Source organism: Sceloporus undulatus, chromosome 1, assembly GCF_019175285.1.
Source record: "Sceloporus undulatus isolate JIND9_A2432 ecotype Alabama chromosome 1, SceUnd_v1.1, whole genome shotgun sequence".
NCBI lineage: Eukaryota > Metazoa > Chordata > Lepidosauria > Squamata > Phrynosomatidae > Sceloporus > Sceloporus undulatus.
The window spans coordinates 353,083,098-353,155,186 of NC_056522.1; the positions used below are offsets into that span (position 1 = coordinate 353,083,098).

The 72,089-nt window shown below is 41.7% G+C and overlaps 2 protein-coding genes across 2 annotated transcripts in view; one reads left to right on the forward strand and one right to left on the reverse strand.

Annotated features, from left to right (window-relative positions):
• Nucleotides 1-24,745: 24,745 nt before the first annotated feature.
• CHGA (chromogranin A) lies at nucleotides 24,746-55,397 on the forward strand. Its single transcript, XM_042441711.1, has 8 exons — nucleotides 24,746-24,967; nucleotides 27,130-27,176; nucleotides 41,728-41,821; nucleotides 42,152-42,220; nucleotides 43,609-43,707; nucleotides 45,534-46,100; nucleotides 46,636-47,087; nucleotides 54,749-55,397. Exons 1-8 carry the CDS (start codon nucleotides 24,919-24,921, stop codon nucleotides 54,830-54,832), a joined length of 1,461 nt encoding a protein of 486 aa, XP_042297645.1. The 5' UTR covers nucleotides 24,746-24,918; the 3' UTR covers nucleotides 54,833-55,397.
• A 12,090-nt stretch (nucleotides 55,398-67,487) lies between these two features.
• ITPK1 (inositol-tetrakisphosphate 1-kinase) overlaps nucleotides 67,488-72,089 on the reverse strand; it is a 168,848-nt gene continuing 164,246 nt past the window's right edge. The window contains exon 10 of the mRNA XM_042446023.1: nucleotides 67,488-70,802. Coding sequence (XP_042301957.1) covers nucleotides 70,483-70,802 — 320 coding nt within the window. The 3' untranslated portion in view covers nucleotides 67,488-70,482. The remainder of the gene's footprint in view (nucleotides 70,803-72,089) is intronic.

Genomic DNA, 72,089 nt, shown 5'->3' on the forward strand with positions numbered 1-72,089 from the left:
CTTTAAATGTTCAGACATTATGCTCTCCAGTAATTTTTGAGTTGTTATTGTTGTTGTGTGTGCCTTCAAATCATTTCAGACTTGGAAGTTGACCCTATCATTATTTTTATTATTATTATTAACATTTATTTATGGAGTGCTGTAAAGTTTGCACAGCGCTTTACACAGTAAGGGTTAAAAAGAAAAGAAAAGAATAAAAACCTGGCAAGCAGTATACAATCTAAAACAACAACATAACATGATTAAAATATCTCTAAAATTATACTAATTAAAATCAATGAGGACTGGTCAGTGTCTGCAGAAGAAGTCTATTGCTTCTGAACTTAACAATTCAGATTGCACATGTCCTCACTTTCAGGAGGTGGGTGAGAATAAGAAGCATTGACTTTTTGGTTGTGGTGCTTCCTCACCATTGGAACTCTCTCCTATTTGTTTGCCATGCTCTCTCCTTGATGATGTTTACAAAACAACTGGCAAACACTGTTTTGTCCTTTCATTGGGATTTGATGCTTGCTATGGCTACTGCATTGATCTGTTTATTGTTTGATTATCAGTTTAACCAAGGTTTTAGATCAATGTTTTTTTAATCAACATTAAGCTTTTCTCGGGAATCCTTCTGATGGAAAGATAGAATGCAACTATTTTAAATATCAAATACATTTTTAAACAAAAAAAAATATAGCACGGGTTGTGAGCAAATTAGCAACAACTCTCAAGCCCTTTTATGTTTTCATCTAATTATACTCTTTACAGATCTTTAGGCGTGCAGTGTTTTTATTTTCATTGGGCCATTGATGCTACTGGAAACAGGACTGAGGGAAATTGTGCTATCAGAGTTGGTTTGGGATTGCTTTGCCATATGTAGCTCCAATACCATTGCTAGAGGCTGTTGTAGACCTAATTGTGAAGAAGACTGGAATTAAACATACTGAATACAACTGTAGCTGCAAGGGGTCCAGAGTCCTCATCACCAAATTGTCAACCCATCTAAAATATTTGTGAAAGTGAAGCATGCAAACTGAGTCTCTCTCCCTCTCCCTCTTTCTTTCTCAATCTCTGTGAATATACATGATAGGAACCATTTAATTTTGGCTTAAATCAATGTGCGTAAAAGCAATGTGGCACTCAGAATGTGCCACAGACAACTGAGACCCAGTGAAGCAACAGCTGCTGTGAAAAAGGCTGTGATAGCAGTTTTAATCTTAATAGTCAAAACAATTATACAAACAACAGAAATCAGTGAAAATGTGATAGACGCACAGTGTTAGAAATTCAGCAGTGAGCAGTTCCTTCCAAGAATTGCAACACATGTGAGGTTGCCAACTTTTCAACTGCTTCATCTCCTATGCCTTGTGCCACAGCGTGCCACGTGGATACTAAGCAGGGGGACCCCCTGACCCAGGGCTTTCTATTCATGTCAGGGAAAACTTCACATTTTCAATTTCTGCTCATTGTGTTACTTTTAAAACATGACAAGGCTCTTTCTTTTAAAAAAGCCAGTCCAAAATAAACATATTTTAGGAAAGTAGACCCAATATTTTGAAATCCCTGAGTTCTGTTTCCATATAACCAATTCATATGGATGTTCTTGTGTGCCTTCAAGTTGTTTCCAACTTATGATGATCCTAAGGTGAAACTATCACAGAGTTTTCTTGACAAGTTTCTTCAGAGGGGATTTGTCATTACCATTCTCTGAGGCTGAGGGATATGCCCAAGGCCACCCAGGGTTTCCATGGCTGAACCAGGATTTGAAGCCTGATCTGCAAATCACTACATCACACCAATTCATATAACTAATGAATTATGTTTGGCATCTCTAAAAGAAGTGGCTTTTCCACTGACAACAAGTCCACTATGAAATGGCAGTTCCTTGTTCAAATCTCAGCTCTGCCTCAGATAGTTGCTGTTTTGTGGCTTCAAGCTGTTTCCAACTTACAGAGACCAGTTTTCTTGGCAAGATTTGTTCAGAGAAGTTTGCCATTGCCTTCCTCTAAGTCCAACAATCAAATCATTCCACATTTCTGGCCATCTTGTCTCAGGTAGACTGCCATCTTAAAGGGTCAGTTCCCCATTTATAACAAGAAGCCAATCCTCATGACCTATATTATCAGATTGTTAATGCTAATGTTGCTGCTAATGTTGCGACTTTTTCTTCGGATCAGGTTCGTATGCCTTTAATATCATCTAGTTCATGATTTGCCAGCTTCGGGATGCATCATGGATAAAAGCATTTCCTAAACAAGTCAAGTAGCTGTTAGAGCTTGTTTTTCCCCTCACCACATAGAGCTCCTGAGCTTTTAAAAGGTGACATAACATGCAGAAATTTGACAGCAAATCTTTCAGAGAAAATAAATAACTCAGCTGGGTTGTTGCAAGAGAGGAGGAAACGACATAGAAATCATCATAGATTCATGAAAGGAACAGCATCATAGGATTGTATAGCTGAATGGATCATCTGGTTCAACGTCCTGCTCAGTGCAAGATCTCCAGCTAAAGCATCCACAGCAGATAGCTGTCCAGCCTCTTTTTGAAGACAACCAGAAAAGAAGACTCCAGCACCTCTCTTGGGACTTTATCAGACTGGCAAAAAAAGACAGGAGCATAGCTGTATGCTCCAGTCAATATTGCAATGAGGCAGCAGAGAACAAGCCTGCACCCTCTTCTTTGTTGGCAACCCTTGAGGTAGTTAAGGGATTTTAAAAAATCCTACATTTTTAAATTTAGTTGTTGATGAGTACTAGTGTTTTTCTGCAATAGTTACTAGCAGTGTGCAAAAGGGGAAAAATAGGTTCCAAAGACCACCATCACTCTTTGCTGCATTTATTTGACATAACACCTGTCCTGTAGTCCTACAGATGTTGCTGACTAACCAGGAGTGCACAGTGATACAGGAAAGAAACTAACCTAATCTTCACTGCAGAAATAATCCAGTTTGTCACTACTTTAACTGCTGTGGTTTAGTGCTATGGAATTCTTGGGTTGATAGTTTTGTGAGACATTTAGCCTTCTCTGTCAGAGAGCTCTGGTGCCACAACAAACTGCGAATCCCAGGGTTCCATAGGATGGAGCCATGGCAAGTAAAGTGGTGTCAAAGTGACTTATTTCTACAGTGCAGATGCAGCCCTGGCATGAAAAAGGTAAAAATATAACAGGACTAAAGAAAAAAAATGGGTAGAAGTAGCAATAGCTACTTGGTACAGTGGTGCCTCGGGATACGAAATGATCGGGTTACGAAATTTCCGGGATACGAAAAAGTTGGATTGGAAAAAACTTTCGGGTTACAAAATATTTTTCGGGTTACGAAATTCATTTCGGCGCGAAATTCAAATGCTGCAAAGTGCAGCTATAGGCTTTCCAGTGCTAACGGAAAGCCTTTTCGGGTTACGAAATTTTCGGGTTACGAAAGGAATGGCGGAACGAATTAATTTCGTAACCCGAGGCACCACTGTACTAGAGACTGAGAGATACAAGGTAGATCTCTGGATTATGCTCTGACAGTATTATTTCTTAGGCCCGTTACAGACCGCTGAGAAACGGCGGTCTGCCGCCACCGCCGGTTGCAGCATCCGGGAACCACAGCAGCCTAACGGCGTGGTTCCCGGACGCTGCAGAGAAGGAGCGTGAAAATTGTGCTCCTTCCTGGGCCCTGGAAGAGATGCTGCGAGGCGCTAGTTGCACACTCGCAGCGTCACTTCTGGGGCGCAATGTGCGAACCCAGAGTGTCCGCTACGTCAAAATGACAGCAGCCATGTGGAACGGCTGCCGCCATTTTGACGTAGTCATTACGCACGAGGGGCAAGGTGCGTCAGGAAGCGCCACCCCTCGCGCATAATGACGGCGCCTCATGGGCCCATCTGTAACGTGCCTTACTTTCCAACTGTCCCAATTTAGCAAGGACAGTCCCAATTAATCCTCAGTTGTTCCATTTTTTCAGCTGCTTTTAAAATGTCCCAGCTTCCCTCTCCTCCTCCTTTCCTCTTTTGACTTGGTTTTCTTCAGTTGCTACAAACTGAGTTGAAATGTAGTTTGCACTCAATTAATTCGGCAGGAGGGAGAGGAGAAGGAAGGGTGGAATACAGCCAGCCCTCTGTATCCAGGGATTCTGCATCCACGGAACCCACCATCCAGAGTTTGAAAATATTTTGTTAAAAATCCGAAAAGCAAACCTTAATTTGCCATTTTATATAAAGGACACTGTTTTACTACACCATTGTAAATAATGGGGCTTCAGCATCACAGATTTTGTTATCCATGGGGGTCCTGGAACCAAAACCCAGCAGATACCAAAGGTACACTATATTTCCCTTCCTAGTAGGGGCAGGCAAAAGTAAGCTGCTACAGCCTCTCCTAACTTGCGTCTTCTTCCTCATTAAGAGTTTTTGCCATCTTGACTGTCCTCTGATGTTCCTTGGCCACAAGTGTCCCCGTTTCATCCATGAAATGATGGTGGTTTTTCTCTCTTCTTCTAAAGCAGAGGTAGGGTTTGAACAGTTTCTGGGCTGTGATCTGGTAACATTTTCTGTGCTTCTGAAAGAGAGGCAGAAAAGCTGTAACCTTCCAGATGTTGCTGGTCTCCAAATCCAGTTAATCCCAGCCAATGTGGCTAGTGGCCAGGGATAATGGAAACTGTAGTCCAACATCTAGGAGGACACAGTCTCCTCATCCACACCCTATCACCAATCTCTGCTCCTTTCCTCCTATCCACAATCATGCACTTTAGGAGGAGAGGCACCAAAAACAAAAAATGGGGTTTCATTTTGGAGTTGTTAAAAGCATGTTTAGGAACAACTGCACATCTTAGTTCAAGTTGTGTAATTAATTTTTATAGGGGCAGGCCAGGACCTGTTGCAGGACACACAGAGCCATGTGGTATGGAAGAAACACACCTTCTTTCATCCAAACGCATCCCCCCCAGGCCACTTAGCTGAATTAAATTGTAATGTGTATGCCATTTTTAATGTCATCTTTATCTTGCATCATAGGGTTTAAAGCCTCTTGGAATATTTTTATTTGTTAGGGGTTTTTTATCTGTACAAAGTGATATATAAAGATCCATCCTCATCCTTGACTGAATCAAAGATAAGAGCCTCATTAGGCAGATTGCTGAATGTTGCTTCTTCTGAGCTTCCATATCATTTCTCTTTTCGTACTTTTACCTTAACCATCTCATGCAACATTTGTTGTAATTAAAGAGAGCTTAGGGGCTCCACACAAGGGCAACCAAGGTCGATGTGTATCCTATTATCACCAATCTCATATAGCAAGGTTATTGTATCCTGGCCAGAGTTTCATTTGGTAAAATTTATGGCAGAGACTGCTTTACTTAGCTGCTTGATTCAATTTGTGAAGCTGCCCTCAGATCTGCCAAAGGAGCCATTTCCCTGCAGAATCCAAGGTATAAATTGCATTGCTTTCCACTGCCAAATGGTAAAAAAAAAAATTGGCTCAGCTAAAGGTTTCAAAACAAAACAAACATTAAAAAAAATCTTTGTAAAGATGGATTTCAACAAAGGCCTATTGTAAGTCATATTATTGGCATTGTAGAATTGGACTCTTCCAAGCAATAGAGTTGTATTTCTGGATGGCTGTGGCCACTGTCCATAGCACAAACTTCAACATGCAAAGAAATCATTACACCTTATACATTATATTATCAGGTTACTCAACAAGTGACTATAAACTGACAGCATTAGTCTCTCTCCAAACCAGCAATCAGAGAACAGGTGAACCAGCAGACTCAATGGAACCTCTTTTCTCCCTCTCATTCTGCCTGAAGCAAAGAACAAGATGGCCTCCTTTCTCAATCCACGAAAAACACTGAATGAATTGGCAATTGAATCTCTTTTTCAGTACCACTTGATGAAACCATATCCTGTGCTACCCTTGAAAGCAATAGGCAGGCTCAGGTAGCACAAGGCAGAGTGTGTGCCTCACAATTCTCTCCTCTCTTACTTTGCTGCTGTTCTCCAGTGTCTGCCTCCTAAGGTGACTTTCTCCCCCAGCCTAATGATAGGACTGGCCCTGTACTGTATTATGGTTGTGGTTTCTGGCTGTATTGTATCATTAGGCTGTCAGTGTTTAGTTTGAAGGAAGAAAAACTGGTATCTGATATGCTGAGGGCAGGGCATCATCATCATCATCATGGTCCCCCCCCCAATCAAAGCAGCTTACAATTTAAAAGCACTGTACACTTAAAAACATACAAAAGTGATCATTAAAATAGAATTAAACTATTAAAATATTAAAAATGATCATTTGTTAAAAATAGAATACAATTTTAAAAAGATAAAAGTACTTAAAAACCAGAAACTTTGTTACAGTACAACACCCCCAGGACATTCTTTAAAAACTTTTATGTTTTAAAAGCCTGCCTGAATAAAAAGATGTTAGCCTGCTGAAAGGAAGTCAGCAAGGAAGGGGCCATTCTGGTCTCCCTGGGAAGGGAGTTTCAGAGTCTAGGAGCAGCCACCAAGAAGGCCTTCTCTCATGTCTCCATCAACTGTGCTTGTGATAATGATGGGAATGAGAGAAGGGCCTCTCCTGAATACCTCAGAGCCCAGGCCAGCTCATACAGAGAGATACAGTCTGCCAAATGGGCTGGACTATGATCAGGGTATGATCCCTATGAACTTTGGAATGCATCAATATGTAACAAGTGCTTTCCTAGACAAATAATCTAAACACAGTGATCTTTACTTGAGCCAGTGTAGTGTAGCGGTTTGAGCATTGTACTACAACTCTGAAGACCAGGGTTCAAATCTGTGCTCAGACGTGGAAACCCACTGGGTGACTTTGGGCATGCAATACACTGACCCTCAGAGAAAGGTGAAGTCACACTCCTTCTGAACAAATCTTGTCAAGAAAACCTGTGATAGGGTTGCCTTAAATTGGAAATGACATGAAGGCAAACAGCAACAACCATCTCCATCCTCATGCCTTCCAATAGTTCACAGACGTGAAATCAGAGACTTGTTGGTAACTGTGTTATAAAGGTATTTCTTTTTTAAAAAGTAAGCAATTAGTAGTCTCTTCACAAAAAGAAGTTGACCTTACAAAAGGATACTGCATAATATTTTATTGGACAGAGAGCAGGAGAAGGGAGCTGTTAACCAGCTTTCTACAATCTAGTCATGTCCAGATGTGTTTAACTGCAAATCTATTACCTCCAATCAGCAGTGATATGATGGTGGGAGTTGCTGTTCAATGCATCTGGAGGATGACACCAGTTTAAAATTGGTTGTTCTAAAATGTGTACATGAATACTTCCCACAAATCAGGAATAAGAACTGTGTGGATCTCCAAATGTTGTTGAATTGTAACTCCCAGCATTCTTCACCATGATAGTCAGGGCTGATGGTAGTTCATTTTCAACAACATCTGGAGGGCCATGTGATTTTCACCCCAAGATACATGAAATATTAGTGTCTTTGAGCAGCCCAACGACTGGTAAGATTGGGCAAAATATATTTGTATTGTATAACCCAACCTGGGACATAAAACAAGGGGGGGGGAATGCAAAATAAAGCTTTGGGAGACTAGAAACAGCCATTTCAAATTGTTATTTTGGAGGACTACACAACCACCAAGATGCACACAATGTAGAACCTGGTTTCTTAGCTAATAATTTGTCTTAAAACCCCACTTGATGTTTACTCTTATTATTCTTGCTTTGGAATAGCTGAAAGCTGGTGCTGTCAAACCACAATGAACAACAAAGCAACCTTAATTTGGCTTTATATAATCCCTCCGCCATGATACTGGTGTACCCCCTCCTGTGCATCTGTTAATGCTCCCAGTCTTTGTGATAACTACAAGGGAGTTGGCATCTGCAGCAGTTTTATGTCTTGATCAGGATTTCAAACAAGAGTTCTAGACCTTCTGAAACACAGGAGGCAACCAGCACCCTTGTCAGCCTGGTTTCAGCTGCCCAGAGTGACTGGCAGAGAACAAGAGCTGGGATACTCTCCAACTTTAATTAATACAGCAGCATGCACTAGGAAAGAAAGTGGGACTAAGAGCCAAACACAGCCTGAAAAACACACATAGCTGAAAGTCAACTGCAGCGTTCCAGCTTTCCAAAGGCTACAGGAACACCACAAGCTGCAGCTTCAAAACAGAGGTACAGACAACATGAGCTCTTCTTACAAGGGTGTGTGCTAATAACATGTACATGATTAGGCAGGAGACACAAGGTTATGCTTATGCACATTTAACACATTAATCATTGCACTTTTTCTACATTATGTTTCATCCTCAGTATGTATTTTGTGCATTTTGGTTGGCCAAATGAAGAGGTCACTGTTTTGTGGATTTTGACCGTTATTGTACTTGGCTATATGGCCAACACAGCTACCCCTGAATACAGTGCCCTGTAAGAGCTTTTTTCTTCTTCTCTCCACCCCCCCCCCCCCCAGCTGCTATGAGAAGAGGGAGGCTTCCAAGCAGCCCTAGAGAACAAAGAGAATCGGTGGCTGTACAGACTGCCCTTAAGGGGTGGCCTGCAGCTGCTCCTTTTAGCGCCAAATCAGGGCCGTGGCAGCCACACACCGTGGCCCTGATCTCCCCTTTTCAAGGCACGAACAGGAGTCACAAAAAGTGGCTCCTTTCTGCACCATGGAAAGGGCACCATGGCTGCCAGCCCCACAGCTTTTTAATGCTCCTTTGATACAACGTCATCACAGAGGTGAACCATGATGCTGCCTGCTGTGTGGTGCAGCGCATGGCATCACACCAGCCTGGGGCAGAGTCAGGACTTGTGTCATGTGGACACCATGCCCCAACTCCGCCCCCAGGCTGGCCTTAATAGCCAGTCTGTACACTCTCTCGCTTGACCCTTTTTGAGCCTGTTTGGAAGCAAAGCTCCACCTTGCTGCCTAGCCCTAGTTTCAAGTCACTGACACACTCATACACAATACAAGCCCATCTCTGCTTGCCTTCTTTCTTTTCCTGCCTTCTGGATCTGTTGGGGAAGGGGGGAAGGAATGGAAGAATAAGGTGGCAATGCTACCCTTGTGCAATAGCAACCGGAGCCTGCAGGAAGGATGAGACTCTCTCCAGAGCCAATCTTCTTCCACAATTTCCTGTTTCATCACCACTGCCACATTTTAACCCACCCATTGGTCTTCAATGAAGGAGAAATTTGGGATTTATGGTTTCAACTGCCCCAGCTAGCTGGGACATTTTTTAGTCACTTCAATTTTTGATTTTCCAGGTTTTCCAGGACAAATGGCAACCCTAAGGAGATAGGATGCATGAAATCTAATTTCTGTGTGGCACCTATGCTTGCAGTGTTCTTAATCAAGCAGCAGAAAGTCCCATGATGTGCATACAGTTAGCATAAGGACATAAGAAGAACCCTTCAGCATCAGACTAAAGGTCTGGCAGGTGGTCTGTTAGTTGCCCCTTGGAAGCTTGCTAACAAGACACAGGTTCACTTGCATCCACTGTCTCGTGTTCCCCAGCAACTGATACACAGAGGCATACAGTCTCTGATACTGGAGGTAATATACAGCCATTCTAGTAGCCTTTGTCCTCCATGAATTTTTCTAATCCCCCTTTAAAGCCATTTGAGTTGGCAGCAATTGCTGCATCGTGTGACAGTGAATGCCAAAGGTACGGACGTGATTGTCTATATTTGGGTGAGGTTCAGTGCACAAGGCTGTATTTTTTTAAAAGAAAACACACACACACAAGGGCAGAGTATATGGGGTACTCGTAGTGGCTTTGAGAAGATCTACAATGTAATTAAAATGATTGCTTAATAACCTGCTACATTTCCACTAGACGGAAGAGAATCTTGGGAGTCATTTTTACAAAAGCAAATGACAGTCCGTTTTAATAAGCTCATTCTTGGCAAAAACCATATTGGACACTCAAATACATGACCTAGCTTCTTGCCTGAAGGTACCTACACTCCTAATCATCACTAGCTAGGCTTTGTGCAGCTATAGCTTCAAACAAGGGAGAATTTCTAGAACCCATGCATTTTAAAGGTATGAGGCTATACAGTCATGGTGAACCAAAATATGCAGTGACCAGGGATGGCATCTCTCCTCTAGATGCTTGTCTGGACTCGGTAATGGGCTGGATGATGGAAAACAGACTCAGCCTAAATCCAGAGATAACGGAAGTACTTGTGATAGGTTCCCCGGGTCCAGGTTTGGAAATCTGTCCACCTGTCCTGAATGGGGTCTCGCTCCCCCTGAAGGGCTCTGTTCCCAGTCTGGGGGTGCTCCTGGACTCGTCGCTCCACCTTACATCTCAGGTGGATGCGACAGTCAGGGGCACCTGTTATCAGCTTCGGTTGATACGCCAGCTGCAACCCTACCTGGGCCAGGGGGACCTTGAAACAGTGGTATATGCTCTGGTAACCTCTCGATTGGATTTCTGTAATGCGCTTTACATGGGGCAACCCTTGTACCAAACCCGGAAGCTGCAATTGGTTCAGAATATGGCAGCAAGGCTGGTCACTGGTTCCTCCAGGGCCAGCCATATAACACCGGCACTTAAAGATCTACACTATTACCTATAAAGCCCTAAATGGCTTGGGCCCAGGGTACTTGGAGGACTGCCTCTCTCCATACAATCCGCCCCGCACACTCAGGTCGACCGGGAGGCAAATGTTAAGAGTTCCAGATGCTAGATACGCCACCACTGCACAGAGGGCCTTCTCTATCTCGGCCCCTAAACTCTGGAACTCGCTTCCCGGCGAGCTCCACTCAACCCCCTCCCTAGACCAATTTTAAAAAGGGCTAAAAACATATCTTTTCCAGCAGGCATACCCCTAATGCCCTGATATAACGCCTGCTCCCCCTCATTGTTGTTATACTGCTGCTATACTGTTGTTGTTATATCATGCTAGCATGGAATTCATAGAATCATAGAATCATAGAATCATAGAATCGTAGAGTTGGAAGAGACCACTAGGGCCATCCAGTCCAACCCCCCTGCCATGCAGGAAATCCAATTCAAAGCATCCCTGACAGATGGCCATCCAGCCTCTGTTTAAAGACCTGCAAGGAAGGAGACTCTATCACCCTCCGAGGGAGTGCATTCCACTGTCGAACAGCCCTTACTGTCAGGAAGTTCCTCGTAATGTTCAGGTGGAATCCCTTTTCCTGTAGCTTGCATCCATTGTTCCGGGTCCTGTTCTCTGGAGCAGCAGAAAACAAGCTTGCTCCCTCTTCAATATGACATCCTTTCAAATATTTAAACAGGGCTATCATATCACCTCTTAACCTTCTTTTCTCCAGGCTAAACATCCCCAGCTCCCTAAGTCGTTCCTCATAGGGCATGGTTTCCAGACCCTTCACCATTTTTGTCGCCCTCCTTTGGACACGCTCCAGTTTCTCAATGTCTTTTCTGAATTGTGGTGCCCAGAACTGGACACAATATTCTAGGTGGGGCCTGACCAGAGCAGAATACAGTGGCACTATTACTTCTCTTGATCTAGACACTATACTTCTATTGATGCAGCCTAAAATAGCATTGGCCTTTTTAGCTGCTGCATCACACTGTTGACTCATGTTCAACTTGTGGTCTACTTGGACTCCCAGATCCCTTTCACACGTAGTTTCATTCAGCCAGGTGTCCCCCATCCTATATCTGTGCATTTTATTTTTCCGCCCTAAGTGCAATACCTTACATTTCTCCGTGTTGAATTTCATTTTGTTAGCTTTGGCCCAGCTTTCTAGTCTATTCAGGTCATTTTGAATCTTGATCCTGTCCTCTGGGGTATTAGCTATTCCCCCTAATTTGGTGTCATCTGCAAATTTGATAAGTATGCTCCCAATTCTGTCATCCAGGTCATTGATAAAGATGTTGAATAGCACTGGGCCCAGGACAGAGCCCTGTGGGACCCCACTGGTCACTTCTCTCCAGGATGAAAAGGAGCCATTGTTGAGCACCCTTTGGGTTCGGCTGGTCAACCAATTACAGATCCATTTAACAGTTCCTTTGTCTAGCCCACATTTTACCAGCTTGTTTGCAAGTATGTCATGGGAAACCTTGTCAAAGGCCTTACTGTAATCAAGATATACTATATCCACAGCATTCCCTTCATCTACCAAGCTGGTAATTTTATCAAAGAAAGAGATTAGGTTTGTCTGGCATGACTTGTTTCTCTGAAACCCATGTTGACTTTTTGTGATTATGGCATTGCCTTCTAGATGTTCACAGACTCTCTGTTTAATGATCTGCTCCAGAATCTTTCCTAGTACTGATGTCAGACTAACTGGACGATAATTGTTGGGATCCTCTTTTTTCCCCTTTTTGAAGATGGGGACAACGTTTGCCCTCCGCCAGTCTGCTGGGATCTCTCCTGTTTTGCACGAGTTTTCAAAGATTATTGCCAATGGCAATATTACATTTGCCAGTTCTTTTAATACCCTTGGATGGAGTTCATCTGGTCCTGGAGACTTAAATTCATTTAGATTAATAAGGTGTTCCTCTACTATCTCTTTACTTATTCTGTGCTGAAATTCCCCTATTCTGTCCTCTGCTCCATTATCCTCAGGTTGAGCACCCTTTTCTTTTTCTGAGAAGACTGAGGCAAAGAAGGTGTTGAGTAATTCTGCCTTTTCTCTGTCTTCTGTTAGCATTTTGCCATCTTCTCCACGCAGTGGCCCTACCGTTTCCTTCTTCTTCCTTTTGCTGTGGACATATCCAAAAAAGCCCTTTTTATTGTTCTTAACCTCTCTAGCAAGCCGGAGTTCATTCTGCGCTTTAGCTTTTCTGACTTTACCCCTACACATGCCTGCTATTTCTTTGAATTCCTTTTTTGTGATTTCCCCCTTTTTCCATTTCTTATACATGTTCTGTTTCAAACTTAGCTCGGTTGAAAGTTCCTTAGTCATCCATCCTGGTTTCTTGAGACACCTCCCGTTTTTCTTTCTCACTGGAACTGTTTGAAATTGTGCCTTCAGTATCTCTCTTTTGAGAAACTCCCATCCATCCTGAACTCCTTTATCTTTTAGTACCTCTGACCATGGAATCGCCCTCAATACCTCTCTAAGTTTACTGAAATCCGCTCTCCTAAAGTCTAGGATGCGTGTCTGACTATGCCTGGCTTCTCCTTTCCACTGTATTACAAACTCCAGGAGAACATGGTCACTTCCACCTAATGATCCCACCACTTGCACCCCATTAACCAAGTCATCCTTGTTGGTTAGGATCAGATCTAAAATAGCTGACCCCCTTGTTGCCTCTTCCACCTTTTGGACCATGAAATTGTCTTCTAGGCAAGTGAGGAATTTGCTAGGCCTTGAGGATTTTGATGAGTTTGACTTCCAACAAATATCAGGATAGTTGAAGTCGCCCATCACTACTACATCTCTCTTTTCTGACTGTGTGGTCATCTGTTCTAGAAAGATATCATCCAATTCCTCAGTCTGACTTGGGGGTCTGTAGTAGACTCCCACCGTAACATCCTTGTTGTTTCCCTCCCCTTTGATTCTTATCCAGATGCTCTCCACCTGGCTTCCATGATTGATGTCCAGGATCTCTTCACTGGTGTAAATATCTCTGACATATAGTGCTATTCCTCCTCCTTTCCTGTTTGGCTCTTAATAAGGTTATACCCCTCTATTTCCACATTCCAATCATGAGACTCATCCCACCAGGTTTCAGTGATGCCTATTATATCATATTTGCTTTGTTGTACTAGGAGTTCAAGTTCATCTTGCTTATTTCCCATGCTCTGTGCATTAGTGTAGAGACATCGCAGACCATGGTTCCCATTTACTTGCTGCCTGTGCAAGTTTTTTTGCCTCCCACTGTTGGGTCCTTGCACTGTTTGCCTTGTCTCCTCTATGTCAGTTTGACTATTTTCGCCATCCCTTTCGCCTTCCTTAATATTGCCTCCCTTCCCCTCGGAACTCAGTTTAAAGCTCTTCTGATCAAGTTCTTGAGACTGTTGGCAAAAACATTTCTTCCAACTGGCGTGAGATGCAACCCGTCTGTTGCAAGAAGTCCCTCCTCATGGAACCGCAGCCCATGATCGAAGAATCCAAATCCTTCTCGGCGGCACCATCTGCGAAGCCAGTTGTTGACATCTGCTATGAATTGATATTGTTATTTTTATATTGTGAATTTGTGAATTTGGGATGTATTTTGACCGATGTTATTAATGGATTTTATGTGCTGTGAGATTGTATAATCCACCACTGTAACCCGCCTTGATCTCTGGAAAGGTGGGCTAGAAATAAAGCTTTTATTTTATTATTATTTATATTAACTGGTGTATGCTGAGGAGGGCTTGCCCCATTGGTAGGCATAGTGAAGTGACTGGCTCAGGCAGATGATATCTGGGGCATCAGTCCCTCCTAATCCCCCCCCCCCCGACAGTCTCCTCCATTGTGCCTTGTGGCCTTCCCTGGAGAGCCAAAATTCTTCTGATTCTTATTGTGCAGTGGAGAATAGTGGTCTTGGAATATCCTGGCCTGTGTGGATCCATCCCTAGTTACCTTCAAGGGTATTAACATGTAGACTGCATTGCAGTAAACTAACCAGGAAGTTACTAGCATATGGACTATTATGACTAAGTTATCCCAGTCCATGCTGACACTAAGCGCTCTGAGCCACAGAGTTCATCTATGACTCCAGTCTTCTTCTTCAAATGCATTTGGAGGAATAAATACATTCCTCAGATGTATTTACATCTGAGGAAGTAGACTTAAGTGTACGAAAGCTCATGAAGCCAATTTCTTTCTTTCTGTTACACTCAGAAGTGTTACAAGGTCTCTCTACATACTGATTCTACAGACTAACATGGCTATATCTTTGCATTCTATGTCTCCAGTGAAAAAGATGGATGTAAGGGTACTGCCTGCTCCCTCAGAGGGAATGCAACCCCATCCAGGGCAGGTCACTTACCCAACTCTAGCTCACTTCAAGCAGGCAATAGCCTTGGAGTAGCCCTGATGCCAAGAGCAAAGAGCCTCTGGGTTGTTCATTCTCTTAACTGTGCAATCTGTAATAACACTTCATGCAAACAACTAATTTTTCCATCTGACTTTGGTGGTTGATTACTTGTGATCCCATCTTTAGGTAAATTTTGCTAGGTTGGAGTCTGTTACAGATAACCTGAAAGGAGGTTCTTTGTCTGATCAATCATGGCTCAGAATATCATGTTCCCACATATATTTAACATGCTGGTCCTGGCACAATGCTGCTTCACCTTTCGAGACCTAAGCGTGTGAAGTTTTATTTTGTTCTAGCAGCTGGTAAAGTTTATTGCTTTGGGTTTGTGATAGCAAATAAAGCCTTCAGCTTTTAATTAAGTTTACTTTTCATTAAAATGACATAAAGGGCTTGTCAGTGTCTGTGTGTAAGCTATGTTGTGTTAATAATGAAAAAACTGAGTGTGAACATTTTAAAAATAACATTTAAAACAAAACCAATTAAGGATTAGTTTACTGAGCTTTCATAAATGTCGATGTATTTTACATACATTAGTTAACTTGTGGCGTAGTAAAATAATGTCCCTTTTATAAAATGGCAAGATCAAGGTTTGCTTTTGGGGTTAAAAATATATATATATTCAACCTGTGGATAGTTAAATCTCTGGATGCGGAATCTGTGAATACAAAGAACAGATTGTATTTTGGGTTTTACACTAAAGCCAAGACAGCATTGGCTATTAATTATGGGTTGTGATTAGAATCAATGAATACAAATCATAGCTTAAAACAAACTGGATATATTAATAAACTATATATCCTACATCTCAAAATTTTATTTCTGGACTACAGTTCCTAGAATCCCTCAGCTGCTTACATTTGTATACATTTGGATGCAGTGGATTGGATGTAGACCAACAAGTTCAGACTCAGTTTAGGCAAAATGGAGATTCTGTTGTCAGTGGAAGAACAAATCTAGGTTTAAAGGTAAAACCAATTCTGGATGGGGTTATACTGAGACTTCTAACTTGTGGATACTTCTGGATCCGGCATTGTTCCTGCAGAATCAAGTTATACTGAGGCAGGACCGCCTTCACCCTTGTGCTCTTCCACTTTTCTTCCCCATTGTTTTCTTAACCTCAAAAAAAATGTTAAGGAAGGAAACAGAATATGGCTTCAAAAATATTTCTTAATTAGTACTGCTAGAATCAGAACTTGGGAAATTTCCTTTTTTTAGACTACATTATTGCCTGTGGCTGTTCTGGCTGAAAAAAAAACAGGGAGCTGTAGTTCAAAAGAGTAACATTTCCAAATTCTATACTAGAAGCCTTCAGTCTAGAGCCACCTTCAGTTTGTCTGGGAACAGAAGATATGTATTTTTGATGGAAGGAGATGCACAGAGATGACAGAGCCTAAGATTTACATGCTTTCTGTGCAAGGCTGTCTTTGAAGATCGTCTGGAAACTGCTCATAGAGCTTCCCGAGTGCTAACAGGAGCTAAGAAATCAGATCATAGAATACAACTGTATATCATCTCGTATTTCCACAAGGTGTCCTGGAACTGAACCCCATCAGATACCAAGGGCCCACTGCATCTCATAATAAATTCAGCACCTTGGATAGCTCCTTTGTACAGTAGCATGTACAGCGCTGTGTAAATTTACAGTGCTTCATAAATAAAGGTTAATAATAATAATAATAGTTTAAAATCTAAAGCAGCCAATGTGGTTTGAGTGTTGGACAACAACTCTGGAAACCAGGGTTCGATTCCCAACTTAGCCATGAAACTTACTGGGTGACATTGGGTGAGTCACATGCTCTCAGCCTCAGAGGAAGACAATGACAAATCTCCTCTGAACAAGTCTTACCAAGAAAATGCAATGATAGGATCACCATAAATTGGAAATGAATTGAAGGCACGCAGCAACAACAAGATACACCCATAGTCAGTGGGCTGCATCCTTCCTGTTTGATGAATTCCATCTTTCATTCATTGCATGAACTGCCACTGGTTAGAGTGTTGGAACGTGATGTGAGAGTCTGGCTTTCACATCCAAGATGAAGGAAAGGCTAATCCAGAAATGCACTGACAGAAACTGACACTACTGTCTGTGCATCTACAAATATTCATTTTTGGCAGAGAGTAAGCAAGATGCTTGGCAATTCATGCAATTACTTTGGGGCTGCTATAAAGTGCAGCTGAGGCAAAAGAAATCAAAAGAGTTCAGCGTCACTTTACTGCTGACCTAAAAATGGCTGCAAGAGATGAATACCCTTTAACAATATGACAGCCGGGTGTTTGAAGCTGTTGTGTTCTAAAGAATATATTATTATGTTTTGACATTTTGAGATTTAATTCCCTTGCACTAGAAAAACAGCCCTGCTCATATGAAAACAGGAGACCTAGGAAATATAGGTGCATTACCCATTCCACTGGCTGAAAACAGCTCAGCGAGGGCTTTTGGAGAAGGAAAGGCTGTGAGGCATTGATAGAATTCATAATTTGCATGCAGGTTCATCCTTCACATCTGCTGCTGAAATATCTCAAGGAGCACAACTAGGAAAGAAGAGACCTTGGAGAGATGCTGCCAACCAGGAAAGGCAATCCCAGCATTAAGATGGAAGCAGGGGCTGTCTCAACATGAAGAGCTTTCTCACTGACTCAAAATCAGTTTGTTTCAGGTTGGAAACTGGAAATCTTTACCAAGTTTCACATGAGAGAGCTCTGTTAGACCAGTATGCTGCTGCCTATTTTATAAAGGTTTTCCCTGCCTTCATTAGAAGGCTTTAAGGTCTGGGTTATTTTTCTTTTTAAAAAAGTTGATGATTAGCTATTTGCTCAGGATGTTAAACAAGTTGTGAGCCTGGTCCAGCTCTCAACTTTTTCTCATTTTAAGAGGAACAAATCTATTTCCTGTTATCATCCCGACCTTACTTTGCTGTTATCAACAGCCCTCCAGCTGATCCCAACTCATGGTCACCCTGTGGATGAGATATCTCCAAAACAACAACAACAACAACAAAAACCCTGTCCTCCACTGCTCTGCTCAGGTCCTGCAAATTAATGTCTGTGACATCCCTAACTGAGGCCATCCATCTAGCTTGCAGTCTTCCTCTTTTTCTTCTGCCTTCTACCTTTCCTAGCATTATTGTCTTTTCAAATGAGTCATGTTTTCTCATGATGTGGCCAAAGTAGGACAGTCTCAAGTTTTGTCATTTTGGCTTCCAGGAAGAGTTCAGGCTTAATCTGCCCAAGAACTCATTTGTTTGTCTTTTTGGCTGTCCACAGTATCCACAGCATTCTTCTCCAACTCCAACACTACATCTCAAATGAATTGATTTTCTTCTTATTCACTTTCTTCACTGTCCATCTCTCACAGCTGTACATGGTGATGGGCAATACAATGGCTTGGATGAATCTAACTTTAGCACTTAGGGCCGGAAGAGACAGGCATAAAAAGCTGGCTTCCAGCTGGCTTGGGGGTGTGGCATGCAGATGATGCATGCCTCCAAGACACCAAGAAGCCAGGTTCCAGGTGCTCAGGGTAGGACTGAGGCATGGCCATCAACAACACAACAATACACAGATTAACATGGGAATCACTCTCCTCACCCAGGATCACACAGTATATATATATACCCACTCTCTTCCAGGTCAGCATTCTTTGAAGATGCCAGCCACAGATGCCAGAAAAATGTCAGGAATAAACTCTTATAGAACATGGCCATGTAGCCCGAAAAACCCACAAAAAACATTCTGTTTCTCCATATTAGTCTCCATAGTAATCCTAAGTAATCCTTGTCCTAAGAATAGATTTCTTATCAGGCATATCAGATATAATGACATTCCCATGTCTTAAAGAGCCTTCCATAGTTTTTCATGATCTAAGCAGTCAAATGCTTTGCTGTAGACTATTTTTTTTCTGGAATTCCTTGGTGTGCTCCATTAGCCATCGTATGCTTGCAATGTGGTCCCTAGTGCCTCTTCCTTTTCTGAATCCTGCTTGCACCTCTGGGAATGTATGGTTGGAGTCTATGTTCTAGTGCCCCCTTACAGAAGGCATGTGCAAGTTTATGTTTCCAAAGTATGCCTTCTGAGTACCTTGAGGGCAAGATTTAATAAGGCTCCTTTGGAACAGTGTGTTTATCCCATTTTGTTGAGTCAAGTGGAAGATACTAATCATTGGCCTGTTACAGACAGCCAAAATAAAGCTGCTTCGAGTCACTTTGGAGGTATGGTATTTCAATGATGCATGAGTCCTAAGAGTCTGGAAGCTTCACCAAAGCTGCATTCCAGTCCTTAGGAGTGGAGCGTGGCTTTGGTGCGGCCTTTGGACTCTTAGGATGCATGTATCATTGAAATACCATAACTCCAAAGTGACTCGAAGCAGCTTTATTTTGGCTGTCTGTAACAGGCCATAATGTCTTACACTGTGTTTTTTATAGAGCACAATGTAGTAGTTTGAATGTTGGACTAGTATTCTGGTTGATCAGGGTTTGAATCCTAGTTCGGACATGGAAACCCACTGAGTGTCTCTGAGCAAATTCACACTCTTTCAGCCTCAGAGGAGGGCATTGGCAAGCCACCACTAAATAAATCTTGCCAAGAAAATGCTGTCATAGGTTCACTTTAGGGTTGGCACAAGTTGGAAACTATTTGAAGGCACGTAACAAACAAAGAAGGTTCCTTAGCCAGGTTATTGTAAGATTCTCAGGATCCATAGATGAATGCATCAACTACTTACTGGCTTGTGTGCATCTGTATATTGTTGAATCTTTAAAATTAAAAGGAGGGCTGTACCTGTTATCTCTTTGGCCGAATTGTAGTTGGCATCTCCACTTTTAATATGTGGACATTTATCATATGCTGTAACTACCATTTTGTATTTTGTATCCCATTTTTAAAATCATATTTGATGTTCTTGTTTTAACAAGTGTGTATTTCTCAGCTCCAGAAAAACCTGTGATGGGTTCACCTTTGAGTTGCATTAAGTCAGAAATTACTTGAAGGCACCCAACAACAAGAGGAAGTATTTCTAATTACTTATGACTTGAGATTGCATTCAACTTTTTTACATACTCTATTAACTAACACAAGGTTACAACAAGATGGAAACATTGGTAATTCCACCAACCCTCTTGAAAGATAACTTGCTTTATCCTCTTTCCTCTCCACCACCTTTTCTTTTTGTGTTGTGTCTTCTTAGATAGATAGCTTGTGCACAAGAACGGTCTTGTTTTTATTGACTGAGTGTAAGATACTTTGGGAGGATGCTTATTTATTTATTTAAACATTTATATCCCACCTTGTATCACAGGAATGCAAGGTTGCCATACAAGTAAAATCAGTTTAAATGGTTTAAAACAATTCAAAACAAGAAAGAATAACGTTAGTAGGCTGAAATAATAAGGAACAAATTAAAACAGGTTAAAAAGTTCAAACAGTTTAAAGCTTGTACCAAATATATTACAGTAGTCTTGAACATGAACAACTGTAGACAGATTATCCTTGTCTGGGAAAGACTAGCTGGTGGATCAGTCCATGCTGTCCCCAGTCACAAATGTGAAGTCAAAGACTTTCATGGCCGGCATCCATGGTTTTTTGTGGGTTTTTCGGGCTATGTGGCCATGTTCTGGAAGAGTTTCTTCCTGACGTTTCACCAGCATCTGTGGCTGGCATCTTCAGAGAATGCTTGCCTGGAAAGGATATCACAGAATTTGCACAGATGAATCCAGGAATATGCCCAAGTTATGTCTTATCAGGATTCAGATTCAGTTTATTGGCCCTCATCCAGCCTATTACAGCATCCAGGCACAGATCCAGCACCTGACTTTGATGACAAGAAGAAGTAGAGTGTTATCAGCATATTGATGGCACCCAGCTCCCAAATCCCTAATGACCTCACTCAGCAACTGCATATAGATATTGAACAGCATGCAAAATAAGATAAAACCCTGTGGTACCTCATATCTTAATAGCCATGAGGCTAAACAAGAATCCCCCAATGCAACTTGGGGTGGTAAATGTTGTCTAATTTCTTGGTTGTATTCAAGAGTATAAGGTAAGGATCTGTTGGGATGGGGGAGAATGGAGTGTTAGAGTGAATGCTGCCACCACATGCACCTTGTCTGAATCCAAGCTTTCAGTTAGACAGCATTCCCAGAGACCAAAAGTATTTAAAACCAAAAATGTAAAACCAATTCTTTATTTACAGAAGTTAAATATAACAAAGCATTTTAAATATTTATTACATTTAAAACATTACACATCATCTCACACATATCTCTAGCTAGCTTAGGCCTGAAGCAAACGGGCCAAAAGGAGCAGCTTCCAGACACTTCAGGGGCAAGGCATGCAGATGACACACACCCCTGAGACAACTAGAAGCCACTCCAAGGCTGCCTAAGGCAATACTAAAGATGCCAGCAAAAGAAGAGGTAAAAAATGCTCCTGCTGGAAGCTCATTTGGGACCATGGTGGCAACTCGCTTTGAGAGTGGACAGTGCAGGCACCATGGTCTCAGGCCAAATGAGGACTGATCATGGCATTGCCGTACTGCTTTGCCCCTTAGACCTTGAAAAATCACTCATTTATTCCTCAGCCTGACTGGCTCTCAACCATGAATTCCATATACCTTCCACTTATCTGATTATTTATTATTGACTTCATATTCCACTTTTTCCCCAAGAGGGATTGTCTTGCCAGTTGCTGTGAGTTAAATATCTTCTAAAACAGGAGCTCAAGTGCAAGATATTCTCAGAATATGTGCATATCATATGTGTAGGCAAAGGGTGACTACTTGTTACAGTGGTTCCTAAAATGAAATAGATTTGTCTTCCCCTGCCCAGAGCACTCCTTGTCTTCAGGGGGTAGATGGGTAGTTATATCTATTCAGCCCCACAGTTAAACCTTACAGTTTCCCCTCCTCCAGAAATGCATCTGATCTGATCTGTAAGAAACTGTTCAGAAGTTCAGAAAATGGGGGTATGGAGGGATTGCGGTGATGAAGAAATGCCAGGCTTAAAGTGATTCTAGCCTAGGATGCCTCATGGATCACATTTGGCCTGTAGCTGGATGTTCCTCACATTTGGTATAGCAAAACCTGACGTTTCACCAGCATCTGTGACTGGCATCTTCAGTTTCTGTGGCTGTACAGTAGAGGAAATTCTTGCTTCTCGCACTGGTGTTGAGCTTTAAAAACAGTGATTCCCATGTGGTGGGCCAGAAAACACAGCAGCTAATCCTAAGAGCTTTGATTGTCTGATGTTGAGACAGCTCAAGGGGTGTGATCAAAGCAAAAACTGTGCGTGAGGCCTAAAATGTAACTGTAACTAAGTAACAGATGGTTCTCCAACAAACCTTAGGCAGTGTCTGCAGCCTCTGACTCTGCAACAACATCTTTGTTGACTCAGTATTGACTTTATGTTGATTCGCATCCTACCTAAAGCAATTTTAACTTGGTACAGTTTGATTGCTTGTTGACTAAACACTGACAAGCCTCTGGGCAGCACATCTGAAGGTGAAGAAGACTGTCATGACCTTCTAAAAAGCTGTCACAGACCGTTCTTATCCTGTTGCTTCACAGCTTGCTAAGTACATGTTCACAAGTTTTAAATTGAGCACTGCCTCTGCACTTGGTTTCTTGACCTTCCCCTTGTGCTTGCTGGAGGCTTAGAACTAGTTTTTGTAGCAAGAAGCCTAGACCAGTTGTTACTCAAAACAATGGGGTGGGGTGGACTTGGGGGTCCCCATTGTGGGGCAAATGATGCAAGCCTTGAAGCCGGCCTGAAACCGCTCTCAAGCCTCCCTACAGGGAGAAAACCCAGACGAAAATGCACACCTTCGCTCATACATGTAATGCAGTGCCATCAGAGCAGCTCTAAAGGGAGGCTGTATACTAACCCTAATCCTAATTGTGCATATAACTGTCCCATCACAAAAGCACATTTAAAAGGGGTGGAGTTGACATACTCAATGCCCAAAAGAGAAAGCATGACACCTTTCAAGGAGATAAGTAAAGAATACATAAACCAGACAGTCAAAGAGGGGGCATGGGGAGATGGGGGAATTAAAGGGGGCATGAGTGTACTTTGCTGGCATCTGCATGGGCACACCTCTGCTTGGATGTTCTGTCTTGGTGAAGCACTGCACATGTGAATGTGTGCAGATTCACAGGGATGGCCATCCAATGGGATGACAGTTGCCCATGGTTCACTCCCGCAAAAGGGTGCAGGGATGGTGGGAGGAACAGTGAAAAAAAAAGGACCCAGTGGTGCAGCTTGAAACTGGTCATGAAATGCACACTTCAGACACCTTGACAGCATTCAGACAGTATTCTCCAAACAGGTACTTTCCAGATGTATTGGCTTACAACTCTCATCATTCTCAACCAGTATAGCCATTGCCGGGAGTTGTAGTCCATCACACCTGGGAGGCATTGGGTTGAGGCATACTTTTATCCTTCACAACATAACACAAAACAAGTTGCAAATCTGTTCTAGGAACTGCGGAAGGAGATATATTTACAATAAATGGGAGCTAGGCAATTGGCACTTACCATATACATTCGTCTCTTCCAATTCATGGGGGATCTGTTCCGGACCCCCTCATGATTCGGAAAAACTGCAAATATTGGAGCCCCATTGTTTTTAATGGCCATGCGTCCTTATGGGCGTGCCATTTTCCCATCCATAGAAATTCAAAACTGTGAATGGGAAGTCAGCGAATCTGGAGGGATGGCTGTATAGCTTTTTCCTTTCATGCTCAAATGTGTTTGTTGTTGTTGTGTGCCTTCAAGCCATTTCTGACTTCTAAAATGAACCTATCATGGGTTTTCTTGGCATGATTTGTTTAGAGGAGGTTTACCACTGCCTTCCTCTGAGGCTGAGAGAGTGGAACTTGCCCAAGGCCACCCAACTGGTTTCCATGGCCAAGTCAGGGTTCGAACCCTCATTTTCCAGAATATTCAAACTGCTACTGCACACTGGCTCCCTGAAAATTTGTAGAACTTGTTTATTTTTTAAGTACTCAGTCTCACTGGGTGACCTTGGGCAAGTCACATTCTCTCAGCCTCAGAGGATGGCAGTGGCAAACCCCCTCAAAAGAAATTTGCCAAGAAAACCCCTGTGATGCGTTCACTGTAGGGATGTCCTAACTGCAGAGGAGGGCAAGGCATCACCAGATGGAGGACCTTCGAAAAAAAATGTAGGGGACAATCCCATAAAAGCTCAAAACACTCAGGTGTGTGTAAATTCATCCGTCTTGGTCATGCTCAAAATGGAGGACACTTGGGACCGAAGGCTGAAATGTAGGACCTGTCCTAGAAAAGGAGAGGGACGTGTCTGATGGACCTGGTCTCCAGTGTTCAGGAGGGCAAGACACCTCCAAATGGAGGGCAAGCAAGAAAAATGGAGGACATGGCCAAAGGGAAAAAAAACCAAAAGCACTCCTAAGAGATGTAAAGCCATGCTCAAAAAGGAGGACCTTTTGGAATTCCTCCTGGGCAGAAGTTGGCAATGGAGGACCTGTCCTGGAAAAGGAAGAGGGTGAGCCTGGTCACCCTGGTGCCATCCTGGGGCTGCCAGCCTTTGGCACAGACCCCTTGCCACTAGCCCAGCAGCCTCCCTTGCCCAGCCAGGAGGCCTTCTTCTGCCTCTCTGCCTGGCCCTGGAGCAGGGGAGCCCTTCTCCTGACCTGGGGCTTGTTTGGCTCCCCTTCCCCATGGGCACTGCCACCCCCAGCCCTTGGCATCTGGGGCATGGCTTCTTCTTCTTCCTGACGCTCTTTCCGGAGGGAGGGATGGAGGGGAGGAGGAGGAGGAGAAGGGGGAGGAGGGAAAGGTATAAAGGAGGCTGGGCTGCTGCAGTGCCCCGTCGGGGATCAGCCTCAGCCAAAGGCATCCAAGGCACGGAGCAGCCCTCCTCCCTGGGCAGACGCAGCCCTCTCTCCTGGCCAGCCCCAGCCCTTTGCTGCAGCCCTTAGAGGAAGCCACCGAGAGAGCCCCCCTCGCCCCCGGCAAAGATGCCTCTGGCCGCACGCGGGGCTGCCCTCCTCCTCCTCGCAGCTCAAGGTAAGCCAAAGGGAAGGGAGGGAAGGAAGGAAAGGAAGACAGGGAGGGAAGGAGGGAAGGAGCAAGAGAGGGAGAGGAAGGAAGGAGAGAGAGAGAAGGAAGGAGGAATAGAAGGGGAAACAGATGGAAGGAGAAAGAGAGGAAGGAAGGAAGGAAGGAAAGAGATGGAGAGAAGGAGAGAAGAGAAGGAAAGGGGAGAGAGAAAGACAGAGAGGGAGGGAGGGAGGGAGGGAGAGAGGTTGCATCCGCACTGCAGAAACGATCCGTTTTGACGCGCTCTGGTGCCACAACAAACGACAGTCCCCAGCATCCTCTGGCACTGAGCCATGGCCGTTAAAGTGGCGTGAGCCCGGGTCTTTCCTGCCTTGCGGACGGAGGAGGCGCGGGAGAGGCGTGGGTCCAGCCCTAGGCCTGGGCTTCCCGTTCAGGACCCTGGAGAGCGGCGCAGGGCCTCTGCTGCCTTCCCGCGGGGCTGCTCTGAAGGGGACAGGAGGGCAGGTCTTGTGGATTCCCTGAAAGGGGGTCAGGGTCGGGATTTGAACGCAGCTCCCTTGCCAAGCGTCTTAACAGGATCGCCTTGGGGCTGCTTGTTGCCCAGGCACAAACGTTGCCACCTCTACCTCAGAGGCTGGAAAATTCCTTTTGAAAAACAGAATAAGTTCCCATTGTCGTTATGGTTGTTGTTGTTGTGTGCCTTCAAGTCCTTTCTGACTTGGAGTGACCCTAAGGTGAGCCTATCCTGGGGGTTTCTTGGCAGGTTTTGTTCAGAGGAGGGTTCGCCCTTGCCTTCCTTCCCCTGAGGCTGAGAGAGTGTGACTTCTTGCCCAAGGTCACCCAGAGGGTTCCCATGGTTGAGCACCTTGGTCTTCAGAGCTGTAGTCAACACTCAAACCACTACTCCATGCTGCCAGCAGCCAAGGTCATTTTAGCCTAGCACACTTGGATAGCCCCAGCTTACCCTGCAATGTCTTTGTCTTTCAGTCTCTACGCCTTCATTCACCCATCTACCCAGCTGTCCACCAGCTCCCTTTCACGGATCTCTGTGTACTTGAAATCCATACCAAATGATGGGAACTAATCCACCAACTGGGTTACTCAAAGTCTGGCTACTGGGAAGGAAAAGATTCCACCAATCTAGCTTACTCAGGGTCTGTGGCTGTGGTTCTTGTTATGTGCTTTCAAGTCATTACGGCGACCTGAAAGCAAACCTATCATGGGGGTTTCTTGGCACATTTCTTCAGGGGGGGTTGCCATGGCCATCCTCTGAGGCTGAGAGAGTGTGACTTTCCCAAGGCCACCCAGGGGGTTTCCATGGCTGAGTGGGGATCTGAACCCTGTTCTCCAGGATCATAATCCAAAACTCAAATCGCCACACTGGTACTAAAATGAGGAAGAAGATTCCACAATCTACTACCAAGTGATCAATTATTACCAACCCTTTCTCCCTTATAAAATTAGTACTGCAGTCTGCCAGCCTTTGCTTTAGATGAGCGTTTCAGTAAGTGTAGGAAGAACACAAACTTTCTGCCTTTGTTCAATGAACAAAGTCATGAGGCTGGATTTCACAAAACAATTTTGTGGCTTATTACGCCACCCATATTTTTTTTATTCATGCAGTCCTCAGCCTTTCCCCACCCTCAGATCCGACTTAGAATCATAGAATCATAGAATAAGAAGAGACCATGCAGGAACTCACAATCACAGCATCCCCGACAGAGGGCCATCTAGCTATTTAAAAACCTCCAAAGGAGGAGACTCCATCACACTCTGAGTTTGTTCCACTGTCAAACAGCTCTCACTGTCAGGAAGTTCCTCCTAATGTTGAGGTGGAATCTCTTTTCCTGGAGCTTGCATCCATTGCTCCGGGTCCTGTTCTCTGGAGCAGCAGAAAACAAGCTTGCTCCCTCCTCAATATGACATCCCTTCAAATATTTAAACAAGGCTATCATATCACCTCTTAACCTTCTCTTCTCCTGGATAAACCTCCCCAGCTCCCTAATAAGTCGTTCCTCATAGGACATGGTTTCCAGACCCTTCACCATTAGTTTGTGAAGGCTAAGTTTAGCAGTGGTTGAATTTCACCAGCTAGATGGGAAATCTCACAAAAAGTGTGATAATGTTAACGGTAGTCTTCTCTCTGTCTTGTTCTTTCACTCCCGCAGTAATTTCACTTCCAGTAACAAATCCGACAACTCAAGATGATGCCAAGGTGAGTTGCAAAACCAAAATAGTTTAAAATGTATATGATTATCCTATATACTTGACTATAAGTCAACCTCATGTATAAGTCGAGAGAGGTTTGGGGGCCAAAATGATGGATTTTGATAAGCTGAGGGTTAAACCTAGGAGCATGCAACCAAAAGATCTAAAGGATGAAGGAAAGGAATACAATGCCAAATAAGTTACAAAATTCCAGAAAGCAAATGACTGTAAATCTACGCTGGGACAAGCCCAGGTTTGTCGCTGTGTGATGTGCAAAACAACTATTTAGAAAAGAGCTTTCCTCACTTTTTTTTTAACTTTTTGCATTTTATGTGACCACAATGAGGATCTCTGTGTGATTTCACCAGTTTCCAATACCAGCTGTAGAAGCTCCTCTTGAGCATCTGAAGGCTAGTGAATTAGACTTCCAATTATATCCTGTATAAGTCCATTGTAAGCTAAACTTAACCCCCTGCTGTTAAAGGGCTTAAGTGTTACTGGTAACATACTTGAATATTGTCACTAGGATGAATGCCTTAGTAAAGCAGAATTAAAACGCACACCCATTCAAAAAGACATTGTGCAAATGTGTCAGTATCCCAGAGGTTCCAGTAATAAATAGTGTAGATGATGCATGTAAGGTGATATGGAGATATGGTGATAAGGTGGATATCCCAAACCTACATTTGAAGTGGCCTGGTGAAAATTTTATTTCAGTTTTTTTAAGAACAAGAAATTTACCCAGCTCTGCACATTTTTCATATTTGGGATAATATCAAAGGGTTTTTTTTTAAAATTAAAAATAATATTGAAGAATCCAAAACTGATAGATTTGATTAGCTAAGCCTATCACTTCAAATGCCTTGTTTTTAGTCTCTGTGGATATGATGGTCCTGTATTAAGGTTACCAAAGCATTTTTTTTACTTAGAAATAGTTGATCTATGAGAGCTATATGGCAAGCAGGTGTAGCAGTATCCTCTTTGTGCCAGGAACAGCTGTGCCAATTGAACCTGGCCAACATAAATGAGCGAAATATCCCATTTCCATTCAGTTTTTATTTTATTTACCTTCACACGTTTCTTCCTGTTCAAATAGGAAAGAGCTTGATATTTAAAAGTTTCAGATGCAGGGGAGAGCAAGCTTGACACATTTTTCCATCCCTAATTTGGAAAAGATGGTTGGATCCAGGGGCTTCTGTAGCACAAATGAAATGAAAAAAGATAAAAGATGACAGTACCCCCAAGAACTGTAGCCAAGAGAGTGTGACAAGAGGACTATGAGAAAACAGACATTCTGGGAATGTACTCGTCCTTATCTGTTAATCTGTCTTTAAAAGTAGAGGTTTATTGATTTTCTCCTCTCTGTCTTCTTTCTTTCGGCATATCTTTTATATTTGATTTGGAGAAATATGTGTTAAATTAAACAAATATATTACTTTACTGAGCCTACTTTACGTCATATTATTTAGAGCCACTTTCTATAGTGCACCTGTCTTTTGTTGGTAACCCATTGTGATGTGGCTTGTATACACTGAACTAGAGAGAGGCAGATCTTGGGTGGAGTAGATGCTGCTTTCATCCTCTCTGTAGACACAGAGAGTCACATACATGCACATATTGTGCAGATACTGCTTGAGTCCCCGGAGAGAATAAGATGAATGCACAGTCCCACCCGTATTGGAAGCTTGATGGGAACACTCATCTCTGTCCATACCTGCAAAAGCAGAGGACGAAAACACTAGATACCTCACATCCAATTGCGCATCACACTGCACAAAAGCCTATTTTTCTGAATACATCTTCTCTGCTGGGTTATAGCGTTTGTTTCTTTTGCACAGACTTGCAAGTGAATTTTAACCCACTGACAACATCCTCCATCTCTCATATTGAGGTATTTTAATCTTTGTATGCTGCTTTGATTGTCACGACAAAAAGCGGGATAGAAATAAAAGTTTCATTTATTTATTATTATGTCGTGGGTGTGGATGCAAAACTGCTTTAATACAAGGAGTGGATTCACAGATGTTGGACTACAATTCCCAGCATCCTTAATCTTTCACTGGGGTTTCTTGGATTCCAAAAGCATTTGGGAACCACTGTTCTGTATTTTGGGGTGATTGCAGCAACCTGTTGTAGTTGCTGGCGTGTGTGTGTGAGCATGCATGTGTGCACAACCTGGCAATTTGCTCTCAAACATTCTTTAATGCATTGCTTAATATGCTATACTTTCAAAACTGCTTTCATCTTCCAGTTTACTGCAAGAGGTTTCCATAGGAAGAGCAGATAGATCTGAACTTCCAGGTTCCCCATCTCTGCCCCCATCTTTCACTGAAATCTGCTAAAAAAAACATTTCTGTATTTCTATGGGTGGAAAAGGGCTTTTGTTGGCATCTCTACTAGATTGATTATCTTTAACTCTCCTCCCAAACCACCAGCCCAAGTGCTGTAATAAATGCCACTCAGACCTCTTTTTGCCAAATTGCAACCTGGAGGGTGATTTTATTTGGAGCTCCCAGCATGCTCTGTGACAATTCTGGAGGCTTCTAAAGGTCTTGGGGGCTGGCTGTGATTTCATACTTGTTTAGCTGCCTCTCTGCTGGTTCAAATCACAGTAATTGTGCAGACCTTTCTCCCAGTCAGAGGTACAGCAGCATTTGGCAAGATGTTCCAACTTACTCAATAGTGGCCATTATTAGAATTCCCTTATTAAAGCCCATAAATGTATTCTTTCCATCACAGCCATGTACATACAGCTATCTGAATATGCAGTTATAGGAATCTGTGTTGCAAGCTCTTCCTTAACGTTTAATGGTGCCATCTGTACCGCAGCATACCCAGTTGGTTGTCAGTGGTTTGAATCCAGAGTTGGGCATGGTAAAACCCAAGTGAGTAATGGAAGTTAGTAACAGCCCAGATAATAGTTTCAAGCAGGAATAGGGAATTTGCAGCCAGTATAGTGTGACAGCCAGGATGATGTAGTAGTTTAAGCATTGGACTACAACTCTAGAAGCCAAGGTTTAATTCCTCGCTTGGCCACGGAAATGCACTGGATGACCTTGAGTGAGACATGCACTCTCAGCCCCAGAAAACTCAATGACAGGGTCACCTTAGGGTCATATAAGTCAGAAAAAGACTTGAAGGCACACAACAACGACAACAATGACAACAACAGATGATGTTGAACTACTTTCCCATCTTTTCTGACCATCGAACATTGGTTAGGCCTCATGGGAACTGAAATGCAACTGCTTCTGGTACACCACACACTTCCCACCCCCTGGTTTAAGGCACTAGGATGGGGCAAGACATTGTGGCCTCTAGATGTTGGACTGCAGATTCCAGCAACCCTAGCCAGCATATAGCCAATGGGTTGGGTTAGAGGAAGTTTTACTCCAACAACATCTGGAGGGTTACATGATTCCCATTCTGAATTAAGATATTCTTCCTGTTGCTGAAGGAAAAGGAGCATAGGCCCCAAGCAATTATTGCATACAAGACCATGATAACCATAGCTTACAGTCAGAATTATGCCCCATGCTAGTCTGCTATGCTGATATGAATGGCTCAAGCATTTTTGTACTGAATTGAGGGGAAGAGAAACAGTGATTATTATTATTATTATTATTATTATTATTGCCCAATATCATTGTAACTGTTGTTGTTATCATAATGATTTCCTGCACTTTTCCAAGACTGTGACTTACAACAAGTGGTTTACAACAATTAAAAAGCATTGTTAAAAATCCACAAAATACAACAGTTAAAAAACAATTAAACAATCAGAAAAAAATAAAACCAGGTTAAAACATATATTAAAATACACACATACATCACTTAGCAATTTCCAGCACATTGTGTAAGATGAGCCTTATATCATTACTCATCAAACGCCTGTTGGAATATGTCTTTGTTTGTGTATGCGAAGAAAGTAGAGAAAGTGTCAATCTAATTTCTCTGGGAAGGGACTTCCAGAGCCGGGGCGCAGCCACTGAGAAAGCCCTTTCCCATGTTCCCATCAGATGTACACGTGAGGGTAATTGGACAGATCTCAGAGCATGGGTAGGTTCATAAGGGAGAATATGGTCCTTCAAATAACTTGGACCTGAGGCATGTAGGGCTTTAAAGGTCATGGCCAGCACTTTGAATTGTATTTATTAAGAAGTAAGTAACTGTTACTTACAAGGTTCTCAGTTCCCATGAGTCAAATGGGAGTTGTAATAACCTCTTGCTTAAAGGAACTGGGAGAGCAAAGTTTTGAAGGTAGAAACTCTATTCCCACTGAACGTCATGTGGTCTTCTGAGTAGGATTGTGTAAAAAAACATGTAAAGTACTCTGCACAATCAACATGGTATACAGGAGAGGTATGAAAAGTTATTTCTTTGAAGTCTTAGAACCCCTCCCTTGGAGATTCTGATCTAAATCCAATTGCTAAGCCCAAGTAGGATAAACTCACAGAATCAATGGGATATACCCAAATTAAGACTTGTGGCTGTGTGCCTTCAGCTTTCTGATTTATGGAAGCCCTAAGGTGAATCTATCATGGGGTTTTCTTAACAAGGTTTGTTCAGATGGGATCTGCCATTGCTATCCTCTGAGGCAAAGTGTGTGACTTAGTCCAAGTAACTCAGGGGCTGGACAGACCGCCCCTAAGACGCGGCTGCACGCCACGTCCCCAACCCAGAAGGTCCATGATGCAAAAAGAAACCACAAAAGATGCTTCCTTTTGTGCTGCAGAAAAGTCACCATAGCTGCTGCAGTTCTTCCGTGGCTCTTTGGTGCAGTGCATCTAAATGTTGTGCCAAAGATGTAGCATGACACTGCCCGCCATCCGGTGGGGTACACAATGTGATGCTGGCATGACGCATGGGGCAGGCGGTGTGTGGTCACCACAGCTCCACTCTGCCCTCACTCTGGCGTTTCATGCTGGTCTGTTGAGGACCCTAGTGGGTTTCAATGGCCAAACAGGGATTTGAACACTGGTTTCCTGGAGTCATATTTGATCTCCCAAACCAATACACCACACTGATTCAATGATAATTTACCATTCAGTGGATCTACTCTAGTTGGGACTAGCAATTGGATTTAAGTTTCTGGGGGTTATATTCTGCTAAAAGTAATATTTCCCAGCTCAAATTTGAATGAATGATATTGCCATTTCCAAAGCATATTTGGAATCGCTCACTTCTCTTTGCAAAGTACCAAACTGTAAACAACTGAAACAAGTTTGGCCCCCTGCTCTACCACCACATCCCATGCTGACTTTGTTCATCCAACACTGCTGACAATGCAGGAAGCTCAGTGCAGTGTGAGTTCTGAATTCAACCTTCTTCTATTACAAAACCTGCCAACACCTCCACATTGATTTTTCACTAGGTAGACCCATCATTCACCATTCACCTTTCTGCAGTGCTGAGCATACCGTGAAGCAACTTGATGGGTGGTGGCAGCTTTGGGCAGCAGATTGTGAGAGGAAAGTGCCATTAGTCTTAAACCAACTCTAATCTCTGCATATCCTTAACAAGAAAAAAAGATCCAAATGTACTGTACTCTTCTATCTCTGAAAAACAGTTTAAAGGTATGCCCTGCCAATGCTCAGCACATCCTGTACAAAATCTTAGACTGCTTGCTGCTGCATACATTTTGAAAGCCACCTGAGTTGTCAGAAAGCCTGATGCTTTCATTTTGCCCAGATTGGGATTGCAGTCTGCAGACCCAATGCTGACCAGTTCAAGAGATCTTTCTAAATTAGAGGCACGTGGCTATGATTGCTGATGGCCTCTGAGTCAGTGAGGAAGTGACTCTCTTTTTGCAGTTTAGTGTGAATTTTAAAGGACCTGTGACAGTTGCTGAACCCCAGCCACAGAAATATATCTCCCAGCCTTCAAGTTCCAAAGGAGGGCAACTAAAATGGTGAAGGGCCTGGAAATCATGCCCTATGAGGAATGACTTAGGGAACTGGGGAGGTTTAGCCTGGAGAAGAGAAGGTTAAGGGGTGATATGATAGCCTTGTTTAAATATTTGAAGAGATGTCATATTGAGGAGGGAGCAAACTTGTTTTCTGCTGCTCTAGAGACGAGGACCTGGAACAATGGATGCAAGCTACAGGAAAAACATTAGGAGGAACTTTCTGACAGTAAGGGCTGTTCGACAGTGGAACACACTCCCTTGGAGTGTAGTGGAGTCTCCTTCCTTGGAGGCCTTTAAATAGAGGCTTGATGGCCATCTGTCGGAATTGCTTTGATTGAGAGTTCCTGCATGGCAAGGGGTTGGACTGGATGGACCTTGTGGTCTCTTTCAACTCTATGATTCTATGATTGTATGATTCTATGAAATCCAGAGCTGATTCATCACTACACTGACACTAGCCACCACTGACTACAGGAGAAACTAAAAAGAGCATGACTTTCCCTTCCTATAAGTGCATAATGTGAGCTTTCCAGCTTCTCTGCATTCCTGAAAGTAATCCAGATTTTTGCAACCCTGTCAAAAATCTCTACAGGCCATCCTAATAGGGATGGATGGCATGGACCCCAGAATGGGGGTGACTATTGAATATGTTGCGGGTTGAGTTCCTCTGAAAGGATCGGTTGAGACTGAACCACCAAGATTCCTATGGAGTTGAGCCTCTTCAGGCATTATCAACCAGAAGAACAAAGAAATGTTAAGATGGCCATTGTTGTTGAACACTCTCAGGAATAATAGCTGCCTGCTTGCAATCTATCCTGCAGACATATACTTGGGAGTAAGCAATACTGAACACATGGAGGGTATGTCCAAGTACACACGCTGCTTGTTAGAGTCTTCATATTTAAGGGGGCTCAAATGATAATAGATGAGGAAAGTAATTTGTCCTCCCTTGAAAGTACTTGCAATAGGCAAAATACCAACCTGTCTGACAATGCTGACCTCTCAACCTTTAAAACAGTTCCAGAGTCTCTGTTCAGTGGATAGTAGTCTCAATTTCCATAAAGAGAGCCACAGGGCTCAAACTTATCCAGAAAGAGTGTCTTTTTGAGCCTGGAACTCTAATTTTCTAATTATAGATATGTACCTGTGTGACATGAGATAAAGGCTATCGATAGCTAAAAAGTCAACTATATTATCTCCAGGATCAGAGGCAGTGTGGTTTGGAATACCAATTGCAAGGAAAAGTGAACAGGAGACTAGTTTGGTATTCATGTCCTGCTGGTTTTCATGTCCCTATAGATATCAGATTGGCCACTATGTAAACAGAAACCCAGATTAGATGTGATTTTAATCAGAATCAGCATAACTCTTCTTGTTATGCACTTGTTGTTGTTGTTGTTGTTGTGTGGCTTCAAGTTGTTTCTGACTTATGGCAACCCTAAGGTGAACTTATCATGGGGTTTTCTTGGCAAGATTTGTTCAGAGGAAGTTTGCCACTGCCTTCCCTAGAGGCTGAGCCCAAGGGCACCCAGTGGGTTTCATAACCAAGTGCAGAATCGAACCCTGATCTCCAGAGTCATAGTTCAACACTCAAATCAGTATGCCTCAATCACACTGCTAATACTCAGAAAACTTATTAAAAGGTATTACAAATATGTTGTGGGCTATATATTTCAGATTGAGCTTTGACATTCCAAACAACTTTCTGGGCTCAGGCTCATTACATAGCCTATATAACCAAAAGAGAAATTGTAAGATTTTCCCTAAAACAGGCATAGTGTTGTAGCATATGTGAATGTTGGGATACAGAGGCGCATTACATACCGCCAGATTGCGGAGGTCTCCCGCCGCCGCCGCTTGCAGCGTCCGGGAGCCGCAGTGGCCAAACCGCAGGGGTCCCGGACGCTCCAAGGAAGGAGCATGAAAATTGCGCTCCTTCCTGGGCCCCGGAAAAGACATCGTGAGGCGCTAGTCGCGCACTCGCGGCATCACTTCCGGGGCGCAACGTGCGGACGCACAGCGTCTGCTACATCAATATGGCGGAGACCGTGTGGAAAGGCCGCCGCCGTTTGTTATGGACTCTGTCCATAATAGGAGTAGGGGCGTCTAGAAGAGACGCCCCTTTTTCAAACTGGAACGTCCTGAGGACGTCCGAAATGGCGGTCTGTAACCCGCCAGAGTCACAAGGAAAATGTACAATGTGGGTTTTAATAGTAACCAGGCATTAAAGGGTTACTGTGAGCCATAATGATTAGGCATTTCAACAGAAGTGACATCAAAAAGATAGTCAACAAGTGCTGTAAAGTACTGTAGGATGCTGCCAGTCTGAAAAGTCCCTCAGGCACTCTTAAGAATAAAAGCCTCATCTGAGAGAAAGTTTACAGTGTCTCTTTGCTCATTGAGAAAGGGAGAGGTGTTTCTCCAGCTCACAAACTGCTGACTACAGTCTCGAAGGTGGAAAATCTGGTGCCCAACGTTGATGTGTTGCCTCATGCGCTGCGCAACATCAGAAGCGTTTTAACAATGAAGCCATTCATCTTTCACAAAACAGGAAACTGGATCAGATTATCTTCACGATCCCTTCCAAATCTGATATTCTATGAAGCCAATCAAATTAAAAGTAGAAGAATGCAACCATACTTTTAATTAATTCAGCCTCACTTCTGGTCTTAGATCTACTTGCCAAAGATGTATGAACGTTCATTCCTGGTCTCTGCTTAATATGGTGATTGGCTACAGAGTATGGAAAATCTCCTTTTTTTGGACTGCATCTTCAAGAATCTGCAGCCAGTATTCCCAGAGACTATGATGACTGGCAGGTCTGTGAGTTGTGGTCCAAAAAAGTATCATTTCCAAGCTCTGCTTGCTAACTTTATTATTCTAGAATTTTCTAAGGTTTAATCATGGTACAGTGGAGCCATGCTTTATGATCTTCTGGAAATCCCATTCTCCTTCCCTCCCATGGGATTATAAAGTTTTGTGGCACTTGGTGCAGGACTCAGTTGTGAACTAATTTCTCCATGATGTTTTTCATGCCCCAATTTGGTTGTTGTTTAGGCAGCAGGTTAAAGACTTTCTGTTTTCTAATGTTTTCAATAGCTAATACTGCACAGTCATCAATAGTTTGATTGCTTCTGCATTTAATGATGAGTGCTACTGAGTGTATTAGTTACTTTACAGTGCAGTTCTATGGTTCCCTGAAACACCATCCACGGGGCCATAGAGCATATTGGATCTCCCTCTCTGAGCTATTGCAGAGGCATCCATGACCCTTATTTTTCCAAGACCAGAACTCTGATATCTGAGAAACCCAGAAACATGCTCCCTGTCCAGCTAGTTTAAGCCAAGCAGGTTTTTGTATGTCTCAGATGTCAGAGCAGTCCAAGACGAAGTTTAAGACTGCCCTGTTCATATTTTACAATAGATACATTGCTGTTAATATGCTGGCGCTTACGGAGAAGCAAGTAAAGATTGTGACTATGTAACCCACTACAGTAAGAATACATAATTGAAACACTGACTTATTCATATAGACACATATCACCCTGACCATAGAATATTCCACCTCACCCAAAAGATGATCCAAAACATGCAGAGAGGGACACAAAGAGACACGTGGTTCTTCTCTGCTTGGGGCAAGTGAAATGTGGTCCACCAGTAAAGTGGGGGCAAAATGTGACACCCTGCCCAAAACAAGCATCAAAAATTGGGCAGAGGGTAAAACATGTCTTTTTGTGTATATGTGCTCTGATACAAACCTCCAGGAGTTGTGGCTTGGGTTTATGCAAGTTGGAACCCCCCGCCCCATCCTGAAAAACCTCTCAAAGCATATTAGAAATTGGCTTTCCATTTTTGACTCCCCCCCCCCTTGCCACTTTGTTATTTTGGAGTCTAATGCTGCCTATATTCGGTTCTGGGATGAAGATTGACCCTTATCACTACCAAAGTTGCCCATCCCACTTCAATGATGCTGAAATGTATTGTTAACAGTGAAAAGGTAGCCAGTTTCAAAACTAGAGAACAGTCATATGCCTCTAAATCTAAAGCTTTAAAAATGTATTACGAATAACATGTTGTGCTAATTCAATGAATGTTTTTGAACAATGAGGGAAACAAATTCACATTTTGCTTTGTACATGACAAAGCCCACACCTGCAAAACTCATTAAATATCATAAATAGTGAATTTTGACTCATGATTTCATTCTTCTTCTGCCCTTGTCCCTGATCAGTGATTAGAAATCGGAGATAAATTGCTATTTAAAGGCTGAGAAGGCATTGGATTGAAATGAGCTCCGTCTTGCAGCTGTGAAAGGTTTTATATGGCACAGGGGCTCAAGAGTGCAGACTGGCAAAGATTTAGATAGAACAGCAGCAGACGGGTTTGCAGATGGCTTATGGTTTCTTTAAAAAGTAGCAATTAAGGTAATGGTTCGTGTAACAAATGAAAGATTTCTACTGCTGATGTTAACAATAACAAATTAATTTTTGGAGCTCACCAGTGATTAACACACACACAAATGAGAATAATAGAATCATAGAGTTGGAAGAGACCTCAAGGGCCATCCAGTCCAACCCACTGCCATGCAGGAATACACAATCAAAGCACTCCCGACAGATGGCCATCCAGCCTATGTTTAAAGACCACCACACTTTAAGGGAGCGTGTTCCACTGTTGAGCAGCTCCTGCTGTCTGGAAGTTCTTCCTAATGTTGAGGTGGAATCTCTTTTCCTGTTAATATTCCAAGTTCTAGATCCCCCGCTATGGTAGAAGGTAAGTCAGGCATAGCTTATGCCCATTCCCTCACTATCCCTTCCTAACTCTGCCAAATAGTTATTAGTAATCCTGCTATTCCACAGAAGAAGCAATGAAGGGATGGACTGTGCATAGGCCTCATTCCCACGCTCACCACCCCCTCTACAATCTTGTCTTTGACTACTAGGGAGAAGCTTTGAAGGCTAGTTGTGCACTGTTGCTGAGAAAATCCAAATAATATATGATTTGTCTAGTCAAATAACAAAAGATCCACATTAGAACACTTATACCATGCATCAGCATGATTTCTTTGAACCAGATCAAGCCTTCCAACAGGCTCCATACTCTGAATTTTGGCATTGTTTGTATCTGCTCAGAGGTCACTGAAGTCTTTAATATGAAAGATCAACTGTGGGTTAACTGAGTTGCGCATGAAACATGGTACCTCTGAAATAAATCTACTGCAATAAGTCTATTTCTCCTTAAGATGTCACCAAACATATTTCTTATAATGTGTGAATGGGCTAAAATGCTTAAAATGAAGCCCTTACAGAAGAACTGTTGGGATATATACAGTGCTAGGTGAAAAGTGGAGAACTAAGGATGAAGAATACACCTGTTGTGAAATCAATTGAGTGGGAGAGTGGGATTATGGAATGATGTGGATGCCCTTATGTTGCAACGCTAACCTGCATAGCTAATGGTGAGGTGGAAGCTGTAGTTCAACATCTAGAGGGCTGTATATTCCTCACACCACCATCAATCCAATTGCTAGTTACAACTAGAATAGATCTATTGATTCAATAGAATTTATAGTAAAGCTAACTTTAAAATTTCCCCTTGATTAGATGGTTCTCCTCCAGTTGGAGAAGGCAATTGATTTACTTTTTGGAGAAAAAGTGGGGAAAGTGAACTTGTGCAGATGTTGTGCTAGGATGTCCAGGACTTGAAATACAGTAACATATGGAGGACCACACATTCCTCACCCATTTTCAAGAAGATAGCCATGTATTTGAATGCATAGGCTGTTTGAAGAAGAAACAGGAACCTTGAAGTTGTTCCTCAAGAAGTAGTTCCTGGACAGCAGACATAGCAGTCTCACAGGTGACCTGGTCATGATCACCAGTCCCCCATCCACACTACACAATTACAGCAATATTATTCCACTTTACTTGCCTTGGTTCCATCTCTAGAAGTATTTGATTTGCTTCCAACACATTGAATCCTAGGATCTACAGTGTAGGGTGAGGCATTTAGGATCTCAGCCAAAGAGCACTAGTGCCTCCTCAAACTACAAACCCTATGGGATTCCATAGGATTGAACCATGGTGTGGAATAATAGCAGTATAATCATGTAGTGCAATGGTTCTCAACCTTTGGTTCTCTAGCTTTTGCACTTCTGTTCCTAGAAACACTAGCCAGCCTGGACCATGGTGAGGAATTCTGAGAGCTGAAGTCCAAAACATCTGCAGAACCAAAAGTTGAGAACCCCAGTATAGTGTGAATGGGCTCCAGGTCAGCAATTAGCTGTATTAATTCTTTCTAGATTTATATGTATACACATTAATTTATGTACTTTTAATGCAAATCTGCACTCCCTTTTGCCCTCTTTTTTTGTGAAAAGAGGAGACAGTTAAGTGTTGGCTGTAAACAAAAATGAGACGCAGAGATTTTTGATCTTGTCTACCAAGCACGCAGAAGTAAAATGGTTTCTTTCCATTTGGTTGTCATTCCACTTGTTAATCTGAAATGTCAATACAGCAAAAGTAATTTTCTACAGAGATGAGAAGGATTTGCCACTTACATGCTGCAAACATTTGGAGAGGCCTTGAGTAAGGAACATGACTGGCAACTAAGAACCAATCACCAACTCATTGTGATTGAAAGAGCAGCTGGAATAATCTGGTTTCAGTCTGGAGTGGTCGATGATAGGTTTCAGTTTAGAAAGCTTTTCGATTTGTTTTGTTAAGTATTTCACTTAGAGAAAGAAAGAAACAGTACTTTATCATAGCTTAAAATGTCCTCTGTACCCACCCTGACCCATTTTACATGCTTCATTGATATGGGAGCCACTGTGAATTATTGCCTCCTTTACAAATATGATTAAATTGGGACGTGCAGCTCTGCATAGGTTCTAAAAGCAGATTTTAAACATTTCAGAACATATTCCTGGGCTCTTAATCCTTCATATTCATGACTGATAAATTGGGATATGAAGCCATAAATTTTAATGTAGGTTTGGAAAATATGAGGTTTAAAAGAAATATAATGTTTTTAGCTGAGACCAATAAAAAACTCTCTCTGTGTGTGTGTGTGTGTTGGAGGGCAGCAGAGCTTTAATTCTACTATATCAAAAGTTAGAATGTAATTGAAAAGTATTTGTTCTTATTATTACTCTTAACTACTATTTGTTGTTAGCTCTGTGATCTTTTAATTTATGCCAACAGCAAGCTACAGTACCAGAAAGTTTCCCCAAACCATAAAGATCAAAACTAAGAGAAAGAAAAGCCAAATGGACAGCACAATATAGAACAGGTCAATAGCACTTAGTTGTTGATCCGATACTTGAAACATTGGGTTCCACAACCATAGTGGAAATGGAATAGCATCCGTATTTCAGCAGACCGACTGTTGAGCAATTTCTGACCACAGCTCTAAAATATGTTGATTTTGGGAGGGGAAATATTTTTATTAACATAGTGTGTTTAATCTTAAAGTGGTATCATCATCATCATCATAATCATCATCATCATCAAATATTAAATGAAAAAGTGAAGGAAAGCAGATTAGTAGCAAATGGCCAACCATTTGAACCCTGAGCATCTTCTCTCTCTTTCTGCTTGGCACTGTTTATACTGATGACTTGTTAGGTAAAGGTAAAGATAGTCCCTTGACATGAATGTCTAGTTGTAACCAACTGTAGGGGGCAGTGCTCATCTCCATTATTAAAACGAAGAGCCAGCATTGTCCGAGGACTGCTCTGGTGATCATGTGGTCAGCATGACTGCACCAAATGCTGTTACCTTCCCACAAAGTGGTACCTATTTATCTACTTGCATTTGCATGCTTTTGAACTGCTAGGTTGGTAGAAGCTGGGACTAGTGACAGGAGCTCATCACATCATGCAGCATGTGAACTGCCAACCTTCCAACTGTCCAGTTGTCAGAAGTGGCATCTTAACCACTAAGCCACCACATCCCTTGATCACTTGTTAGCATTTACATTATTCATTATTCATGAAAATGGCCTCAGATAATTAGTTAATAATACTAATTCATAATCATTCTGTAATCTGAGAGTGTAACATTGTGTAGCCTTTTTATATTCAAAAGTTAGACAAATAGAAATGGTCCAAGAAGTTTGCTTTTTAATATGCTTAAAATAAGCAGGTGGATCTATTTCATGTTTTAGATCAAAACCTTCATCTGGGTAGGGGCCAGTAAAGAACTGTTGTATGGAATCATGTATTGGAGAGTTTACCAGTTGCCTTTTATCCAAAGTTAATGTAGCCTGCTGTGATACAGATGCTTCATGAGAATAGTTAAACAAATGGTTCAGAATTAAAGTAAACTTCTAATTCAGAAAAAGAAATAAAGAAGAAAATGGCCTCAGATAAAGGACACAGAGGAATGTACACTGAGTATTTTAGAACCCTAGACATTTCATGGTGTAGTGGTCGGTTAATGCTGGATCCCATGTTCAAATCCCCATTCAGCCATGAAGGCCTTGGGGTTCCTTGAGCTTCTCACAAACTTCCAGTCTCACCTGTTTCATACAGCTGTTGTGGTGATAAAATGAGGGATGGAGGAGGAAGAAGCACATGTACTTTCCTGAGTTCCTTGGAGGAAGAATGGGATGTAAATAACTGCATGCAAATACATACTTCTCTTTCTAGGTGATGAAATGCATTGCCGAGGTCATTTCCGATACAGTGTCAAAACCAAATCCACTCCCAATCAGCCAGGAATGCCTAGACATTCTTCAAGGAGGTACAGTACCTTGTTTTAATCTATACCTTTCTATAGGGATAGAAGAAAGGGTTAGCTCTGACTTGCCTGACTTGGCTTTGGTACAATGCCTTAAAATCTAACTTTAACCACTGATAAAACAAAGGCTAATGGAAACATTCAAGTTGAATGAAGACACTGAAGTTGTATTCTAAATTAAATGTTTTTCTGTCTTTAAGTAGGCTCCAGTAATTAACTTATTTTTTTAAATCAGCCTTCTGATGTGCTAATGAAATCACAGTGGATGGAAAATATCTCATGCCAACTCATTATGCCAATGGACTGTTCACATAACAGTTCCTTTTCTTACAGATGAAAGAATCCGTTCCATTCTTCGTCATCAAAACTTACTAAAGGAACTTCAGGAAATTGCACTCCAAGGTACTGTTCTGCTAGAATCATTGTGTGTGTATGTGTATGTGTATGTGGGTTAGTGTTTCTGTGTGACAGAGACAGAGAAAGAGAGAGAAAATAATTCTTTGTTAGAAAGACTTGGTTCCAGTTCACCAGAATGTAATTCGTGCTTAAAGCTGTGCAAGGAATATTTACTGTAGGAATGCAGAAAAATACACAACATAACTTTTACTCTTGTGAACCATAGTTTTCATTAAAACAACAGCAGCGACAACATTCTGGTTCTAATGAGCCTAGACATAAAACTAAAAGTCTGTGATCAGAAACTCCTGTGGTGGCTGAATGACAAGTACAGTACTGTAGTTGACTGTGCCTTACCCAGTCCCTTGATCTTCTCCAAATCACAAATAAATTAAGCAACATTTAAAATGTAGAATAAATTATGCAAACAGGGTTTTGCATAATTTATTCAGGCCACTGCAGAATTTAGTTTAATGCAGTTTGGGTTTGGGTGTGAGGATTGGCAAAGAATTTAGCTTCCCTGAAGGTTGGTTGGTTTTGTGTGGAACACACAATATTTTGTTTACAGGCCATCTTTTAATGCAACACTTGTTCCTGGTGGGATGAATATTTAAGCCCAGAGATGGCTGTGTTATAACATATCTGATCACAGTATAACACCATAGATATCTATCATGCTACTGTAAATACATTTTAATTAACTGAACTTTGGAAAATTGCTTTGATCTCAAAAGGAGTACTACTAAACTGAGATTCTGGTATAACTAAAAGGTTATTTCAGATAAAACTTTGATTTTTAATTGGCATGGTTCAATGCTGTGGCATTCTGGGAACTGTAGTTTTGCGAGACATTTACTTTTCTCTGTCAGATAGCTCTGGTGTCCCGCCAAACTACAACTCTCAGATTTTCATAGCATTGAGCCATGGCAATTAAAGTAGTGCCAATTATTATTTCTGGATTATTTCTGCAGAACAGATGCAGTCTTAGTGTGTTTGTAATTATGGTTTTATGGCTGCTCATGCCATGGTTAAACCCTTCTTCCCATATGCCATAGTCCGATTCCCAATACGTACCACCTTGGTCCTCTTGTTTGCTATTTTGAAAGGCAAAAATAGACGTGCACGGTAAAACACAAAATTTTACATAACATGCGTTTTTATTCATAAGGTCAATTCACCCTTTGCAGTTTAAAGTTTGAAGAAATTCAGCTATGGATAAATTTCTTGGTTTTCTTATGTGTTGGTTGTTATAAGAAGGACTATGCTGAAAAAGTTCATACTGGAAAATAAGAAAAAAAAAGCCACAAAAGCCAGGGGGGGATGCGCTATATTTTAAAAGGAAAGTGCTGTCAAATGTTTATTTCTTTCCTTGGTAATTTCTGCATGTGAAATAGGAGCAAATGAAAGGACAGAGCAGCAGAAGAAAAGCCATGGCTTCGAAGATGAGCTTTCTGAAGTCCTTGAAACCCAAAGCGAGGGGAACACAGAAAGAGGTTGGTGTCAGCATAACCCTCACAAAATCTGGGCAGAGTAACATAAAGGTGGATGTGATTTCAGATGGCCTTGGCACACACACCTGTTCCACAATGGAAGCCATTTGCTGCTGTGATGGGAGCATGTGATATGATCTTGCTGCTGCTCCCATCCTGTTAGAAGCAGCTGAAAAAGCTTCAGCTACATAGTCATGTCATGCTTCTAAGCAGCAAATACAAACCCTTCTTTGTCTCCTTCTTATAGGATCAACCCCAAGACATTTTGATGCCTCATATAATTTTTTTTAAAAGGTGCTGCCTGCTCTCCTCGAGTCAATATGCATAGCCTTTAAGAGTTGCCAAATTATTTTGGCCCCAAAGGCAGAAAATCCCCAAAGCAACTCTCCCTATCCCTAGCAGTAAGCATAGAATCAAGCATCTGTGGTCTGAGAAATACACACACACACACACACACACACACACACAAACAGAGGGGGGAATAGATATATATATAGAGAGAGATAATATACATACATACATTCCAAAGATCAAGCTTTGATTTTGCCATGTTATATAAGTATATATAAGCGACACCTTTTTCCTGTGCCTCTATATTTAATGGGAGCTGAGCATCCATTGATTTTGGTACCCACAAAAGTTTCTGGGATAATAATCCTTATTATCTAGAGGAAATTCCCTCTTCTACACAACTGTTAAAGGTACAGGAACCCTATCCAGTTTTCAGTCTTACAATGGGATCTTATTATCCAGTAGATAACTGTTGAAGAGGGAATTTCTATAGGTGTTGCTTGTCATGCAACCAAGTAACAAGCAACAAGTAATTGCCTCTTCTGCACTACCATTGAAGGTAGAAGAGCCCTCTCCATCTTACACGCTGGCATCCCTAATCAAAGGAAATTGAGTAACCCATGTTACTACCTTTCATGGTACTCCAAATCATCTGTCTGAGACAATGGCATCACTCTGCCCAAGGATAAGGCCAGTGCTGCAGCCTGCTAGCTTTATCAGTCACTAGAAATAAAAGCTGGAAGTCACAATAGCAATTATGAATATGTAGCCTAGTGATACTCATTAATGACTGATTCATATTCATAATCCCTACAGAATATGTAGGGATTGGGAAAATGTAGGGATTGGAGAGAAAAAACCCTAATCCTCATTTACCAGGCAGCAGCCACTGAGAGCAACAGCGATCTGTTTTCTTTCAGTAGACATTTCCCTCTTCTTCCAGTAATCCCCAATGGGAGGAAGAATTGTGATAAGAATCATGCTTCTGACTGTCACACCAGACATTTTTGTGGGAAGGAATGGTGGGGACATCAGTCTGCTGTGTCTCAACTGACAGGAGAACAGACCCTCCATTGCTTGCAGCTGCTGCCACCCATAAATCAGAATTAGGACGAGTCTGTCCAGGATTAGGATGAGTCTAGGAACACACCCAAGTTGTGAGCCTGATATTTCAGGGGGAGTGTAACCCCATCCAGCTCAGGCACAGCTCCAATTCCCTGATCAGAGGAGCACCTCTGTCTTGTCTGGATTAAGCTTCAATTTGTTTAATAAATTAAAAGTTAAATAAGAGCATACCAAATTGTCTGGTCTTTTTAATGGATTCCCAATCAAGATGTCCAAGGATTTGATTTTGAAGAGCTTGGAAATTCTCTTTTGTATTTTATGTCACTTTAAGGCAACTGCTGCCCCTGATTGTCCTTGAGCTTGTTCAGATAAGCAGACTGCAAAGAAAATCCAGATTTGGGGTTATTTTTCATACAGAAAACATCCTCACGAATAGCCCTTTCCTTTTTTCCTTTTATTTTTCTGACTTTCAGAGCTGTCTGAGGGCTCTCCCAGTGAGGATCCTATTGCCTCCTTGGCTGAGCTGGAAGAGGCAGAGAGGAGTCAAAAGAACAGTGAACGGGGTGTTTCAAAAGAGGAGGCAAGAAACAGCTTGGAGGAAAGAGAGCCCAGGACTCAAGACTTTGAGACTGAAGATGACAAGGAGAACACCACAGGATTTGAGAGCAATGAGGTTGGTGAGGGTGAAGAATTGCCCTGGGATGACACGGCTGTAGACAACAACATCCACACTGATGTCCGAGATGATGAGCCACCTGAGCAGAGGCGTGGAGAGGATGAAGATGTCCTAGGAACAGATGAATTTGAGAATGAGAAGGAGCATGCTTCCAGACACAGCCAAGAGGAAAGCAAAGAGGAGAGAGAGGACAGTGTCAGAGACCGGGCTGAGGAAGAGGAAGAAGAGGAGGACCAGGAGGAAGAGGAGGAGGAGGAAGAGGAAAAGGAAGATGATGAAGAGGTGGAGGATGAGAAAGAAAGAAGCACCTCTGAAGAAGAACATCCTACCAGTTTAGAAGATATGGAGGATCAAAGAGAGGATGGTATGTCTACCCACTTATGTCCAAGTCCCTTCATTTGACTTTTTGTGGTCTATACTCATCCAAAGTCTGCTTCACTCTGACTCTAGTAGCCAGGTGATAAATTGTATTTAATCATTATTGCCTAAGTAGCATTGGTTTTAGCATCAGTGGGAAAGACCATATGTATTCTGCAGCCCATTGCTAAGCATACTTATTTGGTACCAGACAGACTACCAAAATTCTTAATAGATGGACAAGTTATGAATCTGATGCGTTGCTTCCAGGCATCTGAAGCACAGCATTCCTTTGCTCTCTTTCCTTACTATAATGTGTACTGGTTGTTTGCTATGGAAATACCTGAGATTCTGATGGGCTTGGTGTAATGGTTGCATTTTTAGATTTGAAATGTCTTGGAGGTGTTCCTAAAAATGTCGTATTTGATGTAGCACTTTTGGAAGAGCAAGAATAATTTGAGGGCTGCAGAAAGGAAAGACTGGGTTTTAGTTAACCAAAGCCAAATAAATAATCCATATACATCTTGACTGTTTCCCCCCAGATAACCAAGACACTAAGGGATTTGCAGAGGATGAAAAGGCTGCAGAAGAAAAAGAGAGATACCACCATGTGAAAGGAGGAAGGCATCACCCTCTTGATGAAGCAAAGCAGGGTGAAGATGCCTCCCATGCCAGGGATATTGTAAGTGAAGAAGTAGAAGAGAACTCTAGAGATTTAGAAGATGCCAAAAGATGGAACAAGATGGATGAGCTGGCCAAGCAACTGACCACAACAAAGCGTGCAGAAGAAACTGAAAGCAATGAAGAAGACCCAGACAGGTCTATGAAACTGGCTCTTAGGGCCCACAAGTATGATTTCCGTAATTCTGAAGAAAACGAAAGGAGACCACAGAAGCATCATTCAAAGGAGGAGAACAGTGAAAGAGTCTTTCCTCTTGTTGCCATGCCTGAAGAAAAGAAGGATGAAGAAGGAAGTGCTAACAGGAAAACAGAGGTAAGGCCTGCTTCATTTACAAGAATAATTTTTTCCAGGAATATGCTGAGTCCCAAGAGGGTGAGTTTTGTGGCTGAGTGATACTCACAGGCCCTCCAGATGTTGCTGGATTATGACTCCCATCATTCTTTGCTACTGGGATGATGGGAGTTAAAATCCAACAAACCATGAAGGAGCCATCCCTGATTTCACATAACAGTTTCATTATTATTCATTGGAGTAGCAATAGCAGTAGTAGTACCAGGTGATTCAAAAAGAATGGTGAAAAGTAAAGCTGTTTTTGTTTGGTTTTGCACCATTCTTTTTGAATCACCCTGTATTAGAAATAGGAAAGACATTGTTTGTAAGGCCTAGTGGAAGGATAAGACTGACATTAATTCATCTAAATCGACTCTGCAAGGGGATGCAGAGAGAGAGAAATTCCTCTGGCTAGACTGCCTAAGAGATTTGTACATAGAAATCATAATGAATCAATCAATCAATAATATTGTATGAATCAAGAATGCCTTTTCCATTTCCCCCCCTCATGGTTTCTATCATAATTGGTGAGTTGAGTATCAAGGATCTTATAGACCTGGTGCGTTCTGGAGTTCCCACTTCCTGCACCAAAGCAGAAGTGCTGGGTGATTCACTCCAGCATGTTCTCTTTCTGGTTGTAATGTTGTGTATGGCAGTGGCATCCCTAGGTTTAGTGTCATCTGGTGCAAGGTGATGGCCTCCCCTGCCACCTCCACTCACTTGCTCAGGTGCCCACTCACCCAGGAGGCAGCCAAGCAAGTGAGGGAGTGAGAGGGGATAGAAAGGGCATGTTTGTCCCTTCTCCTTCATCACCACTGGGCTTCCTCCTGAAGAGGGAACCCAGCAGCAGCAAAGCTAGAAGGAGCATGCTTGCCCCTTCTCCTTTGCCATAGTTTCCTCCAGAGGGAGACAGGAAGTGGCAAAGCCAGGAGGGGCATATTTGCCCTTTTCCTTCACCACTGCCATGGCTTCCTCTTCAAGTGGGAGCCTGGTTGTGGTGAAGCCAGGAGTGTCACTCTCACCTCTTCTCCTTTGCCACCACCACAGCTTCCTCTTCTCCCAAAGTGTGCTGGTGCATCACAAAACTTTAAATCTTAGGATTCTGTAGGATGGAGCCATAGCAGTTAAAGTGATGTTTATTTCTATAGTGTCAATGAACCCAGTAATACTGGAATGTTCTTAAAATATTTATAACAGCATAAGAATGCAAAAGTCTCTGCATACCTAATGCTGTGGCACATTTCCATTCCATGCTCTGTCTCTAGCAGGCAACTGATTCCTCGTTTTTTCCAACAACAAAGATTTTTTTCTCTATCTGCATATTTTGCATCTAGCAGCACACCTTTTTTTTAAAAAATAATAATGTTCACAACCTTTTCAGTCAGAGCTCTCTCAGCTGTGCAAAAACTGGAGGTTTGGTACAGAGAAGAGGCAGGAAATGTGAAGGCATAGTAACCATGGGTTGGAAAACAGAGGTTGCGATCATATGGAATCTTGTGTTTCGTGGTGCAGTGAAGCACTAGAATTCTCTGGCTGAAACGTCTAACTATTCTTCCCTAAATTGAAAATCCCAGGATTCCAGAGGATGCTGCCATGGCAGTTAAAGAAAAATCATACTCCTATTGTTGTATAGTATGAAAGGGCCTCTGACATACAGTTTATACACCTCACAATGGGGCATTTAAAGAGGTTTGGGGACATATTTTTTCATATAACTACTACTTCAAGCAGTGATTTTTGGCATTTTGAGGGTGTTTTCAACCCTCCAAGTAAGTTAAATATTTCCAGGCAAGTCTGGGAGCTTTGATGAACCTCAGAAGGACTTGGGGGCACAAAAATAAGTTGGTCTGTGATTGATACTTTTCCCCACTCATGTTATATATGTTATGGGGCCTATATACATCGTTTCAAAATCCCATACCATCAAACATTTCACAGAAGAAAACCAGGACACACGCTGCCAAGCAAAATCAGAGTATGGTCAAGATAGCAAAAGTCATTCATGAGAGAGGTTGCAGCTGTCTGCTTTTGCATGAGCCTACTGGGACGGGCAACGCTCTGCTCCCTCCTGTTCTTTCCCTCTGCTGAATTAATCACTTTGCAGCAATTGGAGTAAGCAGTGAGGCAAAGGGAGAAAGTGGAGAAAGGAAAATAAAACAGGGACATTTTAAAACCACCTGAAAAAATAGAATTAATTGGGACTGTCCCTGCTAAATCAAGACAGTTGCAGAGTATGAAATGCCAGAGCTGACTATTCTCCTTTTGATCCAGTAACTTTAATCTTTAGTTTCCAGTGATGAGAGGCATGCCTAACTTGCCACAAAGCAAAGAGAACAGTTATCCCCATTTCCCTCAATGGCAGTAGTTCTTGCTCAGAACATAGCCTGTGCCTTTTTTTAGCACACTTTCATCCCTGTATTTTCAAGGACAAGATACACTGTACTGAAAAACTGTCAGGGAGGGAGCCAGCAAAACTTGACAACAGTCACTCAGTAGCAGCACCTTCAGTTCAGAGAAGATAAAAGGAGAGGGAGGAAAAGAGCACATCGTTTCCATTGTTTATCTACTGAGGTGTCAACAACTATGCTGTTAGGAGGAGAAACAGTGGGGTCCCTAGGTTTGGTGTCACCCAGTGCAATAATGCACAGTGTCACCTTCCTCCCATACCACACCATACAGAATTCTTAGTAATGTTTTTTGTACTAATGAATTGTAATTCCCGTGTATCCCGTGTATGATATAGTTGTGACATAAACAACTAGCAAAATTAACATTACACTTTTAAAGTACAATATCATATGCACAGTCTAAATGTATTTCCATGTACATAGTATCATGTGGCTAAAGTGAAAATTTGGTAAGATGTAATTTTTTCAAAAAAAATGTTTAAAAATTTTAAAACTTTTAATTTTTTTAATTTTTTTACCTTTAAAAAAAAACCTTGAGGCCTCTCTTTTCTCCTCCTACTGAGTCTCATTCCACTTACACCGTCTCTTCAGTGTTTTAAAGGGATGCAGTTTAATGCCACAGCCCATTTCTGCTCAAAGGCAGATGTTTGGGGAGCAGGGGTGTCACTCTCTGTTAGGGGGTCACCTGATGCGGTGTGCACTCCCACACTCCCCTAGTGATGCCCCTGAGAAAGAAACACAGTTGGGAGGGGATTGTTGAGGATGGAGCAAGCTTTCTGCTGCTCCAGAGATTAGGATCTGAAGCGATGGATTCAAACTACAGGAAAAGAAATTACACCTCAACAATAGGAAGAACCTCCTGACAGCAAGAGCTGTTCAACAATAGAACACACTCCCTTGAAATGTGGTGGTGTCTCCTTCTTTGGAGGTCTTTAATCGGGGGTGCTTTGATTGTGTGTTCCTGCATGGCAGGGAGTTGGACTGGATGGCCTTTCTGGTGGCTTAAGTAGACTTACAGTAAGTAGGGCTGGTGGGAGGACTTGTGATAAACCCCTGGGGAGTTGCTCCCAGTCTGTACAGCTTCGCTTTCCCCAAATGTACTGCTATGCACAGAATGATAGAATTGGAAGAGACCCCAAGGGTCATCCAGTCCAATCCTTGCCATGCAGGAACTCACAATCAAAGCACCCCTGAAGATGCCCACCCAGCCTCTATTTAACAACCTCCAAAGAAGTCCACCACACTCTGAGGGAAATGTTTTGAACTGTCTAGGCAAATAAAGCAGCTTCATTTGGTTTTTTAAATGAGGAGTAGGGGATCTTCATCCCTCTAGTTGTTGAATAACTCCTCCTCCCATAATGGCTCTCCATTGCCCATGTTAGCTAGGGATAATGGGAAATGGGGTTCAGGAATATTTACAGGATTAACACAGAAAGCCCATCCCTGTTCCAGGTAGTGTGAGGTCTAAAACATGCTGCAGAAATAATCCAGTTTGAGACTGCTTTAACTTCCCTGGCTCAGTGCTAGGGCATCCGGGGAATTGTATTTTATTGTGGCCCCAGAGCTCTCTGACAGAGAAGGATAAATGTCTCACAAAACTATAGTTCCCAGAATTTCATAGCACTAAGGACAAAGCAGTCTCAAACTGGGTTATTTCTGCAGTGTGTTTCAGACCAGGAACTTGGGTTTCTTTTTTCCTATTGCCCATCACAGGAGAGGATAACATGCAAAGTAGTATATTTTAGATGAGTTGCACTGTACATATGTGTGTACCAACGCACAGAGAGAAAAAGACACATGCAGAGACACAGTCACCTTGGCACTGGAACAGAAACAGGGCATCTTGCCCCATAAGTGAAGGATTTCCTGTGATCCTACCAAATCCTCTTTAAGTCGCGAACATATTGCTGCCTACGCTGAATCCAAGCTCTGTCTGCACTTTCATTACATTGAAAGGCATAGAGCTTCTGGCTCTAAACAAATCTCTCTGCCTTTTTATTAAGGAAACCTGAACAGAGAGGCTGGAGGGAAAAGATGATCCCCTGGGATGGCATCAGGCCCACATCAGTGATCTAGACAGGGGAACAGCATGAAATGATAGTCACAGGTTTAAACAAGTGAACATGACCTGGTGACTTATTTTGAAGAAGGAGTAGCCAGAGGACTTTATTTCAGAATGTGCTTTCAGAGGTATTTTTAAATTTTGGACTTAATGGAGTTACTGGAAGTGGCAGCAAAGTGTGTGATAATGCTACAGGGCTTTATCTGTTTTTAACTAATTTATGGTTTTTAATCAGTTTTATAGTGTTTTAATGTGGTGTTTTAAAATTTGTTTAAAACTTTTTGTAGATGTTTTTAATTTGTTGTTTTTTGAAGTGAAATGTTTTTTTTAAAAAAAATTATGTTATTTCCAATGTTATCAAGTGACATGTTTCAACACGGCAGGTATAACAGGGACTTTTACACAATTAATTTTTTATTTTTTAAAAAATGATTGTCATATGTAGCCATAAGTCAGAGTCAGTTTGAAGGCATGTAATATTTTCTTGGAGTGTTGTGTGCCTTCAAGTCATTTCTGAATTATGGTGACCCTAAGACAAACTTATCATGGGGTTTTCCAGGCAGAATTTGTTCAGAGGGCTGAGAGAATGTGAGTTGCCCAAGGACACCCAGTGAGTTTCCACGGCCAAACGTTGTAGTCCAACGCTCAAACCACTACAACATGTGTTTCTTGCTTTGTGTATTAGTGAAGTTTTGTTTCATGTTGCATGAGAGCCATCGATGTTCTTGTGACCAGAAAAACCTGTTTGGTGTCTCATTCACCACCCAGAGAATTTTACTGAAACTGGAGCATCACCTGGGTATCTGTTGACTCACTTCTAGCTTTTTTCTATGAGCATGTAAAATTCTCTTCAACAAAGGGACAAACATCTTCTGAACAGCAGTTTCCAGTGTACTTCATTTCTCACAGCATGACATATTAGATCAAGGATGGTAATTGAATTGTATAACCCCCCTATATGCTGAACTGCAACTCCTGTCATTCCTCACCTTTGAACATGCTGCCTACAGATTCTAGGACTTGCAGTTCACTGACACATGGAGAGCCACAGGTCTTGATCTTTTGCATTAGAGTGACCCCATCTTCCTTAGATACAAGGGATCCATTTGGTCACCCTTGCTATTGCAGGTGTGCATTTTCTGTTAATCTGGCCTGTTTGAATCTCTATTTAATTATTGCACGCTGAGAAGAAGGGGACAGAAGGAACTGAGAATGAATTCCAGATTGAAAAATACTTCCAATATGGTGCTGAGGTATACAAGTAATATACAAATCAGAAAATTAGATCAGAACTGTGTAGGGCAGCAATCTTCATTCAGAAAGGCTGGTGCTACCATTAGGAGAAATGAGGAAACATCTTCAGGCAGTGGATGCTAAGAATCACAGTTGTGGGCCCTCAGTTGTCCACCCCAATTCCTTGGACTTTCCCCTTTTTCCTGTGTCTCTGAAAAAGGTTTGGTGGCCTTGGTCTCCATCTCCATCATCAAAGCTGATGCAAGGTTCAATTTGTCAGTCTAGTCAGCTTGCAGTTTGCTTTCATGCTTCCTTTATTATTGATTTTCTCTTTTAATTTTGGATTACAGCCTCAAGAGCACTGTGACTTCTGAAAAAAGGATTGTGTTGTAATTTTTTCTTTTCTTTTCTTCCCTTCCCCCAAAAAAGCCAGGGCAGTTTTCTAAAAACTTGAATATAAGAGAGAAAGAGAGAGAGAATAGTCTTTAAAACTTGTTTAGAATCTCACCTTATTATTTTTCTTATCTAAGATATTTAAACCCTACTTTTCCATTCGAAAGAAAACTTCATAAAACAGAACAAAAGAGGCAGTAAAACTATAGAGCACACAAATACTGGGTATAAAATCCAAGACTCTAGCATAAAACAAAAGTTGAGAAATGTAGTTAGAAATGCAATCTTCAAAATAAGTCTTAAAACAGGAAGCAAAGAAAGCTTTACAAATCTCTCTGGGGAGTGAATTTGAGAACCATATCTTTTAAACTGCGTTTCAAATGGCAGTTTTATCTTTTTAAAGATATAAATTTAAAGATACATTTTAAAGATGAATTTTAAATTGCATTTTATTCTCTTAATGACTGATGTCTCGTAGATATATTGATGTTTTAATATCATGCTAGATTAATTTCATTTTCATGTCCACTTCTGTATGTTTTTAGTTGTATTGATTTTTAATTTGTAAGCTGCTTTGTGTCTCATTTTCTTTGGAAAAAAGCAAGATATAAGTAAATATAATAACCACACCACCACCACCAACACAGGGTCATTACTGAAAAACGTCTTGTCTCTTTCTCTGTCTCCCAAATGGTCTCCCCGAAAGGTGAAATTCCACCTTTGCAGAGCCATATGCATGCACTCCATCTGTTCTGATTTGGTTAGGACAGTCTTGATTAATCCTCTGTTGTCCCACTTTCTCAGCTGCTATCAAAATCTCCCCGTTGTTTTCTCCTCCACAGCTTACTTCAATTTATGGCAAACTCAGTGCAAAATTAGGCCTTATTCCCATGTACAAATAAATCAGTTTGTGATCCGAATCGATGAATTGATTCGACAGCGGAGTGTGGTTCACACTACATTTGCCCCGATCACATTTTTTTCCTGTAAAAATGTTGTTCACATTGACAAACCGATCGATTCAAAATGGACCCAATTCAGCAGGCCAAAGGGCAAATTTAAATCTACATCTTGTTCACATTTGTGCTGAATCGATTTATTGAAAAAGAGGTGGAAAAAATCAGCATCAAAAGACGTGGTTTAAATAGGTCTAGCTCACGCCCCCCCCCCTCTCTGAACCACTTCAGCGATTTGGTTCAAGTGTGACCCAGAGTCATTTAAACTGCCTCAAACCAATTCGCGATCCAGTTTAAAACACAGTGGGAATGAGGCCTTAGTTTGCTCTCAGTTAACTCAGCAATGGGGAGAGGGGAGATGAAGGAGGATAATTTTGCTCTTCCCTATAGACCGAGGCAAGAACAAACTGCTGTGGCCGCTGCTACCTTCTCTATTCTTCCTCACTGATCACTTTTTGCCATCTTGACCACACCCTGATTTTGTTTGGTCACATGTCTCCATTTTCATGTGTGAAATTTTAGTGGATAAGCACACACAGTGTTGTAATGATTGGCAGCACTGAATTTCATGTGTCTCCTTTCTTCTTCCAGGACCAAGAGCTGGAAAGTCTGGCTGCCATAGAAGCAGAACTGGAGAAAGTGGCCCACAAGCTCCATGCCCTGAGAAGGGGTTGATGCTTTAACAACACGTGACATGAGCAAAAAGCCAGAAGTTTTAATTCACCATTTTAAACACTACAGTTTAATTTGATTTAATTTTTGAAAGGAGAATGTAATAATGGAGCAGGTGTATTTTTGCCTAGAAAGCCAGTATCGCTAGGAAAAATGGCCACCTCCCTCTGTTTGTATGTGTGTGGAGTAGTACTGCTCTCCATCATCACTTGCTTCTTGTTCGCTTTCATGTTCGATTTATGAGCTATCGTTTTTTTTCTTGTAACTTTGGCATTACAGTATCACAAGCCGTGCGATTTATTCATGAACTCTTCTGTTGAGAAAAAGGGATTGCTTTCTCACTCCCCCCTTATTTTCCTTTATTTTGTTTTGTTCTGTATTTTTAAAAATCCATGACAGCTTTCTAGAATGTTTTACTTCTCATATGACTAGTTTTCCTGGATATAAATAATAATAATAACTTGCAATAATTTGTTAATCTTTTGATTAAAAGACGAGAAACTCTGACTGTAATATATTCTATATAAAAATTCAGGACAAAAATAAACACACAACTTTGGGCTCCTTCCTTTGTCTCTCTCAGTTGTAGTTCAATGAAGCTGTAAAGAACAGAACTCTGAATGTGAATAAATGAATGAATGAAATTTATTACGGTCAGTGACCAGTACAAAACGCTGAATGTAGTTGGGTTGGGCTGGGCTGGATTTGAATCCTTATTCATCATGTGTGTATTTGTCTTTCTTTCTGTGAGTGACCTTAGGCTAATCAATATTCTTTGAAACAGAGGTGGGCAACCTATGGCCCCAAACTTTGTTGAAACTGTTGAAACTGTTGAAGTCAACCATCTATGGGGATCAACAGAGGCTGAGTACTACTACTTTTCTTCAACATGTCTAAGGAGTTTATCACACGGGAGAAATCCTGTGCAAAAGCAGAGGTTTAAACTAGAAAAAAACCGCAAAAGCAGATTGATTTTCACATGACGCCGTTGTTAAACTTGTGTTAACCTGTACAGAAAGTGGACAGAAAGTTGACAAAAGCCACTCCTTTTTACCTTCGGAAAATCCCAAAAGTAAAAAGGAGCAGCTTTTGTTTACTTTCAGTTCGGGTTAACACAAGTTTAACAACGATGTGAAAATCAACCGTCTTTTGCGGGGGGGTGGGGGGTGGGTTGGGGTTTGCTTTTAAATCCCAGTTCTGCATGGGTTTTCTGCCATATAATAAACTCCTAAAAGTTGCTCAGAGTAGAAATGATTCAACATATGTTTAAAAATTTGCACATCTTCATGTCAATAGTCTGGGAGTTGCAATGCTAAATGGTCACCTTCCTAAGCTCTGGCTCAGATGTAACTTCTCGTATGTCCAAAACGTGAGTGAGAAAGTGGCAGAGCTACATGGGCTAATTGTAAATTTGAGCAATGTAACAAAGAAATAGCGGTAGGCACAGAGGTTTTCCACGTGAGAGTCAGGGAAACTGGGCTCATGAGGAGCTTTGCCCATCAACATATGTTCTCACAATGGCCAGTGCAATCGTCACAGTGGCATGTCTCTGCTCTCATCTATTAGTGAATTTTGTAGCTATCCTGAATTTGAAGTTGGATGGGGAGGCTGCCTATGACAATTTTTATGGATGTATCAAAACTGGAAAAAGTTGTGGTTTTTTTTGGATTCTACACCTCAAAATCCCTCAGAACCAGTTTGGCTCCTGATAGTCGTAGTTCAATTAGGATATTGGGAGTTACAGTCAGAAACAGTAATACTGCTGCACTCTGGCTCCTAAAATCTACTACTGTAGGCAATTGCTCAGGTTCTAATAATGTCAGGGTGCACTTAAATACAACTCCTAGCTTTCAGTTTTGAAAACCCATTTATTGCTAATCGGCCCCAAAAATGATAAAAACAAATAGATGGAGGCTGAATTAACAGTGTAGTATTGTTATTTATGCTGAACCAGGGCTCTGAAAAACCAGGGTTTAAATCCCCCTTTGGCCATAGGAACCCATGAGAGTCTCACTCTCTTGTTCTTAGAGGAACTCAGTGGCAAACGCCCTCTCAACAAATCTTGTCAAGAAAACCTGATGACAGGCTCTCCTTAGATTCGCCATAAATTGGATTTAATTCAAAGGCACACACCAGCAACAAATTAGCACTACCTGCCGAAATACTCTGAAGGCACCGGATTGTCTCTGATCTTGGAAGCTAAGCAGGGTCTGGCCTGTTCAGTAAGTGCAAGAGAAACCAAGAAGGAATACCAAATGCTGTGGGCTATATTCAGAGGAAGGCAACCTCTTCTAAATAAATCTAGCCCCCAACCTCTTATGATAGGGTTGCCATATGACAGAGTCAACCTGAAGCTACGGAACACCAACAAAATTAGCACTGGCATCTTGAAACCTGGATGACTTTTTTTGTTCTTGATGAATACCAGCCTTGTTGAACAGCCTTGCTTCACCAAACTATCTTCCATTCATTAACAAGAACACAGGACAAGATATTGAAATAAGGCCTTTATTTAGAATCAGGTGTTTGGGGGCAAAGACAGTTTTGTCTTCACAACAGACACAGAAACAACAACAGATGATAATGTGAGTGCATTATAACTCTACTGTTAAAAGTGGGGGGGGTATGAATTCTATCACACGTGTTTGGCAAAAAAAGACAAAATGAGATGTCAATATTGAAAAACAACAACGTAATTTTACTGAGTAAAATTATTACTGAGAAGGATGACTTGTCATGCTGTACAACTAAAAAGCTCAGAAGTGAGTATTTTTGGTTTTTATATAAGCCCAGATTTTTCTTTTATTAGATATATTTCTCTATCTCTATCTATCTCTCTATCTCTATCTATCTACACATTAAATATAAAAATCATTTAGTTTTTCATAAAAGTAATTTTGTGCATAGGACCAAAGCAATTCACCACAGTCACACAGAGGAAACATTAAAATCCTTATGCAAACTTGGCATAAGTATGAAAATGGTCTCATCTGTGTCTGAGCATTGAATTGGGCACAATAAGCCTTTTAAAAAACAGGTCCCGACTCAATAAACAAAATATTGTCAGTTACTAATGACAGCAAATAATCTGTTTTAATGGATCTTAATTGGGATCTCATTTGGAAAGAGGTATAGAAGTCACTCTAAACAGTTACAGCAGTTCAGTATCACTATAACTGCCATGGTTCCATCCTATGGAATCCTGGGAATTGTGGTCTGATAAGGTACTAATGCCCCAGAGCTGTCTAGCAAAAAATTCTAAATACCTCACTAGACTACAGTTCCCAGGATTCCATAGAAGACAACCATAACAATTAAGTGGTATCAAGTTGCTATAACTGTGTACTATAGATGCACTTCTAAACACACTAAGGAAAGAGAGGAGAGGCTCCAAAGAAATAAATAATATTAAAAATATATCTCTCAGAGTAAAAAAAAGCACTGAGTTTTTTTCTTTTCTTTACAAAAGAACAAAAGACTTCTCCATTATTTTTTCATGAGCTGCAGTGTCTAGAAGACAGAAATCACATTTTTTTTATTTTTTGGCCAAAGTACTTGTATATATTTAAAACATTAAAACACTATATGCTTCTCTTCACATACTAAAAGTTTACACTAGGCCATCACTGTGCAAATGCTGGAAGAACACCCCCCCACACACACACACACACAAATATGCTATGGGTTGCTTACAGAAAAAGGAAGTCGTGATTCCTTAATCTCTACCTTGTTGTTGCATCTGCCCATGAAAATGATTCGGGGACAGGTAACTCTTCCTTTTCTCTGTTGGGAATCAAACAAAACTGCACATTTACACTTTATTTTTCAGTGTTATGACTGTGATAATAGACTGGCATGTACAAGGTGTGGATCTCCAAATGATGTTGGACTAGAACTCCTAGCATGCTTTCAGCCACTGTTCAATAACCTCTACAGGTCCACACACACTGATCACCCCTGTACCTCTGGATCCACGGATTACTTATCCACAAATTCAGCCATCAACGGCTTGAAAATATTTTTTAAAAATATATACATTCCAAAAAGCAAACCTCGATTTTGCCATTTTATATAAGGAGCACCATTTTACGACATCATGGTATTTAATGGGACTTGAGCATCCATGGATTTTGATATCCATGGGGGGTTCTGGAACCAAACTCTGGTGGATACCCACTGTATTAGATTACACTCTGATAGGTCCAATGGATGCCACACAGACACAATGTGGATGCCGCACACAAAGAGAGTTCCAGTCTATGCCAGCTCATGCCCCATGTTATGTCAATCAGCTGACATAAAACACAGTCATTCAGATGCCTAGACTGTATCAATTCAGATTGTATGTGAGGTTCTATTAACGTTAATTTTTAATATATAAATAAATTTAAAAATAAATTAAAACTCTGAATGGAAAATAAGATGTAAGGGATAAGGAGCTTAAATCCAGTGGGACAACCTGTTCTGGAGGGTGGATGGGAATACTGCACAGCCAGTTTTTGGATGACACGAAGGAGGGAGATGAGAGAAAAGCAAAACAGTTCCATCATATTAATGTTGGATCTAGTTCCAAGGATTTTGTTGAACTGTCTCTGGACTGTGAAGTCGAAGGTTTTCATGGCTGGCATCCATGGTTTTTTGTGGGTTTTTCGGGCTATGTGGCCATATTCTAGAAGAGTTTCTTCCTGACATATCGCCAGCATCTGTGGCTGGCATCTTCAGAGAATGCTTGCCTGGAAAGGAGTGGTGTGTGTGTGTGTGTGTGTGTATATATATATATATATTGTGACCTGGAAAAGCAGGAGTGATTTGCATGTGGATTGTTCTGTTGCTAATGGCAGGCCTCAGGGTGGGAGGGTCTGCAAAAGAGGATGAGTGTCTGCTTGATTAGTGCTCATTGTCTACTGGGAGATTTCTCATTTGCATTTGCTGAGTCTTGATCTTGCTATTCCTCAGGACTGGTAGCCAAATTTTGTTCACTTTAAGGTTTTTTTGTTTTCCGGTTGAAATTATGCAGATGTTTGTGGATTTCAATGGCTTCCCTGTGCATCCTGACATGGTAGTGGTTGGCATGGTCCAGAATTTCAGTGTTTTCAAACAGTATTTTATGCCCAGGATGGTTTGTGGCATGTTCTGCTACTGCTGATTTTTCTGGCTGGCCCAGTCTGCAGTGTCTCTCGTGTTCCTTGATTCTTGTTTGCACACTGCGTTTGGTGGTCCCTATGTAGACTTGCCCACAGCTGCATGGTATGTGGTAAACTCCTGAGGCTGTGAGAAGGTCTCTCTGGTCCTTGGCTGAGCGAAGCATTTGCTGGATTTTCTTCATTGTAAACCATTTAAACCATTGTAAATCGTTCTTCTTTGTAAACCATTTGGCGGTTGTGTTTCCTCACCACTTTGCCTATTCTGTCTGTGACTCCTTTGATGTATGGTAAAAATATCTTCCCTTGGGGTGGCTGCTTGTCTTCACTTCTCTGGGTATTCCTGGGCCTGGCAGCCCTTCTGGTGTCTGAGCTGGAATAACCATTGGCCTGTAGAGCCCGGTCCAAGTGCTTCAGTTCATCTTCCAAGAAGTGGGGTTTGCAGATGCATTTTGCTCGGTCTACCAGTGTTTTGATTGTGTTTCTTTTTTGTCCTGGGTGATGGTTGGAGTTCTCTGGACTTTCTTTCCATAAAATCTCCCCCACTTCTTTCCCTTGTGAAACAACCTACAGCCTTGCTACTGAGTCCAGGAATAGTTTCAGTGTCATCTGCTTTATGAAGATTGGGCTTCAGCAGTAGAAGCAGCAGCATTGAATTCTAGTTCAAAAAAACATCTTTTAATTCTGGAAAGTTCACTGGGGCAGAAAAAGGACAGTCCTATTGTGGGTTAGTGAAAAGTGAATTCTCTTTGACAGACTCACCCATTTTGCCACAGGGAACTAAGGCACACATGCAAATTGAGAGTGAATACTACTAGTAGTAGTTGGGTGTTTTTGTTTTTTTAAAAAACAACAACACAGTGCTTTGAAAGAGCAATACCCAATTTCTGCTACAGTTTTTGCACACTCTGTAAACTTTGCTATTGCGGGAAGCTGGGAAGTCTTCACGGACAGTGAGTTTTAAAAGTGAGTTGAAAGGTTTAAGCCATTTAACCGGTAATAAAAAATTTAGACAGAAAAAAAGTGCTCACCAATATATCATGTTTTAAAAAAAATACAAAAGTTCTTCATGGTCTCTGTGATTCACACAAATCTGTGCCTGCACAGTGTATCTCTCAGAACCTTTTAGAAGTATGCAATATACATTTTGGCAATAGCCCTTCCCATCTTCTGTGTGCATCACCAATGCACATCCCGCTTAAATCCTGAATTCCTTTTCATCCATCGCAGCATCAGCATTGTTAGGAACTGTTCTTGAGTGTTTCTTCCTGTCTTTTTGGTTACTGGCATAATTTATGAACTTACCTTACTTCCCTTAATCTCTGTTTTGGCTTTGGTATTTCGGCTTCTGATTTCTTGATATATTTGACTTTGGACATTCGTAACTTCCCTTATGGCTTTGTGATTTGGATTCAATGTTTTTGGCCACTCATGCCCCTAGGAAGCTATGGCCTCCACTTCCTCCAGGAAGTGCCCTTCCTATGAGAGTACGATCACAAAGGACAGATGTTCAAAGTGCCTTTTGTGTCCAGAATAGGAGCCCAATATAGAGGCTTGTAGGGGTTCACCCCGTAGGTGTGGCACAATTGCTCGTCCAGGCTTCAGGAGAATGCCTTGAAAGCAGCAGACTGTGCAGCTGAAAACATGCTACTGTATTTGGCCTCTGTTGTAGTCTCTTCTCATTGTATGTCCAGAATTCCATATTCCACATCACTACATATTGCTTTGGGCACCTTCAGAGGAGTTCTCTGCTCCTATCCAAGCATTCCTCTACAGTTGGAAGGTGATACTGGTGCTCCAGTGTAAAAGCAGTCCCCACAGGTGATCACTGTGAGCACAGTATCGGAGGGTGAGATACTTGATTCCCTGAGGTCTCTGGTTCCCTCTACATCACAGGAATGGACCGATGTAGCCTACCTACCATTCCCTCTTCGGGATAGACTGCTTCCTCTGGTTCCACGCTCACCATGCCAACATCTTCAGTCCATACTGGCTTCGCTAGCACTAGGTCCTGACATTCTCAGTCACATAGGCTGTGGGTATACCAGTTTCCATCTTCATATCAGTACCACCGCGACCCACAAAGCCAATGTGATAGAATTCTGTATGGTAGGACCTACTCATCATGTTGGAGCTCCCTGCTATTATTATGAGAGGCAATGTGAACTATATTATTTCTGCTAAAATTACCTTCGCTGCCACGGCATGTTTGAACACCCCTGTCTTGTTCATCATCTCCACCACAACTTGGTACCATCACTAGTAGTGACTGTGCCCACCTTCAATGATTCAGTCCTTATCTTGCATGCATCATCTCAGAGGCTTACTTAGGCTACCTGTCTGAGCTACCCACATTTACCTACACTTACGTCACCTTGTACCTGAGCCTCATTGATACTGTCAGTGGATCTGAGACATACTCAGCTGCCAGCTGCTTCTCTAGTTTGGTTGGCCCATACAACTTTGCAGCTGGAGTCTTCAGGTTCAGAAGATGATTAGGATTCTTCCTTGAAGTTCTCTAACCTACAGGCTTTGGATTCCTCCCAGATGTGGTAGGAGACTACAAGGGGCATAATTAGGGTGTGCAGGAAGTGCAGACTGCACTGGGTGACATCACAGAGGGGTTGAATGTGCAGTGGGGTGGCTACTCACTGCCTCTCCCAAGACCCCACATCTGCCAACCCAGATACCTGTTTTGTCCATCATCTGTGGCCACTGGTGGGGTTATGGTGCTGCTGCCACCTGGCAGCCTCACTAACTCCTCCCCTGCCACCATCATCTGTTTCCTGCCCAGCCAGCAGTTCCATCAGACCTGGAGGGGGATGCCAGGTGGCAGCAGCCCCTTTCCCACTATTTTCCTTTGCTTTTCAACTAACAAGAAAGGTCTACCAGTCTCTGTGCAGCACTTTTCTAAATGGATTGCCACCACTATCTATCCCACCTATGCTCCTGCTGAGAAGGAACCTCTGGCTCAGGTGAAGAACAATTGGCCAGAACAATGGCTGCTTCAGCCACACCCCTAAGGCATTCCACTTCAGGACATTTGCAGAACTGCCACCTGGTCCCAGCCTTTGACCTTCATAATGCATTATAGACTAGATACAAGGTCCCAGGTGAAGGCCGTGTTTGGAAGGGCTGGTCTGTTATTCTGCATTACGTGACATTCATTCCTCCTTTGGTGAGGAGCCTGCTAGTCTCCCATTGGTGTGAATAATAGAGACCACAAAGAATAAGAAGTGAATGCTTATCTGTCCCTGTGGTTCTTCAAGTGGTCATCAGGAAAATCACACAACTCTGCCCTTCCTCCTTTTACTGCATTCTGCTCTCCTTAGTGCCTTGGCTGCTGCTTCGTTGTCCAGGGAACTATGGTTTAGGCAGAAAGGTCATGCATAAGGAGGTTGGGAGAGGATACTGTCAAAGCACATATTGCATAGTTCAAGAAATAAGAAGAAGGCTAGGTATGGGAAGGGCAGCTATGAAAGAACTAGAAAAGATCTGGAAAAGTAAAGACATACAACTGAACACTAAAGTTAGAGTTGTCCAGGCAATTGTATTCCCCATTACCATGAACGGATGCAACAGCTGGATAGTAAAGGAAACAGACAGAAAGAAAATCAATTCATTTGAAATGTGGTGCTGGAGAAGAGTGTTTAGGATACTGTGGATAGCAAAAAAGACAAACAAATGGGTCCTGGAATAGATCAAGCCAGAAGTCTCCTTGGAAACTAAGATGAGAAATTTAGGCTAACGTACCTTGGTCACATAATGAAATAGTGTGGATTACTAGAAAAGACAGTGATGCTAGGAAAGGTAGAGGATAGTAGAGAGGAAGACCACATGCCAGATGGACAGACTCAATTGGAGGGGGGGTATGGGCATGGATTTGCAAGACCTAAGCAGAGCAGTGGAAGATAGAGAGTCTTGGAGATGTCTCATCCATAGGGTCATCATGAGTCTAGATCGATTCGAGGGCAGCTAATAACAACAGCAAAAGATTCCAAGAGATGCACTGCGCAGACACAGATATCCCATCTGTGTGAGTTCACAGATGACCACTCAAAAGAACCACAGTTACAGGTAAGTAACCTTTTCATTTATTTACAAGCACTGTCTTAAAATAAAGTCCTCCTCCAGGGAATTTCTGAAAAACTTTTTTTTTAAGTGTACAATGATATTTTCACATTTTAATTTGCAAATCAACTCATTTAGATTCAAAACCAACCTATTATCAACTCATCCAGTTAAATCAGCTAGGATTTCTTTAAAATGTGTAAAGGTTTTTCCTTTAATTTACAATGCTGCTGACAACAACTTTGTGAGACTGTTATACATTTTAAAAGCTATAGAATCCCATGACAAAGTCACACTATTCATTTAATATACACAAAGAGACCAAGAGTATCTGGGAGAACCAGGGTAGAACCTTTTCAATTTTACCCAGTGAAAACAACAATATTAATGTAGGTGCATTACTAATATACTTCAACACACATCCCATTCTTGTTTTTAACTACATATTAGTGCCATGGATAATTTACATAAATAGGGTACAACGTTACAGATTCTGAGAAAGAGTAAAGAACATTTCTCATTTTGTTCACTACCGGGGAACTAAAGCAGTGCAGATGAGTACAGTATTACATTCATGCTGAAGGCGACACGTTTATTTATTTATTTATTATAGTATAGTATTCTGGAAAGATGAGTTTTCTGAACAGAAATTGAACCTTTCCAGTATGTGGATTTATGCCCAAGTATGCTCTAAAACCTTTCAGTCCACACCTGCCCATAATACAATGCATGTAATGGATTCTGCCACAGTTTTTGGACCATCAGGAACCACACTGAGGAGTTTATCACACAGGAGGAATTTCTCTTAATTTCGAATGAAAAGAAAGTGGGGCCAGAATGCATTCACATGAATTCGCTAGTTCAGCAAATTTACTTGAATTTGAATTGCGTTTGAACTGACTTCCCATTGCCCGAAAATAGCTTGCCATTGCCCGAAATTGCATATATATCACGCAATAACATTAAACCCCATGATTGCGTCCAGATTGCCATTGGATTATACTTCCAATTTCCCTTGTCTGATAAACTCCTGAGCTTTCTTTCTTTCTTTCTCCCACCCTTCAGCAAAATGCTCTCCAAATATTGTTCAGCCGAGTACAACCAAACGCTTTGTTACCGGTATAACACAAAATGCTACTGGAAAGACCTTGAATGATGCTGGTTTCACATCTATATTGCACTTATTTACCATGTGCATATACAAAACCACCATACAGGCTGCTGGCTAGTTCACAAGAAGTCTACTTGGCTTGACCCTGCTATGGTTTAAAGAACCAGCACAAGACACACTTGCCTAAAAGCTGAGACATTTGTACAGGATACTAAAAAACCCACGAAGTTAGTCTGTGCATGTTATCGTGCATTTCATTCTGCTGCTATCATTTATCATTCTGGTTGACTGGATCTTATTTCCAATCTATGTTTTAGGGTGTAAGCATCAAGTATTTTTAAATATTAATTTCAATGTTTACTTCATTATTACAAAAACTGTTCAAAAGAATAGCAAATAAATTTTGAACTGATCTTAAATTGAAAAAAAAACAACAACAACCTAAAGTCAATTCTTTCAGAACCATCTCCCTGTACAAACTATTTAGGATCAGCCATGATGTGAAAAACAACTTAATTCAAAATTTCGTTTTAATTTGAAGAAGTCTCTACCACCAACTATTTCTGGACAAATTATTTCTTATCCAATTTGCTTACCCTTCCCCCAGAACATTTCACTAGAACACGTCAACCTCTCCCCCATTTTCATGCTTAAATTGTGGCAAATCTTCCAGCATTAAGTTCACAAATGTCTCCACTTTTATCAATGAGCGGTGTGTAACACACATGCTTTACAAACAAAAGGTACATTTAAGGATGGCTTCATGTGTGTCCTCAATATTTCCTGGATTTTCGATACATCCTATATATGATGGTGTGGCCAAATGACCTAATAAAGATCTCAGGAGCCTGGCCATTGCTGAGGCTTTGTTTTTAAACATGTTTGTTGAAACAGTTCTTTGCCAAAGATAACTGTCCCAGGGAAAATATATATATAATATTTTAAGGACAGTCACAGAGTGTTCTTTGCAATGAACACACATGAACACTGAACATTACTTCAATAAGCTGTTTCCCAGTGCAAAATAAGCCTTCCCTCAACCTTGCTACACAGACCATTCATCACATGGCTGTACTTTACTTTAAAAAGTGGGGAACACGAAAAACATTTAAAGAAACTTATATGAATTTATGCATAATAACTTTCATCCTTCACCAAACCTCCTACTTAAAAGTCATAAAAGTTTGCACTGCAGTACTAAAAGTGACCCATGGTCTGTCGGTGCTATCCAATAGGCACCTGTCACTCACAGGTGGCTTTTCCTGGGCCAAACTGAGCCATACTGAAAACCTCAGAACTATGTTGCTGTTTTTCATCCAGATAGAAACATGTTTGACTGTTTTGACTCCATGGCTGGGATCCTATTGGTTAATCCCAGCTAGACTAGACCAGATAAATCAATTGCTAAATGGTGAGTTAACACACAAGTAAATCTTAGTAATTGAATGAATCTACCCTAGTCAGGACTAACAAGAGGATAAAGGGCCCATACAGACAGGCTAAAATAAAGCTGCTTTGGGTCACTTTGGAGATATGCTGTTTCAATGCTGCATGCATCCTAAGAAGCTGGAAACTGCGCCAAAGCTACGCTCCAGTCCTAAGGACTGCAACGTAGCTTTGGTGCAGCTTCTGACCTCTTAGGATGCATGCATCATTTAAACAGCATATCTCCTTAAAATCATATGAGTTGGAAGAGACCATGAGGACCATCTAGTTCAGCCTCCTGCCATGCAGGAACTCACAATTAAAGCACCCCTGACAGATGGCCATCCAGCCTCTGTTCAAAGACCTTCAAAAGGAGACTCCAACACTCACCAAGGGAGTGTGTTCCACTGTCGAACAGCTCTTACTGTCATGGAAGTTCCTCCAAAAGTTGAGGTGGAATCTCTTTTCCTGTAGCTTGCATCCATTGTTCCGTGTCCTGTTCTCTGGAGCAGCAGAAAACAAGCTTGCTCCATCCTCAGTATGACACCCCTTCAAATATTAAAAGGCTATGTTTGACAGGGAATATCATGCATGACCAAATGTGAAGATATTCAGGAGGGTAAGTTCACACACACAAAAAGCTGCCCTTTGAGACAAAGACATGGAAACATCCCCAAAACAAACAAGAAGCTCAAGACAGAGCTATTGTGCAACTGCAGTCCAAGATATAAAATTGATTTAATTGCTTTTTGTTTGGATTCTGGCAACACTTGCTCACTGCTGTGTTATTCATAGCAGCACACCCATGTTTTCCATGACACCTACAGGAATTAGCAGGGCTATAGTATTGTTTTTGTTGTTAGACTCAATATATTAAGACAGTAGAGCAATGAACAAAAGAACAACAAGATACTTGCTGAATCCAGTTATAATGCCATCTAATTATAGAATAGTTGTGGGATATGAAAAAAAATTACATCATAATTTCTCTTAAATTAGCATCAGTTATAGTTATGGTGAGAAAGATGCTGGCAACTTACCAGGGTACAGAATTAAAAGTCAGGCTTTGGTTATAGTTAAGATCTGGGATGCATTTCTATAAGACATACTCTTTGTTAAGACTTCAGAGACTTTACAAAATATACTTAATAATCATTTGTAAACAAATATAAAATGCACAATTATATTTCAGTAGTTTATTTTGGAGAAAACAAGCAGTGCAAAATAAGCCAACCAAAATTTAGAAGGTAGCCATGAAAATAAATTCTTAGTCATTATTAAAATTAGAAACAGCATAAGGACACTGCAATTGGATCCAATACGCAGATTGCTGTAAACAATTCTGAAACATCTCCTGTTACTTAACTAGACTGAACATTTTCTCTTTTAGCTTGCTTGTCCCATAATCCAATTTTAATATTGCCACTTCCACAAATGATGGGTAAAGGTCGGGGTAATGGTTAACAAAAAAAAAGGTGTAAGATAGTAATGCCATATGACAACCATATATGCTCCAGATTGCCTGCTCTCCAAGAGCAAGGGCTAAATTCACAACTCCTCCTCCTGCTCTCCCTCGTAATGTTTTGTAAAGCAAGATGCATGACACTACCTCAAGACGTTTGTTTCTTGACCCACACAAGGAGCAGCCAGTGTGCAACACTACAATATTGACACTCAACAAGATGGCATCATGAAGTTTGATTTTCTGGAGACTTAGCTGCTTTCAGAGATGCCATGCATTAAGACAACCTGAAGTCGTGGCTTGTGTTACATGCACACCCATACCAAATCAAGCTGAAAAGAAAAATTTACAAAATTCTTTTCAAAAGGTTTTCAGTTTGTTCTTTTAGCTCGTGGATTTACAAAGGGCTTGCTCTATCACAAAGTGGCTAACAAATCCATGTTCAACCCATGCTTCGTATTTACTCCACTGCATGTAAAACAATCACAGGCAAAACTCTACAATTTATTATGACACTTCAACAAATCTTGGGATTGGGGGAGGTAATTATTTAGAATCATTATGATCAAAATTTGATACAGTAGTCCAGAATGAATGTTTGATGATCTTTAAATTCTATTTAAGAGTCTTTTATTTAATAAAGAAAAGACTAATAGTGTTTATAATCTACTGCAGGGGTTTTTCTGAAGTTGTAAAAAACAAAGTCCTATAGCAATATTAACTTCTCTCTCTCTCTCTCTCTCTCTCTCTCTCTCTCTCTTTCTCTCCCCACACAAAACTAAAACTTATAGGCTTTCCACAAAATATACCCCCAAGTGTTGGACAAATACATGTCTTTGCATTATTTCTGGTCACTTCCCTCTTCCCCTACCCAAAATTTCATGAGACTCCTCAGTTCTCTTTCTTCTTAAAGATCTAAAAATATCTAATATCAGTGGGGGGATAATATGTTACACACTTCCTGGAATGGATTATCTTTACCAGCTGTGAGCACTCATGCTTCCTTGTATAACGTCACAAAATAACATGTGGCGTTGCTTATATACCTGCATGTTCAATATGCTCCTTTTCCCCTCCAAGAAAAAGAAGAAAACAGGGAGAGAGGTTATGCCTATGGCCTACATCATGGCACTATAGCCTGACTCCAAGTGAGTGAGCTCTGTCACCCTTGGATCTGCTGCAGATTGCACTACAAAAGAAAGTGGAATTCCACTCCCATTTTTACTCCTTTGTAAAAACATATTTTCAAGGGGGAAGGGAGGGGGAAGGTGTGGCAGTCAGAAAAATTGACAGGAGACCACATTCTTATGATTTGTCAGCTTCTGGCCCAAATCCAACATGCTAGCTGCCGTCCACTAACACAACGAGGCCTTCCCGCTTTCCTTCTCTTCTCTTCCCTTCCCCTATCCTCCCAAGCCATTGACAACACCAGGAAATCTGCTACATTGGCTGGGGGATTCTAGGAGGTGAAGTCCAAAAAAGTAACTCTTCTAACCTTCTACTCTCTTATTGTGCTCATTGTCGAGAAAATGAGGGAGTAATGGTCGCAAAGAGAGTTGGATCTACTGTGATTTAAGGATCAGGAAAGCAGCAGAAAATGAAGACACACTAGTTAAAAATGAACATCCCTGGGTTACCCCTTGTGTCAGATATGCTAATATTCCCAACCATTAGTGAGACAAGATAAATTAGAGACAGGAATAATCTGGTCTTCCAGATGTTTCTGAAATGCAACTCCCAGCATCCCCCATCATCAGCTCTCCTGGCTAAGTCTGCTGAGAGTTGCAGTCCATCATCTGGAGGGCCACATGGTTCCCACCTTTGGCAGACGACACTAGCAGTGTTGCAACAACTTCCATCTATTATTAAATTTAACAAGGTGATATACTCTACTTTTCACAGTGACAAATGAAATAGAGGAGACAGTTTGAAGGTGACTCTAATCAAAGTAAACAACACCAAACTTAGGCTTTTAGGTTTTACTGTGTTCAGTACACACATAAAAAACATGTAGCATCTCAATTTACTCTTTGGGTTGTGTTGGGAAGAAACCAAGAACATCTGAACACATTTTAGCATCATTCTATCAAGTCTTTGAGGTTTATCCTTGAGATCCTGATCCCTAAAACTTATAAAGAAGGGAGAAAGTGGGGTGGGGTGGAATATAAAACCCATCCTCCCATATTAAGGTCTAATGATTAAGACACATGCACACACAGACACACAGAAATACACACACACGTGTAAATTCACTACAGATCTACAATAGGAATCTGATGAAGTGGACCCAGACCACTAATTTTGTTTTCATTTTTAAATTTGTGTTGAATCAACAAAGATTTGTTTTGTTTAGTAGTAGCATTACCAACCAGCCTGTTCTGGTCCTTGAGCCTACAGGGTTATTTCTCTCTCTTTTTTCTTTCAGTCTGTGGCACAGATTGGGTTATTGGGAGGAAGCTTTCGTTGCCAATGTGGCAACACAGTGTTGCTGAAAGCTTGGAGACACCGCAGAGTTACAGCCTAGTCTCTGGTGCTGAAGTTTCATGGAGCTGTTGGTCTCGCTGTCCACAATCCAGGAGTCTTTGCCCACCAGGCTCCGGCAGGCTGCAGCAGCACAGCATGTCCGCTCCCCCACAAGGCTGCTGTTTTGCTCAGCCAGATGTTTGCTACGGTTTAGCTGGGACACCTCTGGAGCTTGGCCCTGCAGGACGGTAGCTATGTGGTTCAGGAGATCCATGAAGAACTCCGAGACACCCTCATAACCTGAGAGAAGAATTAGGTAGAAAGAGGTAAGAAAGAATCAGATGAGGGCAGTTTTTCCAATCAAGATGAGTTCTTTCAATAGGTTCATTCCATCTTTCTTCTCATCCAAAGTATGCAGGGAGCAACTATTAACAAAAGGTCACTTTCCATGGGACCACAACCAACAGAGATATTAAATCACCGGCACCTCTCAAAAACACAAGAATATTACTTTGGCATTCATAGGCTGCTGCCACACTGAAGAAATAAACCAGTTTGATTCCACTTTAACTTCCATGACTCAATGTTATGGAATACCTTGTCAAACTGCAAATTCCAGAATTCCACAGCACTGAGTCACAGCAGTTAAAGTGGTGTCAAACTGCTTTATTTCTGCAGTGTGGCTACACTCATAGTGGATTTATTTTCCATATGATATATATGCTTGTTTGGGGTCAATGTAACCAGAACTTGGAAAAGTTACTTTTTTAGGCTACCTTTTAGGCCGATCCAACTCTCAAGTGATTCTGGGAGTTGCAGGCCAAAAACTTCTCCAAGTTCTGAAAATGACAACCCGAAATGACAAATTTTAATTTAATTGACAACAATGAATGACAATGCTGGAAGGAGGACAATAACTCATCATTAAGGAGAGATTTATGTGTGCGGATCATGTAAGTCTTCTTGGATCCCATTTTGGGAGAAAGGCAATTTTTTTATTATAAATTAATTAAAAATTAAAAGTATACAGCAGAGTGGATGGAGTTGACAATCCATTCCAAGCACACCATATGCTCAGGATGAATCAAAGTAATGATGGTGTAGTGGGACTTCCAGTCTCATCATAGCATTTTCCTCCTTTGGAAACCTCTAAGATGATAGGACAGGAGAGGGAATTAAGTTTAGCTGGAACAACCCCTAGATGTCTAAATATGGAAGGAAAGAAGGAGATAAAACAACTTTCTACTCCAAAGTGATGTGAGAGTGCTGCAAAATAAAGGGAACCTACCAAGTTGCTAGCTGCACTCTTTCTAAGGCAAATTCTTTTCCAGAGCAATGATAAATCCTCATGACAGAATAAAATAAACAAGGAAATCTGGACATTTTAAGGTCTATAGCAAGAAATGTTAATCCAAACACAGGAGACATGCCCCAAAACTGATTTTGTTTGGTTTGGTTAAACCTTTTAATTCAGAGAAATAGGTTCTTTGTCACAAACTGCAGTTCCTATATTACTGCCATTCAAGTTATTTCCCCACTTCCCCTAAACCTCAACACTACCTCCACATATTGGGACTGCTGCAGAAA

Excerpts from the sequence above, each read along its gene's own strand:
- CHGA (XM_042441711.1), top strand. The coding sequence starts at position 24,919 with ATGCCTCTGGCCGCACGCGGGGCTGCCCTCCTCCTCCTCGCAGCTCAA. Across the intron at positions 27,177-41,727 it reads CAACTCAAGATGATGCCAAG|GTGATGAAATGCATTGCCGA; the intron begins GTGAGTTGCAAA and ends TTCTCTTTCTAG. Across the intron at positions 43,708-45,533 it reads CGAGGGGAACACAGAAAGAG|AGCTGTCTGAGGGCTCTCCC; the intron begins GTTGGTGTCAGC and ends TCTGACTTTCAG.